Below are 72,089 nucleotides of genomic sequence, written 5' to 3' on the forward strand. Positions count from 1 at the left end.
TATGTGTACTTGTACGTTCCTCCTATGGTTCTGTTTCTCTGGTGAACCCTGACCACCACAAAGGCACTCTAACTTTTAAGTACCTCAACCTGATTGTGACCCTGTTATTTCTCACAGTCATTCTGCCCCAAATCAATCCTGAATCTGGGAAATGGAGAGAAGTATCTGAAGATTCAGTGAAGATTAATGAAATTAGCTACCAACAGTGAGGGAAGTGACAGGAAATGGATGAATAAAGTGAGGGATAAATAAATGAAAGAGAAGACTGAGTATTGCAAAGAGATGACAGGGCAGGGGAGCAATGGCAGCTCCGAAACCCAGCCTCTCTCTAACAGCATTGCTGGGTTGACTTTAATCTTACTTTATAAACAGTGCTTTTCCTAATTATAAAGTAATGCATGTGAACATTTAGAGGAAAAAAGAATAAAAAGGAAAACAAAATATCATATGTATAATTCTGCACACCCCAATATAATTATAACATGTTTGTTTATTTTCTTTTCTTACTTTTTAAGTTTTATGTGTTGGAGTCAGGTATTTTCATGCCCCTCTCCTAGGAATTCTGTAGTAAAACTCTTTTAACTTTTATGTCCTCAGAAATCCTCAGGGGACCCAGACTGGTGGGAGGCTGGGATGGAAGGAGGTCTAGTCTGTAGAGACCATGAGATACACAGCACTGCTGGGACATACCAGGTGGAGTGGAGCGGGAGATCAGTTAGTGATTCATGCACCAGGGGTCATCCACTAACGCAAAGGATAAGGGTGGACACTGAGAATTTTTCAGAGGACCATGGGACAAGGAAAGGAGTAAACTAAGAAGACCCAAGATGTTCAAGACGGTGATAGAACTCAGCAGAGATAATTAGGCTGTTCTAAATCCTAACAATGAGAGACCTGTGGGCAAATTTCAGAAGGCGGTCAGGATCCCAAGGTCTTCCAAAAGAAGGGTTCGCTCTGAAGCTAAGTGGAATGATGCATCCACCTTATGGAATATGTCCTTGTTTTTTCCAGGAGACAAAAACATCGTCTTGGTGAAAGACCAACAATCCTAGCAAGAATAAAGACAGGATAGTGAAGACAAAGGACTGGGCTTTGAGATGGGGGGAGGGGCAGGGCCAACTCTTTGGGGAGGGAAGTGGGGAGAGCAAGGAAGGGACTGTTTAATGTTTGTTGAGTAGAACCAAATGCTTTAAACCTGTGCCAAGCTAACTGAGTAATTCGAGGCTTTGTCCTTGTAACTCACGTAATCTCTGTGTCGCCTGTACTTTGCAACTCCCTGGCATTGTTGTATAAACAGTCTGTACACCTGAACTGATGTTGGGCTCTAGTTCAGCGGTGACAGTGTGGAAGGACACGACTGTAGGAGAGAATGGTGGAGAGACCAGAACTCCAGGAGCTCCCTGTTTAAAGAACACAATCTTGATTCCCTCAGGGAGGAGGGAAGAAATCTTTAGAGACAATGGAGTAGTACCAAGAGGTTGCGTTACTCTCTAGTTCCCTTGAAAGGATGAGATTGGCGCATTTGAACAATCTCACAAGCTGGCAGGGAGTCAAAGTTGCAGTTGAGGACAGGGTGGATTCAGTTGGTCCAGCTAACAAGGGACACAGCCAGGTAGTAGGAGGTCTTTCCCGCAGGGTTATGGGGAAGGCAGGAAGAGGAGCTACCAGATGACAGCAGATCACATGGATATGCCTTTGGGAACTTCCAAGCCTCAAAGGTGTTAAGAAGTTTTAAACCTTATAATACAATACTTTGCCCAAGATCTCAAGTCTCTAGCTCCACCATGTTCTGGCCATATGACCTTGAACAAGTTATCTGCAAGCTTTTTTTTTTTTCCCTTTAATTTTCTCATAGCATCATCATCATCATTGTCAATATTGTCACATCGTCACCATCCCTGGAGGTAGTAACACACCATAGTTTCTTCTAATTTCCTTCTTGGTTGAGCAGGTATTTGAGTGAGGTCTTGCTGGTAGGTTTTGGATCATGTGGTGACTTCATTCGCTACATGGGAAGTACCAAGAGTCCTGTGTTCACATCTGCCACCTTGACTTTGCTGGAAGCCAAGCATGTGCGTACCAGCACCATGAAGTAACTAGACGTGGAAGGGCCAGTAGTGACAGAAGGTTGAGGGGGAGAAACAACTCTCAAGGCCTTCTTTTTAGCTGAAGAATTAGACTACTTATAAGTTCTCTCCTTTTGCTGTCTAAGAAAAAAATCTTTATTTTAATCAGAAATGGAAACAACGGGATTAAAGGAATCAGAAGAGTGATTTGTAATTGGTCTCTGGACTACACTATTGTTTCCGTTTGTCAAGAGCAAGCTCGTGGATAAAGCTACACAGAAGGACTTTAGAGCAGTAGCTTCCCTCCTGCAGCCTGGGATTAGAGGAATACTTTAACCTTGACACATCCTTTTATGATCACAATGTCCTTCACCTATCAGTCTATTTTCACCTTTTCATATCACCCTGATCCCGGCAGAAGCTTTAAAAAATACCAGAGAATGATTCTCTCTCTGTCTTTCTCTTTTTCTCTCTCGCTTTCTCTCATCTTCCTCCAAATGTACCCACTAATCTTTACCAAGACAAAGAAAAGCAAACCTTCAAGTATGTAAGTGTGGCAATATTTTTTATATTCTAGAAGACTGTCAAAGGGGACATGAGCTTTGCCCTTTGCAAAGAGTCAATGAATATAATATTAATTTCTCTTCTAAGAAAAAAGACATTTATTGAAATTAACAGATTTCCAGGAAGCACAAAAGACCATGTTGGAAAAATATGCCACACATTTAGCATAAATTCGTCTGCAAAGAACAAAGGAAACTAGGAAGCTGCACATGAGAAAAATATGCATGGACTTTATCAGAATGGTGATTATGAAAAGAATATATAATCTAGTTTTTAAGAATCCATTTGAAATTTGTGTAAGGTAGGGGCCATTGATGTGCATCCATCACTGAGGTTCAAGTGTTCAATTATTTGTTTATTTGTTAAAGTGAGATCTTTATTCAGAGTTTAATGTTAATGATAAAACACTTGCCTACAGTGTACTAGAGACACATCTATCTTGTTGTTTAGGTGGAGAAACCTACTCGCCATGCACCAATTCATTATAATTATGGAGTTTCACTTTACTTTTTTCTTTATCCAGCAACATTTTTTACTTGTTTTAGATTAAAGTGTATGTCTCGTTAATTACAGCATTTAGTTCGCAGCTTGTAATTGGTATCTGGTGCTTCTAATTCCTAGCGCTCTTAGTGTCGCCATTTCAAGGGGGCTTGATGAATTTGCCTGAGGTCAACTAAAATGGAAAGTACAGACTTTCTTAAATAATTTGAGTTATTTCTTATGGCTCCTGAGATTCTTACAGCATGGGAGGTGAGAGTGGCAAAAGGTAGGTGGTACATGCGATTATCTTCCAATCAGAGCCACTGAGATAGGGGCTCTCTATGACTGGCAGAGGCTGTGTGCCAAAATATAATCAAATAGGAAACTGGGTGCCAATGGTAATTTTTTGAAATGTGCTTTTATGACATCCTCTACCAAGATGAAAGCAGTGTTCTCTAAAACAAACACAGCACCGGACTTGGGCTAAAGCTCTGATATGAAATTTATTTATGTTTCACCAAACCCAACTTGAAAGTAATTATACATGATTTGAAACTTTTAATTGTTCTTGTTGTTTCTCTCTGCAAATAAGGAAATCCTGGCTTTCTGCAAAAAACCCTCAAGATTCTGGCTATTGGTTTCTTTTCAAGGTTCTGCCACACTAATTGCTTTCTGTTTGATTCTGTGCCCTTCTGAAATTGAAGGTTGCTTCGAGGCAGGGAGAGAAGGCGCGGTGGTGACTTGTGGGTTTGGGGACTGGGGTAACCCACAGTTGTGGCCACAAGCCAGTCTCATTATCCCACGGCTCCACTGGGCCATCCAGGGGGCCCATTTCACTGCTTTAGATCTGTGCCTATGACCAAAGGGTTAGAATCCCAAGTCTTCCTCTTTGCATTATTTATCATTTCTGACTGATAACAGCACCACTTTCTTCTAGGAACCAAACACTTGTCATTATGGTTTTGTTTGAATGTGGTATTTGGTATTGTATTTCACGGCTCCTCAACCACAGATTTGCAAAGTAGGAATATATTAAAGGATATGTATTTCACAGGAAACAGACATTTCACTTCTTTTCAGCAACCCTATGACTTTATTGCCTGTACACCAACATATCTCTGATATTACTATGTGATTGCTTCCATTAAATCTGGCTAAACTGAAGTGGTGAAACTAGAAGTGACTTTATTGGTTCCTGAGAACATGCATTTGATAAAGTCAGAGACAATTTCAACAGTTATGTGACCTGACAGTTTTGTTAATGGGATTTCAAAACCATAAATTCAAAGTATTAATAAAATGGATGGCTTGGTTATACAGCAAGGTTGAATGTGGGGTTTACATGCTTTCTGAATGAAAACTCTGTGGAAAGTGTTAGTGAACAGGAAAGGCTGAGATTTGGACTGCCTGGGTTCCCATCCCAGCCCTGTCACTCACCAACAAGGAGCTGCCATCAGGTCACTTCTCTGTGCATCAGTTTCTCATAGGTCACCTGACGGTTTCCATGGTACCCAGGTCATAGTGGTATTCACACATACCTAGTGTTTAGAACAGCACCAGGCACCTGGTGGCAGTTTAATAAATATCAGCTGCCATTATCTTTTGAAAATGTGCTAGTACTTTTATTTTGTCCATTAAATCAAAGTTAGCTTTTTCTTATACACTCTGGGTCATCATTAGGGACTTTGGTGATTACTCCTGCCCCTGGGGAGACGCTGTTGCAGGTTAATGCCGTTAGCTGGCTTTTGCCTGCCCCTCCAGATCGCACACCTGCCTCTGTGGGTCAGCTGGAGTGTTTTCTTGTCCTCTCTCTCACCGCTCTCTGTTTTCTGCCCAAACTGCTTCCCCTCAATCCCCAAATTAGAATGCAAGTGCCCTTTACTTCCCTTTCATCACCCTCATCCTGCTTTGGATGCTCTGAATCAGTTTCCACCCCACCCCACTGCCTGAGATTAAGAAGTTCCTTAAGTCCAGGGGCCACCAACTGCCTTGTCACATCCTCTTCCAAGTTCCCTGGGGCACAGGGTACCCGAGAGCTGCAAGAACAATGTGGATTCCTCCTACCAGCATGTGCTCCCGGGACCGCTGCCTCTGTTCAAGCTCCGGTTTTACAGTGTACTGGACTGTATGACCCTGAACTTACCCAATTCTCAAGCTTAAAGCTTCAGGGGCCTCATTAATAAAAAAGATGATAATAGTACTGACTTCTCAGTTTCATTGTGGACACTAGTTGAAGCAAGTGGAATGATCAGCATTGTAAGTGCATGACGAAAGTTGGTAGTTATTTTAATTGTGACTAAACAGAGAAAGTAACCCATTATTGGCTTCTTGTACCTTTCATATCCTCTGTAGATGTGATGAAATTCTAATATAATCAAATATAATCAAGAGAACAGGAGTTTTCTGTGTAATGTTGTGTATTACAAATAGGACAAAGTAGGGATTTCAATAACTATTCTGTATATTCAAAGTGAAACTAAATATAATCCTTTTGCTCTTCCAAAAACATGTTTCACTTTCAAAAAGGCCTGTTATCTCATTTTATCCTTGCATTAAACTTTAGTTAGACCTGAACTATCTGAAGTAGTTGTCTGCATGACCCAAATTCACTAGGCAATTGCAGATACAGACACCATTCTGATTGTAAATTTATTTATATATATTTTTAATTATAATTTTTTATTTTTTCTAATTAGTTATACATGACAGTAGAATAGATTTATGCACTTTGATATACATAAATGGAGTATAATTTCTCACTTTCCTGATTGTACATGTTGTAGAATCACATTGGTCATGCAGTCATATATGTACATAAAGTAATAATGTCTATTTCATTTGACTATCTTTCCTAACCCCATAACCCCCCCTCCCTTCACTCCCCTCTCTACCTGATCCAGAGTAACTCTGTTCTTCCCTAGCACCCTTCCTACTGTGAATTAGCATCCACATATCAGAGAAAAAAATTTGGCCTTTGGTTTTTTGGGATTGGTTTATTTCGCATAGCATGATATTCTCCAACTCCATCCATTTACCAACAGATGCCCAAATTTCATTCTCTTTAAAGCTGAATAATATTCCATCTCATATATATGTTGCACTTTTTTTATCCATTCATCTGCTGAAGGGCACCCAGGTTGGTTCCATAGATTAGTCATTGTGAGTTGAGCTGCTATAAACATTGATGAGACCACAAGACTATAGTATGCGGATTTTAAGTCCTTTGGGTATAAACTGAGGAGTGGGATAGCTGGGTCAAATGGTGGCACCATTCCAAGTTTTCTGAGGAATTTCCACATTGCTTTCTATTGTTGTGCATGTTTCTAATCCCAGCAGCTCAGGGGACTGAGGCAGGATTGAGAGTACAAAGCCAGCCTCAGTAAAAGCAGGGCACTAAACAATTCAGTGAGATTCTGTTTCTAAATAAAATGCAAAATAGAGCTGGGGAGGTGGCTCAGTGGTCTAGTGCCCCTGAGTTCAATCCCTGGTAACCCCTACTCTCCCCCCAAAAAAATACTAGTAAGGTTATTTTAAAGATCTGGACCAAAAATGGTAAAGAGCCACCAGACTGCCTCAAAATGTCCAACATCTTTATATAGTATCAAATTTTGGTACAAAAAATGGGAATTAGATTGGAGTCCTCCAAACCCATGTGTCATTTAGCTAGTCACCTCTAGTTTGTCATGAGTATTCACTTCTCATTCTGCAACTAATGAAGGGCCTTCCCTATGTATCACGTGAATAAAAGTGAATAAGAGGCAGGCCTTTCCCTTAAAAAGCTCAGAAATTTCCTAAAATACTTCCTTAAAATTTTAATAGTAAAGCTGATCGTAAATTTATTTTTTATTTACTATATTTATTAGTTGTTGATGAACTAATAATAATAGTTGTTGATGTTATTTTTTTATTTGTATACAGTGCAAAACCCACCAAGGACATGTAGAGGTGTAGAATTGAATCCAGTGCATCACACACGCTAGGCAAGTGCTCTACAACTGAGCCACAATCCCAGTCTTGATTGTAAATTTAAATGAAACTATTGCTGTGTTCTTTTTGTATGTGATGCAATCTAGACAAACAGAGGTTTTGTCTCTAGGCACCTGGGTCATGACCGTACTATACTGGCCAAAGGTCATAGAGTCACACTCCCCAGAAGTGGAAGGAACCACAAAAACTCTCTCTTCCATTCCCATTATTTCACAGATCTAAAAGGTGAAGCCACTTGTTTAAAGTCAGAGAGCTAATGACTAGTCATGGAACCAGAAAAAGGCCTCCTATCACCCATTGGCCTGCTAGCCAAGAGTTATGAAATTACAAGGGGTTTGGACTTATCCTTATGGATAAGCATAAACATGCTTCTCACTAAACTTTGCAGTTTGATTACAGGTTTTGATTTTTTTTTAAAACAATTTATCAAACAGCACTGGCTCAGAAATCAGGAAGCCTGGCTCGCCTGACTCCACCTGTTATAAGTTCGGGAAACAGAACAATACTTATTCCCCAGTCTTCATCCATGAAAAGGGAGAACATGGTGTCTGCCCTGTCCCTTCATGGAGTTGCTGTAGATCAGATGAGTAAAGTACTGGACACTTGAATAAGCAGAGCTTTGGAGCCAAAATGTCCTTGGTCGTGAACCCCAGCTCTGCCACATATCAACTATGTACCCTTGGTCAATGCAGTTCATAAATGGGAATAAAGCTTATATTTTGATTAAATATGCTTGAAAATTGAAAAAAATAGTATCTAAAATATTTACACAAATTGGGGTTTCAAGAAATGGTGGCTATTATTAAGTCATTAAAATAGTATACAGCAACATGCTTTGCTATCTGCTGTGCGTTAGAGGGACATGTAAGACTTCAGTTCTATGCCATGCTGCCCCCTCTTTCTAGATTTCACTTTCTGGGATTTTCATCTGTTTTTCAATACCAAGGAGGGAATTTTAGTTAATACTACAGACACAAGATGCATTTATACTGAACTGAACTGAGTAAATCAAGAATATGTTTATACTTAGAGGTTTTCCATTTTTCAGTCTAAGGATCAAACCCAGAGCTTCACACATGCTAGTCAAGTGCTCTGCCACTGAGCCACACCCCCAGGGTTTATTTGTATTTATGAAATGACTTGTCAGAAACCTTCAATGTAGAATTTAATGAAAGAAAACAATGACTGTTAAAAATCAATTCTGTATAGTAGAGTGAAACAGACATTAATACCTCATGTACATGTATGACTGCATGACTGATGTGATCCTGCAATATGTATTATCAGAAAAATGAGAGATTACACTCTATTTATATATGATCTATCAAAATGTATAAATGCATTCTACTGTCATGTACAATGAATTAGAACAAATAAAATAAAATAATTAAAAAATAAGTAAAACTTTAAAAAAAAGTCAGTCCTGAGTTTACCCAGATCACTTTCGAGGCAATGAACTCTTCCATTTGATCCAAATAAAAAAATCTAATAAACACTGTGGGAAGATACGGTGCCAATGACAGACCGAGAGAGGCTTCTACACCTCTATATGTCCTTGGTGGGCTTGCTCTCTTTATACACAACATATGCCTATGTATACAAGTTGCAAAGAGCCAGGCAGAAGTCACCAGAAAGTCCTTAGTGGCAAGTGTGCCCACAGATCAATACTAATTGGGAAAATGGACACTTCATGTGCAGAGATTTCCCCACATAGGAAAGCATGGGTGCTCTATGACTCTTTTAACTTATTCATTTTTACTCCTTCATTTATGAGGAGGAAGAAGAATTGAAAACTTAAGTCGATGCACAGTAGCATACATAAATTCATAAAGTCCATCATCACAAAGTAAAACCACAGGGTGGGAGCGATCAAAATAAATTGTATTGTCATAAAGCAATTAAGAGAAAATTAGGCAATCATAAGGTGATAAAAGCCTATTAGTTAAAGGGCCTGAAAAACACAGCGGGTTGTAAAAAATTAAATTCTCACACACAGAAAAAATGCAAATACATGCAATTGTCTCTCCATGGCAAACAGTCAAATTACTGATTTGTGTGAAGAGTTAAAATAAAAGCCTTGAAAAATGTTAAGTGCAATTTTCTCATCAGTGTTCAGATTTGAGGATTTCTTCCTTCTAAGTTCTTATCCTTTCCCCCTCCCTTCACAATAAGCCTTACAAACAGTGCTTTTTTTTTTTTTTTTTAATAAGAAACATCGTTTGACATGAAATGTAATAGCATGTAATGATTTTCATATAGATTTCTATTTCTTAACTCATTGGGGTTTTTCTGAAATTATAGTCTTTAGATGTCAGAAGAACCTGATTTGAATGCCATTATTAGAAATTAAGAAATTCAGGCCTGGGGAGGTTGAAGCCAAGTTTGCCCTTGGCCTATGGTTGGTTAATGGGAATGGATCTGGTTTAGAGACCACATCACCTCTGCTCTTTTTTCCAGTTCATCAGGCTGCCCTTTTTTTGTTTTTTTTTTTTCTTTTTTCTTTTTTTGCAATGATGTTTGTGCTTGAAAGAGTTGATCTACCTTAGCGGTTGGGAAACTTTTTCTGAAAGAGATAGATACCAAATAATTTTGGCTTCGTGGGTCATAGAGTTTCTTGCAACTACTAAATCCCACTGTTGTAGAGCAAAAGCAGCCAAAGACAATATATAAGCAAAGAAGCATGCCTCAGTGCCAGTTAACTTTATTTTTTGTGGTATAAAAATTGAACCCAAGAGCATTCTACCACTGAGCTACATGCCAGCCCTTTTTTAAACTTTGTGACATGGTCTCAGTAAGTGCCCAGCCTAGTCTCAAACTTGAGATCTCCTCCCTCAGTCTCCTAGGTCACTGGTATTTCAAGCATGTGCCACCACACCTGGCGCCAGTGAACTTTATTTACCACGACAGGCCAAGGCCCAGATTGGACCTGTGATTAGTAGTTTGCCAATACCTGTTCTATATAATTTTTTTTTTCTGAAATCATCAAGGAGTACTTAAAATAAACTAAGCCAACGTTCCTAGATATCATAGGGATGTTTGTCATGAAAAAGTTAGCCAGTTACCTTGAACAGGTGTGCAATTTTTTCTTCCTGAGTATTAGCCCCTAACTCAGGTTAATTGTATCCATCTCTTCCCCCATTTCAATGGGTAGCATTAGTATGATGCAGACCAGGGTCAGGATGCAATGACCTTGCAAGCATCCCAGGTATCTCCTTGTCCACAGTGGCTGATTTGAGCTTAGGATAGGAATCAAACTACTTTTCTGCAACCAGATTACCAATTGTCCTAACTCTTCAAGTAAACTTTCTTTTTTGACACTGATAGAAATGCCATGTTTATCATATATAAACTGTTCATTATATACAAGTTTGTTTCTAGATTTTCACTTCTATTTCATTAATCTCACTACTCCTACATCTTTACCATATTGTATCTTCCTCATGAGGAAAGTCCCTATTCAGACTTTCTTTTAGATCTATTATAAAATTCACATTTTTCCTCCTATGTCTGGCATATTTTTGTAATAGCTTTTACATAAGGGTCATTTCACTGGTTTCTAAAGGAGTCAACAGGAATACAATGCACAGAGCTGAAGCCTGTGTATTGAAAGCTTGAAAAACTGAACTTTAAGCAACTGCAGACAGAGAGCCCGAGAGTGCTGTGTAATTGCTATATTCTCTCTGGCACTGATGTGTACCAAAAAAAGAACACAGAATGGAAAAGGCTGGGAAGAAGACAAAAACCAGACAACATTGCAAAGGACTTGGGCCCTGTCCAGCAGCGTCTTGGTGAAGAGACTCATCAGCACTCTCAGGAAGAGTGTCAGCAGCTGCCCCTGAGGACAAGGGTTTCAGAAAGCGCTGGGCAGGCCGCATCCTCCTTTCTGGTTGCACAAGCTTTTGGTTGGTGGTTGGATGCAATCGATCCTTTTCTGTTTCCCCTCTTCCAGATTGCCACTCTTCTCATTCTGGCAGACTGGCCTGTTCTAAGTCAGTGCTTGTCTTGTACTTGAGTTTATTCAGCCCAATCTGCCTTATTTTAGTTACTTGCATCCATATTCTTGCAATCACTCCTGTACCTGTGTTTGTTTGAACTGGCATGACGTTCCTTTCCTACCTGATTCTGGTCAGTTGACTTCTCTTGCTTTGCTCTGGGAATGCAATCTCTCTGGGCCATTTTTGCCTTCTGGTTTTCCATTCCTGGGCAATGCCCCTGCTGTTCTGATCACTCTTCTTCCCCAGGAACATTTGTCCCTGGAAACCTGCTGACCTTCTGAATAACCTTTCATGCCAACCCAATGCTTCTCTCTTCCCCACAGCTCATTATGGTTCTAGATCACACTGGTAGCTGATTTAAATTATTCTTATTGTACATATGTGCGAATGTGTATTTCTATATTAACTGCTTACAAAGTAGTATCCAGTATATTCCACAGAACAGGTCACATCTCAACTTACCCTTTTGTTTGTTTTATAAAATCCTGTGTTAAATGAACTGCTGCAGACATTGTTGAGGATGTGTCTAAGCTACAAGGATCTAGGCAACATGGGAGTCATTATCCTGGTGAGCATTTTGGGCAAATCAGGTAAGCAGAACCGTTAGGCAAAGGCAGATAGAACCAAGTGGTAGTCAACATGTTATTTGGTGCATACGCTCCTGTATATACATTCCTATCGTATAAGCAGGAAAGCTTCTATGTGAGGATGTGGCCTACACATATCACCCAAAGACTTTCGGTTTGTGTTTATGACCTGAATTCACACTCATACAGAGGTCTCCACCATGGTCCTAAAATTGACCTGACAAACTTAAAAGATAGCAAACCCAGGGACTACTCCAGACCAATATTAAACAAGAGTTCCCAAGGGGAGACCCAAGCATTAGTATTTTAAAAATTCCTAGGTGATTCCAGTATAAAATCAGGGTTGAAAACACTATTTTAGAGGAACTTTTAGAGACACCTACTTTCCTACTACACACCCTAGTATTCCCAAATCTTCTTTCTCTTAAATTTACAGAAGACTTATGGGAGCCCAGTCTGTGATTTAGGTCAGATAATCTAACTCGTATTCAAAATTTGGGTTTATTTTTGTCTTTTCCCTGTTGCATTAATCCTCTGAACTCTGAAAGTGATGTATCAGAGAGAATTATTTATGATTTTTAAAAGGACCACATCAGTGCTCAGAACCCATGGGTCTGTCTCCACAGAGAAATGACTGTGGTATTTTTGAAGAGCCTGGTAGGAATTTCGACAGAATGAAAAGTTGGTTGAGTATTAGTGGAATCAAAGCAAGTCCACAGTGGAATACAATTGTTAAAACAACATTGTACCAGTCAACCTTTCCAGATGCAAATGGCAGAACTCACCATAGTCTAAGCGGAAAATAAATTTAATAAGGGATAGATGTGGGCAGGAATGCCCAAATGGCACCATGGGATAGCTCTTATGAAGCCCCTGCTGTGCTGCCTTTGGAGGGCCAGTGGGGAAGTTCACACCCTGGCCTTGGAGCTGGAAACCTGGAAGATCCATTAGATCCATGCCTACACCCAACTTCGCCAAATGGTGTCCTCTCTTAAGGTGCTCTTTCCAAGTGAATATCTCACCAATGCACATCAGGCAAGATTATGCCTAGCTGCAAGGGTTGCTGGAAAACAATATTTTGTCCAATACTGAGGAAGCAAAACAGATCTTATGAGAAATTCCTAAAGCATAGGAAGGATGTTTAAAAGATCTACAGCCGTCTTGAAGAATGACAAACAGCTTTTTGTGCTTTTTCCTCTTCCTTACTAGAGGCATCCTGTGCGTACCCAACCTAATAAAAACTTACTGGAAAAGACTTGATGTCCGTCATCTATATGGCTATGTGAACTTTGCACCTTGTCTCTCTCTAATAATGGGGCAGAAGAAAGGCTGTATTCATTACTAAAGACATTCTTGTTATTAGTGGAGTCAGTGAGGAGAGGGCTACAGATAAGGATATAAAGAAGAGTCTCCCTTTGTACCCCAAAAAACAACCCTGGAAGAGTTCCCTGCACCCCACTTACTGTCATTTACACATAGGTGCCCTTGAAGTTCAGAGTTGGATTTCACAATTAAGAAAGTTTACAGAGTACTTGAAGCAAACTTTGAAACAGTTATTTAAAATACTAATAGAATTTTAGAGCTATAAAGAAATTGTAAAAAGAACACTGAGAAAATATAAAAATTCAAAACTAGATTTTATGAAAAAGTTGGTACTCTTTCTATCAGAGACAGAACAAAAGGACTTTTAAAATTATTCTCATAGACTATCAGAAGGAAGAACTCCTTCAAGGATTGCCCTGGGGACCCTCAGGAATTCCCTTAACCTCTCAGTAAAAGCAGTCTCATTGAAGGCCAATGATTTCCAGAAAAACTTGCCTAGAGGCAAGATAATGACCCAAATAATCTCTTCAAGACTCTTACAGGTTTCGATGCTATGAAAAAGTCTTTTCCTGGTCCTCCAGTGGAAGCCAGATTAGTATCTGCAAGCACACTGGTTAAGTTTGTGAAATCAGATGAAGCTTCTGGGTAGTTAGTGGAATAAATAATCTGAGAACCTGCTCTGCCTCCAACCTCACCCTCATGCAGCCAGCAGTTTGCACACATTCTGTCCCCTGCCCTCTTATCCAGGACAGCCCTTTGCTTTTTCGAAAGTCTGTGTGAAAACACGGACTTCAAAGACAAAGGGAATTCTATTTTAACATTATGATTTCATTAAGCTGTTACCCATCATGAAAGGTCATCGGTAAAGAACAAACGAGATAAGCATTGGTCTGGACATCCTCCAGCAAGGCTGAGGAAGGAGTGGCTTCAGAGAACAGCAGGGCAGGATTAAAGGGTGCAGGCTGCTGGTGGTGCACGCTCCATTCCGTCTGGACCCAGGAGGGAAGAGTTTTCTATCGCAAGCATTTGCTTAGCGTTGGTCTCATTGGAGAGAGAAAGGTTACTTGTGGGAACGCCTCAAGCTACATGAAGGCACTGGCATCTCTTCCTTTTTTAAATAAAAAAAAAAATTATAGAAGTTTTAGGTTTACAGCAAAATTAGTGGAAGGTGCAGAGATTCTCCATACGTTTCCTACCCCCACACAGACACAGCCTCCTCATTGTCAACACCCCCCAACAGGGTGAACTTACATTGGCATCATCATCATCATACCAAGATCAAAAGTTACATTAGGGTTCATTCTCTGCGTTATGCATTCTGTGGAGTTGGGAAAATGTTTAATGACATATAGCCATCATTATAGTCTCATGCAGAACAGTTTTACTACCCTAAAAATCCTCCATGCTCTGACTCTTCAGTACTCTTCTCCCCATGGCAGACACTGATCTTTTTGTTGTCTCCATACTTTTGCCTTTTTTAGAAAGTCCTGTAGCTGGAATGATACAGTATGGAGTCTTTTCAGATTTGGCTTATTTCACTTGGTAATATAGATTGAAGTTTCCCTTATGTCTTTTCATGGCTTGGTAACTGAATGCTTTTCATCAGTGAATAATATTTCATTGTCTGGATTTACTGCAGTGTATGTATCCATTTTCCTACTGAAGAATGTATTTGTGCTTTTTGGTTTGGGCAATTATGAAAAAAATCACTATAAACATTTGCACATTGCTTTTTGTATGGACATAAGTTTTAGCTCCATAAATGCCAAGGAACACAATTGCTGAATTGTGTGGGAAAGGTATGTTTAGTTTGTAAGAGACTGCCAAACTGACAACAGGTTGCATGCATTCTGTCCCCTGCCCTCTTACCCAGGACAGCCCTTTGCTGTGTGAAAACACAGACTTCAAAGACAAGGGGAATTCTATTTTAACATTACGATTTCATTAAGCTGTTACCCATCGTGAATGGGTAACACCAGCAATGAATATTTCTACCGCGCCACATCTTGTCAGCATTTGGTGTTGTGGGTATTCCAGATTTTAGGTGTTCTAGTGTGTGTTGGTATCTCACTATTGCTTTAGTGTACATTTCCCTGAGGTCATGTGATGTGGACCATCCTTTCATATGCTTATTTTCCATCTGTATACTTTCTTTGGTGGGATGTTTGTTAAGATCTTTGACTTATTTTTTTATTTTTTCCATTTTTTGGTGCATTATAGTTGTACGTACTGGTGGGATTTGTTGTTACATATTCCTGCATGAGCACAATATAACTACATAATTTGGTCACTATCATTCCCCAGGATTTCCCCTTTCCCTCTTCCCAGCCTCCCCCTGGTCCCTCTCCTCTACTTTATAGATCTTCCTTAAATTTTCATGAGACTCCCCACCCCCTGCACCTTTCTTTTCCCTTTTCCTCTCTAGCTTCCACACATGAGAGAAACGATACAACCCTTCCCCTTCTGAGTTTGGCTTATTTTGCTTAACATAAGCTTGGTTGGGTTCTTACTATTGAGTTTTAAGAGTTCTTTGAATATCTTGGATAATAGCCCCTTTCCAGATATGTGTTTTACAGATATTTTCCCCCAATCTGTGGCTTGTCTTTTCATTCTCTTCAGATTGTCTTTACAGAGCCAAAGTTTTCAATTTTCATGAAGTCCTCCTTATCAATGATTTCTTTTATGGATAGCACCTTCTGTGTTGTATCTAAAATGCCATCATCAAACCCAAAGTCATCTAGGTTTTTACCTATGTTATTGTCAAGATTTACAGGTTTGTGTTTCACATTAAGATCTGTGACACATCTTGAGTTAGTTTCTCTGAAGGCTGTGGAGTCTGTGTCTCCACTCATTTTTTTTTTTTTCTTTGCATGTGGATGTCCAGTTTTTCCAGCATCGTTTGTTGAAAAGACTGTCTTTGTTCCATTATATTGTCCTTGCTCCTTTGTCAAAGATCAGTTGACTTTATTTATGTGAGTTTTTTATGGGCTCTCTTGTATTATATTGATCTATTTTTCTATTCTTTTGCCAATATCAAACTGTCTTATTGTAACTTTATAGTATGTTTTGAAGTTGGGTAATGTCAGTCCTTGAACTTTGTTCTTCTCCTTCAATTTTGTGTTGTTCTGGGTCTTTTGTCTTTCCGGATGAACTTTAGAATCAGCTTGTCAGTATTCACAAAACAATTGCTGAGATTTTGATTGGATTGCTCTGAATCTATAGATCATTTTGGGGAGATCTGACATCTTGACCATATTGCGTCTTCCTATCCATAAATGTTGCAAGTCTTTTTATTTTGTTTTTCTTTGATTTTGTTCATCAGTGTTTTATAGTTTTCCTCATAGAGATACTATGCATAGTTTGTTACATTTATGCCTAAGTATTTAATTTTGGGATGTTCTACCAAGTGTATTTTGTTTTTAATTTCGAATTTCACTTGTTCTTTGCTGATATATAGGAAAGTGATTTATTTTTGCATATTAATCTTGTATTTGACAAACTTATTATAATATCTTGTTAGTTTCAAGAGAGTTTTTATTGATTCTTTCAGATTTTCTACATAGACAATCTGTGAATAAAAACAATTTCATTTCTTCTTCTCATCCATATACCTTTTATTTCCTTTCCTAGTCTTTTGTCTTAGCTAGGATTTTCATCAACAAGCTGAAAAGGAGAAGTAAGAGGGGACATCGTTTCCTGGTTCCTGATCTTAGTGGTTAAACTTTGAGTTTGTCACCAATGGATACAATATTAGCTGTAGGTTTTTTGTAGTTATTCTTGATTAAGTTGGAAAAGTTTCCCTCTAGTCCTAGTTTACTGGGAGATTTTATCATGAGTGGTAGTTGGATTTTGTCAAATACTTTTTCTGCATCTTTTAATATGATTGTGTGATATTTCTTTTTTAGACTCTTGATGCAATAGATTACATTGATTTTCAAATGTGAATGCTAATATTTTGCTGAGGATATTTTACATTTAGAGTCATAAGATATTAGCATGTAGCTTTCTTTTCTTATAATGTCTTCATATGGTTTTTGTATTAAATCCTGGCCTCATAGAAAAAGTTAGCAAATATTCTTTCCACTTCTATTTTCTGAAAGAAAATATAGAGGATTGATACAATTTCTTCATTAAATGTTTTGTAAAATTCACCAGAATTCACTGATGAACCAATTTGGACCAGGTGCTTTCTGTTTTAGAAGGTGTAATAATCAGCTTACTGTTACTATAACAAAATATCTAAGGCAATTAACTTATAAGGAGTAAAGATTTAGTTGGGTCATGGTTCTGGAAATTCAGTCCAAGATCAAGTGACCCCATTGCTTTGGGCTTCTGTCAAGGGCAGTTCATCATGGTGGCAATGCATAGTGGAGCAAAACCCTTACCTCATTAGCCAGGAAGTAGAAGAGAGGAAGAGAGGAAGGGCTAGGGTTTCATAATCCCTTTTGAAGGCATGCCCCAAATGACCTAAGGCCTTCTATAAGGCCTGGCCTCCTAAAGGTCTATAACACCTCCCAATAGCACCACCTTAGGAATTAAGTCTTTAACACATGGACCGTTTGAGGACACTCATCCAAACCATAGCAGAAGGTTATTAATTATTGAATAACTTTCTTTAACAGATATAGGCCTATTCAGATGGTCTGTTTATTCTAGGAATTTTGACAAATTGTATCTTTCAAGGAATGATCCATTTTATCTAGGTTATCAAATTTATAGGTATAGTGTTGTTCATAGTGCTCTTCACCATGCTTGTTATGCCCATGGTATCTATGGATAAGAGGGTGGGAGACAGAATGCATGTAGTTGAACAAAGATACATATGAATCCAGCCACTCTCAGTCGAGTCCAGCCCAGATCTGCAAAACAGCCTAGCAGATGCAGAGACTTATGGGGAAAAAAATAAATGTTTATGCTTGTATGCCGCTGCTCTTTGCTATGCAACACTTTTGTGGCAAGAGATAACTGACACGAGTTACTCTGAGCTCTATAGATTTCGGTTCTTACCACTTCCTTCCTCTCATTATGGCTTTCTTGGTACATTCTCACTTTCTCTATTTTTCTCCACAAGTGTTTGTAAATGTATCAGTATTTCTTTCTGGTCACTGATCAAGTTGGGACTGTCTGGCAAGGTACAGTGACTTTGCCATTAATGTTACTATAATTTAAAATTCCAGGCAATCTTTTTAGGCCTCTCCTTCAGTTACTCTGCATATTGCATAACTAGGATATTTTCCTTTAATGTGATTATAAGAACATTCTAGAGGGAAAATAGGGAACTGAGGGGACATAGGGCCAGCCTCTCTGAGGACACAACAGGAATGGGAGGGGTGGGAGAGGATACAACCTCCAGAAGGTTTTTTCTTTTTCCTTTGGCGGGGGAAGGGAGGTAGTGCTGGGGATCAAATTCAGAGCCTTGTCCATGCTCAGCAAGTGCACTGCCACTGAGCTACATCCACAGCTTCCAGAAAGGTTTCCAAACCCAGCAGAGAAGATGGAAAACAATGATTTTATTTCTTAATTCTGCAAATAATCAAGTCACAATCATGTGCCAGGTATAGGTGTTAGGAGCTAAGATACAAGGGTGTATAAGAAAGAATCTGATACCAACCTCAAAGAACTAAAGTTCTAGAAGATTGTGTTAGGAAAAAGAAAAAATAAGTTGACTAACTCTCCATGTTCTGGAAGCTTGGGGGAGGATGTGGCAAACATGTTTCTCGGGTGGGGACAGGTTAGACAAGTGAGAGTGCTCCTGTGCGGCCTGTGGCTTCCCAGAAGGCAGCATGGAGGAGATTAAATGCCTGAGTGCCTGCGGGTGGGGACATGACCAGCTGAAAGGAGGGAAGGCTTGACATCACAGAGTGTAGAGGGCCTCTACCACCACTACCGAGTTCTGTGTGCAGTGGAGTCCTGAGAACCTTGGAGGCTGAAGATGGTGACATGCATCCGGAGGGCTCTTGTGTCTTCTCAGGAAGAGAAAGCAAGCTGTGGTTGCTGAGGGAAATGGGCTTTAAAGTCACTCAGTAGTTCACATATTAACATGTAGTCTACCTACTTAATGGCAGCGAATGTGTCATTTGGTATTTATGTTAATTAAACTTTTTAATAAAACTTTGGGTTAAGAGTGCTTATCTCATATTTCAGACATTCCCAGGAGTGCTTAGAGAGGGGCTCAGAGTCGGAAAAATATGCCATTTGGCAACATTCCATGAAACTAATTACCACGAAGAAGTCATGAAAATTCACACAGAAGGGCTTGCTACAAATTTTAATCAATTCAGAAGATAATTTACTGAGTTTACCAGATTCTCATTGTATCTAGTCCCTCACCTCCCACATGGAAGCTTGTGAGAGGCTCCATCCCTTTGCCTTCTCAAGATTCCAACTCTCTGAACTTGTCCCTTAAAAGCAGACTTCCTTTTAGGACCCCAGGGAACTCTAGATGACAACAGCATGATATAGCATGACATGTTTTTCTTTGCTCTTTAGAACAGAGTCACCAACATGAAAGATGCTGCTGAAGTTCTCAATTTAGAATAGGCCCTTCATGTGATCTTCTGAGATATAGAAAGTAATGACCCTGCATCAACCACCTGAGCATCAGCTCCCCTAGAGTAAGGATTTTACCAGCTCAGTTTAGCTTAAATATATTCCAGTGCCCAATGTGCTGGAATAAGACAAGATTTGTTCAACAAGAGGATGAGATATCACCTTGCACCCAAGAAAATCAAAAGCAATTAAAAAAAAAAAACAAGAATGAAAATGAGCATATTTTTCCTTGGAAACTAAGAAGGTATTTTTCAACATATGAATTACAGGCACTATATGTTTATGTGACCTTAGTATAGACCAGGACAAATGTGCCAGTTCTCATAATTTGAAAGTCACTAGGTGGCTGTCCAGAACGCTTACCAGAAGCGCATTCTGCCTTTTAGCCTATATTCAGAACCACACATGGCCTGTGATGGTAGAGGAAAAGAGAGAGTTCTCTCTCTGGTAGGCCTGGGTCAATTTTTTGTGTGTGGTTTTGTTTTGTTGTTTACAGCACTGGGGATTGAACTCAGGGCTTTGTAAATGCTAGGCAGATGCTTTAAAACTGAGCAGCATCCACAGCCCTCTTTATTTTATTTTGAGGTAGGTCTTGCTAAGTTGCCCAGCCTGGCCTTGAACTTGTGATCCTCCTGCTTCAGCTTTCCCAGTACCTGGGATTACAGACTTGCATCACCACAGCCAGCAAGATTTTGAATAACAGAGAGAACTAGAAAGTGATGGCTTGAGGAAGAAAGAACTGGTCATAAAAAATATGATGGGTCACAGCTCTCTCTTTATTGTGGTCTCTGTCTTGGTTCTTTGATACCATAAACACCTCTTCTTAACTTATTTTTATTGTTGTTTTTCAGGCTTAATTTGATTCTTGGTGTCTGTGAAAGGCTTGAGACTTGCTAGTTTACAAATAACACCTGGTAAAGCATTCAGTGACATCCCCTCCCAGAGTTGTGACTCCATCACAATCACCAAACACCAAAGGAAAGTATATTGGATGAATGACCTTCTGTTGTTGAGTCCCTGAGACTGTAATTTTCTGAGTTTCTTCTAAGGAAGACAAAGATATATATGGTCTCTACATTGAAGGAGATAATAACTTATTTTGGAAAAGTGGAAAAATAGATAGTTAAGGCAGATTAACGTATGTGAGGTGATAAATAGATCTGGACAAATACTATTGCCCAGTTGTGGAAACCTGCAATTCAAAATCAGGTGGCTTAATTTTTTGTATGTTCTTATGGGCTTCAAGAACATTAAGAAGTCTTTGAATTGAAACTCAAAGAATGGGTTGAGACACTTAGGAGTGCTCTGAGAGTATGGTTCCCACTTTCTTAGAGTAAGGAATGAAATTAGTGATCAACAGCAAATATGACTCCATGTCTGATGAGTGTGTCAGAGGTTGCAAGGACTCTAATGATTTTAGGGTCTAATCATTCATTCTGTAATTGTATTCCCACAATGACATAGTCTGTTCCCCACAAGATGTTCCATCTCATAGCACAGAGATTGCAAACCAGAAGTCCATGGAACATTTAAAAATCGAGAAGTCTTCATAGATTCTAAGAACCTTCAGCTTCTCTTGAAACTGTTAAGAACATCAGTGCCAAACTCAAGCTGGCAACAACAGCCTGGAGCATGGTAGCCACACCCCCACTTAGATGAAGCATGTGCTTTCCAGTTGTTATGGTTTGAATCTGGAATGTCCCACAAAGGCAGCAATGTCTAGAGATGGGACTTTTGGGAAATGATTGAACTGTGAGGACTTTAATTTCATAAGTGGGTTAATCCACTTGATGGATTAATAATTTGAATGGAGGTAGAATTTAGTAGAAGGAAGTAGGTTATTGGGGGCATGTCCCTGGCTTTTTCTTCTCTCTGTTTGCTTTCTGGCTGCCACGAGTTAAGCAGCTTTCCTCTGCCATGTCCTTCCGCCATGATGTTCTGCCTCTTCTCAGGCCCAAAGCAATGGATCTGGCTGACCATGAACAGAAACCTCTGAAACCAGGAGCCAAAATAATTCTTCCTCCTTTAAGTAGATTATGTCAGGTATTTTGGTCACAGTTTTGAAAAGGTAACTATCATACCAAGTCACCCTAGTTTCTATGCAAACAGCTCCTCAATCCTTTATGTTGCTATTATCAGCCTTCGAGTGTCTGATTTCTGTCTCAGTACACTTCTTCACTTCTTTGTCACCATGAGAGACCAACTCTAATTAATATGAGTATCACTTTTTCTTTTCTTTTCTTTCTTTTTTTTTTTTAAAGAAGAATAAACCCTAACTTTTTAATAATCTTCCTGCTTTGGTTCACGTTTCCCTCACTCTAGTTTGTCTCTTCACAAACTTTTGATCTCTAGTTCATTTGATCAAATATTGTTTGGGCTCTCACAGGGTCTACTGTTTTTTAAACAGGTCATACTGTTTTTTAAATACTTGGAGCAGGAACAAGGTAAAAATATGGCCTTTATGTTAAAAGAGGTATGATCTTTTAACATACACTTTTTTTCCCACAAAGTGGAAAGATAGAGAGTTGAGGAAGACTAATGTATATGTATATGTGCTTGATCCAAGGATCTATCCCTTGTCTATACAGATCAACCTTCAGTAACTCCACTTACCACCTTTCTCTGGTAAATTGAATTGTTTCACTTTTAATTGCTATTTTGCTTTTGTTGAGAACAAAACCATTTGAACTTATAAAAGCATGGAATCAACTTTATTAAAAAAGTTTATTTGCACCCCTCTCTCCCTTTTTCCATAAAAACTACATATGAAAATGTGTGTAATGAGATCTTATAGAGAATTCTGACTTTTATCCAAACCCACAGGTTTTCGATTGTTGATTTTTAGCTATTTGTATCAACATATGAGGACAAATGTTCTTGCCCAGGTGTGGAAATCTGTCCACTTGCAGAGAGGTTCACCTCAGTTGTCACTGGCCAAATGTTTCCACCTACGTTGAGAGGACAACTGAGGGCCTTTCATGCTATTCTATGCTGTTAAAACTAACTCTAGAGAAGCGGAATGTGTAATTGTCCATGTGGAAGTCTTGAGCCTGATATCTTTGCCTGATTTTTAATGTCATCAAGTCAAATTTCTTAAAGCTTCAGGGCCTTTTCTGGACTTCTCTTTGTGTATTATGCTTAGCTAAAATCATAGAAAAGCTAACACTGACTTTACATTCATAGTCAAAATATATTGGCAGTTTGGTTGCTGTTGGTGGTCTAAATGCCTCATCAGACTTGGACAGGGCCCACCCAGCTGTTAGGAGAGAGATTTTCTTACTTCTAAATGATCAAATTTCCACTTACAGATTAATAATAACAGGACTCCCTTTAACAGAACCTCTCAGGAAATTGAAATTTTATTAAATATATGTGGATATATATTTTTATACATTTTCACACACACACACACACACACACACACAGTACATATACAAAGAGAGAAAGTGAAGCAACTATGGACATTGTAAATGAAGGAAAGGTTTCTTTAACACATTTAAAAAGTCGACATTTGTTCATAACTTGTGCAGATAGCGCTGAGTATGCTCTTTGAATGCTGAGCATTTCCACCTAGAAGCTGGTCTTTCCCAGTGGGTCTCCTTGGCTCCCCAGCTGTTTCACATCAATAGACACTGGCATCAAGCACCTAATGTACTGGGCAAATCCATTATTAGTTGGGGAAAAGGGAATTGTTTCAAGTTAAATAAAGAATAACCCAAATCTTTAACCCAATCCAAGCCCTACTCCAATTTCGGAAAGTCTATTTAGTTAACATTTTTAACTGTGGCTTTTTCAAATTTTAACCCTGTTTTAAAGGTTGACTTACAAATCATTTCATACAAAAGCATTTTTCCCGATACTATTTCTATCCTGGTTGGAAACTGGAAGCCTTAGAAGTCCTCCAAGACTACCAAATTTTGTTAGATTTTTAGCCCAACTTTGAGGCTTGTGGGTTTGTGTGAAGGTCAGAGAAGTCTGTGTACAATCTCACTATACACATTTTCATATAAAAATATTATGGAAAAAGGGAGCATGGGGTGCAAATGAATTTTTTTAAAAGTTGAATCCTGGCTTTTGTAAGTTCAAATGGTTTTGTTTTCAGCCAAAGTAACATTGCAGTGAAAAGTGAAACAATTGTTTGCCTTGGTTATACTGGGTGGTCAGGGGAATTCCTCAAGGTTTACCTGTGTAGATAAGGATAAATCCCTATGTTCACTCTGTGGTCATTCAGAGAATTTCTAAGATTCATGAGGTTAAGGAGAGCACCAGGAGACAGTGGATCATGGAAGAGAGTCTTGGAGAATTTACCCAGAAATCACCCAATTGGAGAGGCTTCCATGCGAGGTAGAGAGAAATAAAACCAAAGTAAGAAAAACAAGATGAAGACCTGGAGTCGGAATTCAATGTGGGGACGTTCAAACAGTGAAATAAAATCCCTGGTATTAAGTACAGAGCCTTTTACCATACAATGGACTTCTTTTTTTAATCTTTTTGAGTTGTAGATAGTCACAATACCTTTATTTTATTTATTCATTTTATGTGGTGGTGAGAATTGAACCCAGTGCCTAAAGTGTGAGGTAAGTGTTCTACCACTGAGCCACGATTCCAGCCCAATGGACCTTTTTCTAAGAGTTTACATGGAGAAGAGACTTGGGGAAATGACTTCTGTTGGAGAAACAACTGAGAGAATCCTTTATGGTTATTTTACAGAGACTCCTTTGAAACACAAATATTCTGTTAATTTGGCTAGTTTGTAAGTTTGGAATTTCTTATGAAGAGATTTCTTAAAGAGGGCCCAACACTTGCTTATGTGTCCAACTGAACCATTGGAAGGGCAAAGTTTATGTCTTGGCTAATTTGTTATTGTTTATCTGTGAAAGTATTTCTACTATATTTATAATACTCAGTTAAGAGCTGATTGCTATTCTTTTGATATCTTAGCTATTTTGTATTTGTCTTTGATTTTTAAGATGTCCTTTGTGGAGGGTGGCCTCAAGATAAGAAGACAGGCACTTCAACTAGCCCTCTCTCCACTTGCCAAGTTAAAGGGAGAAGAGTGGTGGGGGTGTACAAGTAAGAGGAGGCAGGGGCTTTCTCCTGACCTGAATGGAAAATATTTGAGGGGGCAGGAAGGAGTTGATAAAGCATGGCTATGATTAATAGACATGTTTTAAGAACTTGCTGGGATAGACAAGTTCTCCCTTACTGGGAGACACACGAAACTCACTCCTCCAAACATTTCCTCTGGAATCGCACAAGGCCCTCCTTTTGTTTTCATTTAGTCACAGTTATTGACTCAAGAGACTGACATGACCTGGTGTCTTTCCTGTTGTAAACCTCATTTGGCTGCTACAGCACAGCCATCCTTCAGGACTGGCCACCTGAAGATGGAAAGAAAAAAGTCAAGAGTAGAGATGGACTGGCTCTGGAGATGTCTGCCTCTCTGGGACTACGCACTTCAGATTTAAGGAGCAGGCCCCAGTGTGTTCCATGGCCCAGTCACAGCATGGCCACCACCTCATCCATCCCACGATGGTCCAGGATTGCTTCCAGGTGAGCGGCTGATATCCTGTATTTGTTTGTTCCAATTAGCCCTTCAGTGTTTGACAAAGTGAGTATGGGGGAGAAATATGGGGAGAGGAGGACGGAGATCCTTTGCTTAAAGGTATTTATCCTTTACGTCTGCATTTCTAAAATGCTGACAATATTATTCTTCACAAGTAATACTGGAGGGTAAATAAACTAATGTAGGCAAAAAACCCCACAGAGGCTCTGGCTTACAGACCATAGATAATCTACTGGAGTGAATCTGACCCTCCCTCTTAGTGTCAGCGCTAATCCCAGGCTCTGGTGGGAAGCCCACCGTCACTTATAAATGCATGAATTGCATGATCCTGTGCCCAAATTGGCCATCCTTCCTGAATCTGGTGTGCTACTTGTTGAGAAGCCTCTCAGCTTCAAACCCATCCTTCCACGCTCCATGAGGGACTCAGAAAACTACACTTGCCAGCAGGTTCTCTGTGAGATTCTGCCAGTAGATTCTATTAGTGGGACACTAGGCAGGAGGAGGGAACATGGTAGCACAATTGGCTCCTATTTCCAACTCATAACTGCACTTCCAGAACCCGCCTCAGTATCCTACCACCCCCAGGAGAGAGGCACCAGCACCAGCCAGGGAGACCCCTCCACAGAGGTCTAACAAGTCCCAGATCTATGGGGTGTCTCTTTGTTTTTAGGGTCTGGTAACTGCAACATCTTCTCTTTGTTTTCCTAACCTTGAAGGAGTGCTTTTTGCTTTAATGCACTGAGTTATTCTAGACTTTTTAGTTCTTGACCACCTGTTCTCTTATTTTCTCACATTTTAACCTAGAGCTTAAGAACACTGTATGCAGTTTTTTTTTTTTTTTGCATGTTACATCTTATAGATATTTATGTGTAGAGATCTTCCCCATTTTTTATATTAACCAATAGTATTTCTTTATAGGGATGCAGCATTATCTATTTAATTAGTCCTCTCCCGTTGGACATTTTGTCATATTTCAATATTTTTCCAGTTTAAACAATACTCAATGAATGGCATGGCAAATGACATACATCATACCATACATCAATTTGATTCATTTTGTTATTTTTTTTTCCCTTCTCCCCCACCCCTCCCACCCCTCCTTTTCCCATCTATACAGTCCTTCCTTCCTCCACATACCATCAATTTGAATACAAGCATATCTGTGGGACAAATTTTCTGAAGTGGCATTGACTGGATCTAAGGGTATATTCATTTAGATATTGCCAAATTGCCTTCCATGGGACCTATACCAATTTACACTCACAGTAACTTTGAGCATAAGAGGGTTTATTCCCCTCAGCTTCATGGACTGGGTTTTATAAACCATACACTGGAGCTGATAAAAATGAGTCTTTCATTAAGCTCCTGAAGTCATGGCTGTGATAGTTACTGACTCTTTCCCTTTTAAACGCCTTAAACATCTGGAGCACTACTTTACTGATCCATACATGGATGTTCTTTCCAGGCATCCAGCTCAAGTTTCCATAAGAAGCACTTCCCTTTTATTGGATCCATCTTTCTTTGCTATCTCAGCCTCAAGATGCAGCCCAGATTGAGGCATGGAAGTGAAAAGCTCAAGGTATCAGTTACTTCCAGATTCCATTTAGTGTTATATTTTTATTTCAGAAATGTGATCTTATTTTGTAGGCAGTGGAATCTGTTAGGAAGATTTCATCAGGAGAGTGAATGAGGTGAACGCACTGATGGTGGAGGGCCTGAGCCCAGGAGGAGGGAGTCGTGTGATTCATAATGGAGGCCCTCGAAGGCAGTGCAGCAAGTTGAGGGGTGCAGAGACTCAAGTAATGAAGAAAGGGAAGGCCAGCTGATAGGATGGGAAGAGACAGGACATCTGAGCATGAAGGGAGAAGTTCAAAATGATGTCATGATTTTTAGCTCCGTCTACTTAGTGAATGATGAACAGAAAATAAGGAGTGCATAAGAGGTTGAAGGACTATTTCCAATTTAAATTTATATTTTGGGTTACCCTTTTTTCTAATTTTTTAATGGAAATTTTTAAAATATGCAAGAATGTTGAATGAAAGTATAGTGAACCTTACCAATTTATCAACTAGATTTGTAAAACTATTAATATTTGCCATATGTTTTTTTTATTTTTACAGACTGCATTTTGATTCATTGTACACAAATGGGGTACAACTTTTCATTTCTGTGGTTGTGCACGATGTAGATTCATACCATTCGTGTAATCATACATGTACATAGGGTAATGATGTCTCTCTCATTCCACTATCTTTCATACCTCCATCCCCTCTTCCCTCTTATTTACCTCTATGTAATCTAAAGTTACTCCATTTTTTCTCTCACCCCCAGTGTTCAACATCTCTAGTAATTAGAGAAATGCAAATTAAAACAACTCTTAAGATTTCTTACTCCAATTAGAATGGCTATGATCAAGAACACAAACAATAATAGATGTGGGCGTGGATGTGGGGAAAAAGGCACACTTTTACTTTGCTGGTGGAGTTGCAAATTGGTGCAGCCACTCTGGAAAGCAGTGTGGAGAATCCTCAGAAAACTTGGAATGGACCCACCTTTTGACCCAGTTATGCCCACTCCTTGGTTGATACCCAAAGGACTTAAAATTAGCATACTACAGTAAAGCAGCCCATCAATGTTTATAGCAGCTCAATTCACAATAGCTAGATTGTGGAACCAACCTAGATGCCCTTCAACAGATGAATGGATAAAGAAACTGTGGTTTATATACACAATGGAATATTATTCAGCCATAAAGAAGAATAATATTATGGCATTGCAGAGAAATGGATGGAATTGGAGAATATTTGCCATATTTATTTATACCTACCTCATACACACAGAAAGATGTTTGTTTTTGCAGAACATCTAAAAATAAGTTGTAGGCATCACAAAAATTTATCCTTAAATATTTCAGTATTTATTTGCCAAGAGTAAGGACACCCTTCTTCAAACACAATGCCATTATCACATTTAGAAAATGGACATAATTTCTCTAACATTATCTAATTCATATTTCTCACATTGTACACCAAATATCTTCTATACCTGGTTGTTGAAAGAAAAATCTAACCAAGTTTCATGTATTGCATTTGGTTATTATCTCACCTTAGCTCTTTTATTCCAGAACATTCTCCATTAAAAAAATAATATCGGTGCATTATGTTTTTGAAGAGACCAGAAAAAGTTGTCTAACAGAGATCACACCATCTCAATTTGCGTGTTTGTTGCCTTGGGGTATCATTAAGTTATTCCTCCTCTATCTTGTCTTTTACACAGCAGTAAGTTGGATCTACAGACTTGATTATACTCAGGTTAAGTATGTTTGGCAAGAATAGTTTATAGGTAATACCCTATAGTTGCTATTTCTTCTCATCAGCAAATATAGAATATCAGGTTGTCTCACAATTAATGATACTACATTTGATCACTTGGTTCAGGTGATGACCATCTTATCTCCCCATTATAAATATACATTTTACTTTTTTGCAATTAGCAACTGTTAGGTGGGGTGATATTTTGGCATATTGCAAATATTCTCTTTTTCCTTACAGCCTATATTTTGGAAAGCTGACCCATGGCACCAGGTGGAGTTGTCCATTGGTAGAGCTAAGAGTTGGAGTTCAGAGACAGAACTAGGAACCATTAGTTGAAACCAGTGACAAAGGTGGGGTCATCCAGAGAAGATCATCCAGCGAAGATAAGATTGTGGTTGTGCAGAGAAAGCAGGGCCAGTCAGAGACAGAGGTGGCAGAGGAGGATCCTGAGCAAGAATATGAACATGCAAGACTGGGAGGTGAGCATTTCAAGTGCAGAATACAGGGGACAAGAACATCTATCCCTGTAGAGAGTCTTATAAGACCAAGCCTGGAAGGAGGTCTGGGTTCAGAGGAACCTTAGTACATTGCTTGGCAATGAGGGCAAGCTGACTATGAGGCAGAGTGGGGAAAATGAGCATTTTCAGAAATATGCAATGTATTTATGGGGAGGATTATATTTTGCTTACTCATTTGTAGAATGCAGTATATTTGATCCTATTTGAGAAGTAATGGGAAGGAAACATTAGAGAAGAGAACGTAAAGGGGTAATTTGAAAATCATAGTGCTAAAGGGGAAGTGGGGGCAGGAAATGTGATCAAGTACACAGGTGTTTTACCTTTGGAAAGGATCAGGACAAAAGCAGAATCAGTAGGAATGGGGCAGGGCAGTTGTTGAGTTTTTGCTTTTGTTTGTTTGTTTTGTTTTTCCTTTTTTTATTTAAGTACTGGGGATTGAATTCCAGGTGGAGGGATTTATCACTGAGTCACATCCCCAGGCCTTTTTAATTTTTATTTGTGAGACAGGGTCTCACTACATTAATTAGAGACTTGCTAAATTGATGAGGCTGGCCTCGAATGTGTGATTCTCCTGCTTCAGCCTCCCGAGTTACTGAAAGCTGCTGGGATTACAGGTGGGTACCACCATGCCTGGTGGCAGTTGCTGTTTGAGTATGTTGGAGAGGGATTTGGAGGAGTCCTTGCCTGATGACCTCAATTTCCTCAATGAAGTGGGAGATTATCTCTCATCCTCTAAGACAGCAGGTGTGGGAGTTCAGGGCCCAGAGAGACTGCAGAGTTTGAGCAGCTGCAGTTGCAAATGGGACAGGAAGTTAGCATACACCCATGTGATATTAGGGAAGAGGACTGCGAAGAGCATACCAAAAACATGAATGAAAGGTCTGTTCCTTACACATCTGCAGCTCATTAATAAGACCCTAGCTTCCTAAAGGGTTCTCATTTGATTTTCATCTGCCTCTGCTATAGGTTTACACAGTGGTGTCAGGAAGTGTCCGGAAGTTGCCATTCCCACTCTAACAGCCATTCCTCAGATAGACAGCCCTCCTGCCCCTCATCTAGGCCCTGAGAGATGCTCGAGAATTCAGACTCACAGAGAGCCATTGTGGCATGTCCGAACCCACAGAAAATGTTCCTCCTGTGCATTATTTATGACTTTCCTGCATTTATATAATATCCAGCTTCCTGAAAGTAATTTGTTTTGGATTGTGTAGTGCTGGGCAGCACATCAAAGGTATGCTAAGCAGTGGTAATAAAACATTGAGGTTTATGGTCACTGAGGTATTAAATATCACTCATAAATTACAGGGTGAGTATTTTAAATGAGCTATGGCTCTGAGAACAGTAGGCGCCCCATCTCCACACATATTAATTGCAACTGACTGACTTATTAATTATCAATAGTTTCAAGGCTTTGTTGCTGTCATTTTCTTTAAGGAACCATCCTATGCCCTCTCTATGGTTCTGTGAGTGTGTGTGTGAATAGATGTGTTGAGTGCATAAGGTGGCATTAAGCATAATAAAAATGTGAAGCTACCTTAGAAGGCTGTAACACCAGATAACCTTTCACTCAAAAATCAACTGTGCCTCCACAGGAGCTACTGGCACCCTGGTTGCTATTTGACAACAAGGGACTCTGCTTACTGCTTTGGACTCCAAGAGTGAAGTTGGGGGGACAGCCCAGGTTCGTTTCATTTCAGGTTCTGATCAGTTTGATTTTCAGTTTCTAAGGCTCTATTGCAATGATTTCTCCCTTTCCTGCCAGTTCACTCCATTGGCATGTCACTTTATTTCCCAGGCTCCCTTTCACTTTGAAAACCCCAATGTCCTCTTGATCTGCTGATCTTCACCTTGGTCTCTGAGTTCCAGCCTTATCTCTGCAGCAAGCCTCTGCATATTTCTTCTGAGATGAGTTCTTCCAGATTCTTGGGGTTAATTATCCAATCTAGAAAGGAGCCCTAGAGGACACCCAAGCACCATACTTGGAAAGGAGCTGTGTTGAGTGGATCACACTGTGTTTCTTAGAAACTTAATTTAAAACAGACACCCGAGGACACAGAGTCAACCCAAGGGAAACTTTGAGGTGATTTCCCCAGCTTTGTGTATTGGGGATCAGAGTTGCAACATGTAGTTGAGAGGTTTAAGAAGCAGGTGGTCGAGAATATAAATTAGACTCTTGTTGTTGGGGGCCCTGACACTTGCTGGCTAACACACAGTTTTCACTGTAGGTGACTCTGTGGGTCTACCTTCGTCCTATAAAGTGAGGCCAATCTATATGTTTCATTTTAATCAGATGAAAATAGGAATCTCAGAGAGGAGAGGTGGTGAATATAGATAATATTTTAGTACTACACACTAGAACTGGTCAGATCAATATGATAGCAAAATGTGAAATATGATGAAATTGAGGAACTCTATTTGTTATTTAATTATTTAATTAACTTCAATTTAATTGAAAAATCAGTACTCCATTTAATTATTAGGAAACTTTTTAACTATGTTTGAAACAAAATGGGTATGTGAATCCATGTTTTCAATGTAAATTTTATGACATGAATACAGATAAATATTTCTTATGAAAATATAGAAGCCAAATAGTAAGCCAATAGCTAAGTATAAAATATATGATAGATCTTAAAACTTAGTATAAAATATTTAAAATGTCTTAATTTATATGGATTACTGGTGAATATTTTGAAGACATTTAGTTAAATAAAATCTACTATTAAAATTAATTATACCTGTTCATTCTTAAAAACACAGTTATTAGCAAAATTCAAATTACATATGCAGCTCACATTATGTTTCTATTGGTCAGCTTTGTGTTAGAATAAATACTTCTTGGGGAACACAGGGACCCTGTAGCCCATTTCTACTGCATTCTACAGCTATCTCAATTGCACCAATTACTTGGCACCAGTGGGGTAGAAAGAACTGAAATACCAACTTAAGAGAAATGAGCAAGACTGGAAATTTAGACTGTACATTTGGATTAAGAGTGTGAGTTTCTCTCTAATAATAACCACGAGTTTTCTTGTTTTGAATATTTTCAAATGTTATATAAACAATATTTTTCTGTATGTTTACACAGCTTTATTTTTGTCATGAACATTGTTTTTAAAGAGTGTTCTATAGTGATCCAGAGTGATACTAGTAGTTCTAGTGAATTCAGTCTTACAGCTATGTAGTACATAGTATTCCGTTATATGAATATATCAATAGTAATTATTGGCCTCCTTCTGATGAAGGTTTAGAATCTGCCCACCACTTAGATGATCTCTCACCAATACAGACAAATGGTGCTGGAATGTTCTCATACATCTTTCCTGTGCACGTGTACAAGAATTTGTCTAGTGTATCAGTCTAGCCATGTTGACCGTTGCTGGATTCACATCTTCAGCTTTGCTAGAGAGTAATAAATTATTCTCCAGAAGTTGTATTGATGTACACTCCCACTGACAGTGTTGGGTTCCTTTCTTCTTCATGTGTGGTATTCTCTACATAAAAATCTTTAGCAATCTATAATGTGAACTGTCTCTTTTTTGTTTGTTTAATTTTCATTACTCAAGCATTCCTTCAAGTCAATTGAACAGTCAGGCTTCTTTTGTGACATACCTCATCATAACTGTTCCCCATTTTTCTACTGGGTAACTTACTTTTCCTTATAAATTCTTCTATAGCTTGTGTAGAAGCAGACCTGTAGGTGACAACTCTGAGCTGGTCAGTAGCTCATCATTGCTCCTTTATTTCTTTATTTGTGTTTCCTTTTGGCTAAGTATTTATCTTTTAAGTCATCTGAGATCAAAGAAGGACCTCTGTGCTTCCAACTCCCACCAACTTCTGCCTTTTCTGATAACCAGGAGTGGAGTGAGAAGAATCAGGCAGGATGTTGAAGCCATGTGCTGTGAGCACCAGAAGAAAGCACACAGCAAAGCAATCGTGATTTCATCATTCTGGTCGGCAAACACTTATGTATTTTTCCTTTGTTAAGGATTAAAGTTGCTTGTGTAAAAGAAGCAGTATTGAGAAGTTTCCATTAATTTCATTAAGAATATAATTAGATAAGAAAAATGACAGAAATTTGAAGACTCCAGAATCTGAAAGCAGTAACAAAAACTAGTTTGATAATAGCAAAAATGTTTTAAGCTTCTTTTGGATCTATAGCTAAATATTAATTTGGATCCATAGGACTGCAATTTTAAAGTGACAATAGGACACAAAGGTGCCTTGTAATTCTAGCACATGTCTTCATAGACATGTGTGAAGCAGCCTTTGAATGCTTTTCTCTGGCTGGGAACAGCTTTTGTTTCTTAGGACATTGGGTATCATAAGTATAGATATGGTTATTAAATGTTAATAGTGATACTTAGTATTTATGTAACAGCTTTCATCCAACAACCTCAAAGAACTGAGCAAACATTAACTCATTAATTCCCATAGGAACCATGAGGCAAGAGTCATTATATCGCTTTTACTGATGAAGGAAGCGAGGCACAGACAACTTTGGTAACTTTACTAACTCAAGGTCACATAAGACATTAAAGCTTTTACCAAGAACAGGTCTCAATCTTATAGTATTTGTTCAAGTTTGTCTAAAAAGCTATTTCATTTTCAAATAGTTTTTGTTACTTTTTCTCCCCTTCTCTATTTTCTCCTAGTGAATTGTGTTAAATGAAGAATATGAAAAAATACTTAAAAGTCAATTTCCAGAGGGTAGCACGATGTCATCTAATTCTGGAGACCAGTTTATTGAACAAAAACAATAAATGACCGTAGGAGAAGAGAGCAAAAAGATTACACAAGGCATATCACTGAATGTTGATGAAAAAAAAAAAAAAAAAAAAAACCTCAAATTATTGCCTTAAAAGTATTGTCCCCTATTTTTTTAAAACTGACTGAGACAGGCATGGTGTGGCACACCTGTAATCCCAGCAGCTCTGGAGGCTGAGGTAGAAGGATCATGAGTTCAAAGCCAGGCTCAGCAACTTAGCAAGACCCTGTCTTGAAATAAAAAGGGGGCTGGGAATGTAGTTCAGTGGTAAAATCACTCCTGGGTTTAATCCCCAGTAACAAAACAAATACATATTTGACTAAGACACTCTATCATCTAAGCAATAAATCAAACATTATTGTTTTCTACTTGCTTAGTTCCAGGGACCCTCACTAGTCTACTTGTTGCCGATTCTATCTGACTTGGAGTTTGTCTTTGTACTGACCTAACATCTGATCTCGCTGGTCTTAGTTCTGCTTTCTGACATGACTCAGAACAAGTCTAATCCTTCTTTGATGTGACAGACCTTCACGATGATGACAGGTCCAGATCTTTTGCCTCCCCCTTGCCTTTTTCCTCGAGCAAGCAGAGTTTCTGCAACAGTGACTCATATACTGTTTCTAGGTACACCCCATCATGTTCATCCATATCTGACACACTCAAGTTGATCAATGTCTCTCCTAAAATATGGTACTCAGAACGGAACATAATATTCCAGATGTGGTTTGAGATCGGAGAATAGCTGCTCCCACTAACCAACCACACCAGAGTTCTTCCTTTATTTCAAAACTGTGGTTTAATCTTCCTGCAGACTTTTTTCCTTGAGGCAAAAAACAAAACAAACAAACAAACAAAAATCAAAAACAACCCAATTTACATTGTCATTTCCTAAAGATTTATTTTTCATTATTTGAATAATTTCTATGCCCATTTCCTAATTCTCTTTTTCTAATATATTTCTAAACTTCACAAAAGTGGACATCATGATCAAATAACATTTTTAAACTGATTACAAATAGAAAGCCTCAATTTAAATAAATCTCTTTTTCCCCCTTAATCAGCTGTTAGACTGTAACATTAGCTCATGTGCCTGGAAATGTGGGTGTGCATTTAATGTGTCAGTGAGTGATATGCTAAACGCAATACTGGGATTTTTGTTAATATTTAGAAGTTAAAAGTGTGAATGTGTGTGTGTGTGTGTGTGTGTGTTTCTGATTATAAAAGAAATGAAGTTTAGCACAGAAGTTAACAACCCAAGTTCTTGAATAAGGGTTCAAATGTAGGGTTGAATTCCGGCCCTACCATTTATGAGTCCTTGGGCAAATTTATGTAAACTCTTTAAACTTGGGTTTCTTTATATGTAAAGTGAGGGTAATAATAGGACCTCTCTTATAGAGTTATTGTGAAACTATTATGTAATAATGAACCTAAAAGTCTTAGCACAGAACTTAGGCTAGAGAAAACACACAAAATATAAACTCTTCTTATGATGGAAATATTTGGAAAGAAAGAGAAAACACAAGTCTCCTTATGTAATCTCCAGCTCAGTCCAGAAATAACTACTAATGATATTTAGAATATATTCTTTAACACCTTCCTGTGCTTTAGTTACTCCTGAATAAAAGGTTTTTTGCAGAACAAGCAAGATTGTGAAAATAGTGAAATTTCTGATGTATCCTGATAAGCACTAACACAATAATATGTCAATAGTTACTACAGACTTAGCCTGGAACTGCAAGAAATTCACATAAACAGATTTTGGGGTCATAACATTAGATGTTGCTTAAGACTAAACATGATGGATAAGTTCTTCTGTCTTTCCTGTAAGTAGCATAGGAGTGGACATCATTGACATGGTGGTCATGGTGGAGGACAGCCTCTTGGGTCACACGTACAAGTACATCTGTGTCCAGAGCAAAGAGCATGGGGTAGTACAGTGAGGTCCTCTGAACCTGTTGTGATTTATCAAATTCGATTTATCAAGTTTTGGTAATAATACAAAAGTAGGACCTCAAAACTAGTAATCAGGTGATTTATATGCTAGCTGTAGTTTACTAAAATTTGCTTTCTCATTATTCACAGGACATATTGTCATAGATGGAATCTTGCTTAAGTTGGTTTGATTCTTTCTTAGCGACCCGCAACATTCCCTTCCTTTAGTCGGAAAATAAAAAGATCTACGGTTTCCAAAGCCATTTTGGTTTTGGCTTGTTTGTTGCGCCTGATACGTGTGAGAGTGTCACTAGACGCGCACACTTGTTCACCGGATCTGGATGGAGCCTCCAGATTCACACCCCCTTCACACAGGCTCCTGCAATTGCTAATAATATCCGGCTATTACCCAGCAGGACTGGAATCCAGCCAAAGCGGGGAGACTCCCAGGCTCAGCACAAGACCCCGAGGCACCCTTTACCATCCTTTTCCCAAACCCCTGAGCCACACCATTCCCATGTAATAAAACTTCTAAACAGGGCTTCGAAGCCAAGGGGGCGGCATTGCCTCCAGCCAGCTCTCGCCCTCTTCAGCCACCGGTCAGGCCAAAGGCAGGAAGGCAGAACATCTGCCAGACGGTGCTGTGAGCTGCGAAGACAGTGGGCCGGGTGGGGTTCTGGGAGCAACGACAGCAAGGCGATTTATGGTACCATATCAGCACAAAGGCGGGTGGCCGTAGAGGCTGTTTGAAGAGCAGCCTGTGACGACGATCCGGGAAGGTGCGTGCCGCGTGAGTCACGGCGACAGGTGTGTTATTATCCACGTGATGTACTGGGTCTGGAATGCAACTTAAAAGGCTGTAATGAGACATTGTCCATAAACATATTAACTGCTCCAAATAAGGTGGCACTAAAAAGTAAGGGCAGCCCCATTCTGATGAAATCTCTCTGCTCTCTGGACCCAAAGGATAAAATACAAGTGATGCATAAACAGAAGAAATAAGTGAAGCGGGGGTGTGACTTCATTTTGGAGGAAGCCACACATTGCTCCCTGCTCAGTATGCTTCTTGCCTATCCCCATTTCCCCAGTATAATCCCCATGATTATTATAAACAGCCTTCCCATGTTGATATCCTGTTAGTTCTAAAGAAAACCTTGTCTTTTTTACAGTACCAACCTAGGATGTAAAGTCTCCCTGCTCTCTAAGCTATCATTTGACCACAGAGGAAAGGGCAAGGGGTCTATCATAGCTTCCCATTTGTTCCTGTCTTCAGGATCATAAAAGGATGTGTTTACAATCCACTTTACTGACAGGGAGGCCTTCTCCAGCCCCGGGCCCTGGACATAATCACTCACAGTTGTCCCAGCTTCACTGCGGCTGACTGTAATCCCAGGAGACCTGCCTGCAGTGACTGTCCTCAAGGCTGGCTTCCATTAACCACTGTAGCTGACACTGCCTGGACCTTTGCCTTCAGCCTAGACTGGGCTCCTCTGCACTCTGCAGGCCTGTTTCTATCTGCCAACAGGACAGTCTCACCTGAGTACCCCCCAGTCACCCCAAGGAACATTTTTTTATTGTCAAAGTCTCCTTGGCGAAGACTGACTCAGAAGGTTGCCCTGACCAGTGTTTTTAAGTCGGATGGTTACCTGTTTCAATGCATCATGGATGTTTCTACCTTTGTTTCTCTGCCTATGGAATCTGGATAATTTACATCTTGAGTCCTGCTTTACCTTATTTCTATTTGACCAATTTTCCTTTTGTGTCATTATCGACACTTATAAAAGTACCTGCATTTGCCCATACTTACTACTTTTTCAAAGAGTTATAATGTATTGCATTTCATCTCATTGTTTTGTGATAACTTTATAGACACTTGATTTATTTTGAACAAATTCAGTACCCTTCTAAAAAGTATCAATTGCATCTTAAGATGGTAATTTATTCACTCTCTTCATAAAAAGACATTGGATGCTGGCTTCAGGAATTAGCTCAAACTTTGACTAGCATATGATTTAAGAGAATAGGTTTTCCCAAAGATAAATCTTTCCCTAACTAAAGTTTTGTTTTGTTTGGCTTGGTTTGGTCCTGAGTATAATAGGAGGGAAAAACTAATATTTACTAAGGCCTAAAACTTAGAAGTCGCCTTTTCATAACTGATCTCATTGAGTTTTCCACTGATTCTAAAAGATAGCTCTTATTATGACCTTATTATAGATGAGAAATTGACCAGATTACCTAGAGTCACAGAGCTAATACATGGCAGATCCAGAATTTAAATTCAGTTCTATAGAGCTAAAAATATTCCAATAGCAGGGCTGAGTTTCTGATGTGAAATGCAAGATGTTAAGAATCTCAAAACCATAAGTATTCAGCATTTTAGCTTATTTGAAAAAATCAAATACAGTTGTCCTTAGGTTTCCATGAAGGATTGGTTTCAGGACCCCCTGCAGATGCCAAACTCTGTGTTTGCTTAAGACCCTTATGAAAAAATTATGCAGCATTTGCACATAACCTCCTTACATCTTCCCCTGTACTTTTTTTTTTTTTTTTTTTTTTTTTTTGTGGTGCTGGGGATCGAACCCAGGGCCTTGTGCTTGCAAGGCAAGCACTCTACCGACTGAGCTATCTCCCCAGCCCCCCCTGTACTTTAAATTATTGCTAGATAACTTATAATATCTAATACAATATATATTCTATGTAAACAGTTGTTACATTGTATTATTTAAGGAATAATAACAAAAAAAATTAGGTCTGTACATATTCAGCCAGACACACTTTTTTCAAATTCTTTTTGATCAGTAATTGGATGAATCCTGCTATGTGGAACCCATGGAAACTAAAGGCAGACTATAAATTAGGTGAAATCCAGTCACAAGGATAGAAATAATCCTTTTTTTACACATTTAAAATAAGACATATTTACTATGCTAAAGAACAGATTTTATTCTCCATTTTCCCAAAGCACTAGAACAGCACATGGTTAGTAATTCAGCACATGATATAAATTGATATATGCAATTGGTTATACCCAAAATGGATGTTTTAATGTCACTTTTGGAGTCCTTATAAACTTACATTTAGAGGCTGGGGTTGTAGCTCAATGGTAGAGTACTTACCTAGCACATGTGAGGAACTGGGTTCGATCATCAGCACCACATAAAAATAAATAAATCAGACATTTATTAATAAAGTTAACAACAAACAACAAAAAGGAGTCGCTTCAGAACAATCTTATTGTTAAAAACCTCAAGTCCTACAACTTTTATAAGAGGGATTCTTGATTTACTTCTCTATATCTGAGCTAGAGCAAAGTCTCAAGTTACTTAGGATAACACTGCTAGGGTTCCTAGTTCAAAATGATTCTTCTTAATTTATTATTGCAGCTTTTACCATAGGGCCTCCATTGAAACCACATTTCACTGGGAAGGAAAGGAGTGTAAGAAAAGAAATCAAACTTTACTGTAGACCAAAACTATTCTATGAAATGAAGAAATGGTAACAGCTCACATGAGCTCAGCAAGGCTTAAAAAAAGTCCAGTGGGTAGACGTTAGAAACATTCACTTCCATGAGTGATCAGAGACAAGCTGAAAAGACGGACCATGTTGGGGACGATAGTCCTTTAGAATGGCTATAGATCTCGAGATAATGAATAACTTCATGTTAAATCACCATGTGCTTACCTGGTATTCAAATGGATATATCCATAATCTCCTGAAAGGGTTTCACAATACTGAGAGTCTTTTAAACACAATTTAAAATATGCTAAAAATTTTCCTTATGTGTCGCACCTGCTTTTGATGAGTTTGATCTCCACTTACTCTGGTCACACACACTAAAGCAGGAACTGAGTAGTTAGAGCTGTCTGCATCCACATTTAATGGGAAAATAAATAATTTTAAGACAACTTTAAAAATTAACCTACCATTTTTATTGTTCTGCTTCTACCTCACTGTAGCATCAGGGATTTGTTAATGGAAAGACTGTAGAGGAGTAACCCCAATGTTCTCTGCAGACCACCGGAGGTACTTTTGACACTTGAAAGCATTTTCTTATATTCTGTCATTTGCACTGAAAGCATAATTTTTAAATGGTCAAGTACAACGCATCTTGTCTCATCCTCTGGGACTACTTCAGAACAGGCGTGCAGTGTTTGCAGGTCGCATAGAAAGCAGGCAAGATGTTTCCAGCTCAAAGCCTAGCCCTGGGGAGGAGCACTTGGTGGTTTGCCCTTAAAAACTCCCATTTCCCACACTTTTGGTTGGCCTGGTCATCCTGACACTCAGGGCTCTCCTTTGGGCCTCTGATCTCTTTGACTGTCCATGACTCTGGGCCCACTTCTCAGTCAGTCCCTCCCAGACCTTCCCCAATATTGTTGAACACCCCAACAAGATGCTCTTCTGCAGTATCTGGAGGACAGAAATAATCTTGCACAGATATACAACTTGTAACCTTAATTACTTACTAGGGATATTTGATTTTCAATTCTGTTGCATAAAGTATAACCAAGAAGTAAATCTGAAATTATGGAAGTGATGTCAAGGTGAATAGAAGTTTTTTATTTATTACATAATTTAAGTACTTCAGCTTACATGTTTTATTTTGTGTATTTCTTTATTGTTTTCAGTACTGGGAATTGAACTCAGGGGCCCTTTGCCATTGGGTCACATCCCCAACCCCTTTTTATTTTTTATTTGTTTAAATTTTAGTTGTAGATGGACATGATACCTTTATTTTATTTATTTATGTGGTGTTGAGGATCGAACCCAGTGCCCCACACATGTGAGGCAAGCGCTCTACCACTGAGTTACAACCCCAGTTCTCGTTTTTTATTTTGAAACAGGGTCTCACTAAGTTGCCCAGGCCGGACTTGAACTTGAAATCATCCTGCTTCAGCCTCCTGAGTAGCTAGGATTACAGGTGTGTGCCATTCCATCCAACAACTTTGGATATTCTAAATGATTTACCTGCGTTTCTATTTTACTCTTGAAACAAGGTTCTGAGAGTTTTCTTAGCTACCTCATTCTTGCTACCAGACAATGACCATCTGTCGACAGATGAGGTAAATTTGGACAAATGTCCAGTAAATGCTCATCCCTTAGATGTATGGCATCTAAACTCATGCCATACAGGAAATTGGTAGAAACTAAAATCTACAGAGTATGCATTTTATTTCATTTTGAAATTTTGTACCAAGGTATTTTAGAGAAAACTTTAGCTGGAAATGAAACTCAAGTTATGAAGGAAAATTGCAGACAGTTTTTGACCTGGTGACAGGGTTGTCTATGGTTTTTGCCCTTAAGAGGATCTGAGATTTTCTGAACCAGATAATTACCATGGATCCTTACATTTCAACCCTTTATGATTCCATGGTGCACAGCAAAGTGATAAGCTAAGTTCCACACTTATTTCCCTGTTTGATCATTGCTCGGAGTTGCCCAGAACCTCTTCTCCTTTTGGAAACAGCACTTGCCCCTGCTCTTGCTTCACCCAATACTCCTATCTCTGCACTGTCTCAATGACTACCATACACATCACATAATTTTAATCAGTCACTTAACCTCAGGATTGAGGCAGTTAGCCTGTGACCCAAGTAGGGCTAACCCAAGTTTTCCTTAGGATTTTTCAAATAGAAGGTGGAAGGGATATTTACTGTTTCCTTTTAGAACTTGCCATTAGGATGTGGCCCCAAAGCTGACAGTCCTCATGTCCTCCAGTATGTGAAAGAGTTAGTTAGCAAGGAGTCAAGCCTGAGGTACAGGCCAAGGGGCAAGAAGGGAGGAAGGAGAGAGGTGTTTGAATGATAGTGCTCAAGTTCCTGGACCTGGTTTGTGCTGAGGTCAACTCCAAGGTTGCCTTCCTATGTTTGGTTATGGGGTCCACAAAGACCACCCCTCTGGTAAAAACTTTTAACTTTAGAGTCACTGTCACAACTGAAAGGGTCCTAACAAATACAATTTTCACCCTCTTCCAACTGCTGATTTTTTGTATTCCAATTCAGTCAATTTAATGAAAATAGTTTTTATGATTCCAACAGCTTTACAATTCACTGTATCCTCAGGCCTTTTGCTCTTGAGGTGGTGCAATCAAATGATAGACTTACATCAGTGCTGTAAAACACAGTGATTTCAGCTTTTGAGCACTGAGTTTTAAGAGATGGATACCTTTAATCATGAACCAAAGAAATCTCTTTCTCCATAAGAACATCTGAGACCTTCTTCAGAGTCTCAATTTTCTAAAAGAGGGAAATTAAGCAAGAAGTAAACATCCAATAAATCACTCAGTCTCTGGATAGAACTTCTAGAGTGAAATTAAAGGGTTGGCAATGTCCTCTTGTCACGTAGGATTTGACACTCGGATCGACTACAGGAGGTAAGAAGGTCTTTCCCTGGTGTTATGTGCAAGGCAGCTAGCTGGAAGACAGGCAGACAGAGCCAGCGAATGCCTCTGAAAACTCTGATTTGGCATCATGGAGATTTTCTGGTCAATTCTGGAAAGAGCACTGAGCTGTGCATTCAGATATGGCTGAAAGCGACCCTGGCTGCCTATGGCAGGGAAACCAGATGTCAAGCATGTAGAGAGAAGGATAGGCAGGCACACCTCATCCAAGGGCAAAGAAAAAAAAAAAAAATCACAAACTAAAACTCCAATGTACAGCTAAATATAGCTTGGGAAGAGAGGTCTTTCTGCCTTAAAAGCGAGAACACTTCTAGAAAATCCAAAGGAAATTCCTGAGTCTGAGTCCAGTGCATGGCAAAACTTACAAAAGCCACAATAGCCCGTGAGAGGCTGAAAGTACAGACCAGCTCTTCAGATGGGAGGAAGAAAAAACCAACCAGAGGTGCTCTCGCCCACAGATACTCAAAGGTACTTCTTGTTTTCCATTTTATTTGCTTTAAATACAAATACACCTGAATTCAATTTCAAGGTGATGTCTATAAATGCTGAGACTTTCATTCATTCTTTTCCTTTTACTTTTTTCAATAGTAAGAACAGTGCATCGTCTCATAGTTGGGATTTGATTTGCAGAAATATAATTATCACTGCAGCACCTAATAATATTTTAGGAATTAAAGCTTTTGCACTGCCACAAAGGATTATACTTACTCAAAGAACCACAATTTTAGTTATTGTAAATTCAACCTGACAGGTTTACAGAACTGAGCATCCATATGAGTTACATGTGCTGCATCCTTTCTCTTTTGTCTCAATCATTCAGATACTTTAAAGTCTTCTTTTGATGCTGGGAGCTGCCATTGAAATGATCTGGACTAATCTCATCTCTTGAAGATCCAGGACACAAAGGTTTAACCAAATAAAATGACTTGCTTGGTGTCACAAAGGCAGTTAATAGTGGAGCCAGAACTAGGAGTCGGTCCCTGGAATGGCCCTTCTCCACTCAAACCACTGTTCCATGAGTTCCTCTGTAGAAGATGGTCACTGTAAGTGGACAGTTTACAAGAGGAAGCAGAAGGGACAAGCACACCAACACAAAGAGACCAGGATCAATTTCAGTGAGCAGGTCAAAATCAAAGTAAGATAAATTTTTTTTTTCTTACTCAAGTAAAAACATACCAAGGACTCATTTTCAAGATGTGGAAAAATTGAATTACTATAATTGCCTTTAGGGCTTTGATAGTAGCTAACATTTGCATACAACCTTTCATCTGTAAGTTCTCAAAAAACAGTAAGACTAGTATGATTAACTCTGTTTTATAGATGGAGAAACTGAGCACAGAATGGAACAAAAAGTTGCTCAAATTTATACAGAGAAGTAAGAATGAAACTTAGCTTATGACCTTATTATAAACCATAGAATCATGGAGGTTTGAAATGGGTCAGTAGTTATGATCTTGTTCTATCCTCCAAGTGTGGAAACTGAGATATACAAAAGCCTAATGATCTAAGGTCACAAAGCTAGTTAGTACATGAGCCATAATTAAAGACAGGTCCCACCGAGTCCCAGTCCCTGCTGCACTTGGCCTTAACACATTCCTACTCAGACAGATGTGAAGTGAGCACCGGAAGCGACTTCCTCCTGCCCCAGGTACTTTCCAACTGCAGAATAGTGCTTCTTCCCTCTTCCTCCCAAGGCGCAATCAGCTGTAGGACAGCTGATTTTCTGTCCTTCATCTGAGGTGGTGAAGATGCAGTATGAAACCCAGTGGGTATGGAAGCCCACCCAGCAGCCTATGCTTTAACCGCTGAGTGGCAGCATCCAGATTTACTGCATTCACTATAGGGGGACAGTGTCAGGCTTCAAAGTGGAGGTCCAGTAGTTGTCGAAATGGCCAGACAGCATTTGGTAGTCATAGTCTGGACTTACTAGTTCCACTAAAGATTCTTCATGGTGTCTTCTTCTTCAACCTGAAAATGCGGAGGATTCTTCCCCTTACACGCCACCCTTCAGCAACAACACCCTCTTATTTGTCCTTTAGTCCTTTGGCCACCACAAGAGATGGCAACACCACTACAGTTGAAAATTTGTTCCACATCAAAGCCACCCTTTCTTTTCACCAGACTCACAGAACTTTTTATTCCCAGTCTTCCTGAATGCTCCGAACACCACCAGTGTTTACATTTTTGTTCAGCCTACACGTCTTTTCCTGCTTAAGAACCATATGCCCTATCACTGTAGTCATGTGGCTAACACACCCTGCTTCCTTCCTTTTCCTCCGGCTCTTCTGGCCTCTGACTCAGTTACACCCATCCTGGCTGGTAATACAGTAGGGAACATTTAAAAATATCAACCCTTGCCAATGCCCTCTGACATAGTTGTCTTGTGCAGATGAGAAAATATCCCAGTCACTCAGTAGTCCAACAGTCAGCAGTGTTCCTCATTACTGATCCCTTTTGCTAAGTAATTCAGTAAAGGTTCTGATGGTGACCGCCATAGAGGTTGTTTCATCTGAAGTCTTGCACTATTCTTGTCTTTAGTGAACAGCAGTCAGGAAATAAGGTTGTGATGTTTCAGGTTGGAAAGAATATAGACACCCTAAAGGTTGTAATGCAGGTCTTACCACAAATTCAACATAGAAATCCAAGACTATTCAATGACACTAGGTGGAAAACTAGCATCAGTCATATTGTGGACAACAAAGCCATTAACAGAAACTTCTCTCATCTTATTAAGGTATGAGAGAATGAATCTTCCAGAGAATTTTTTCGTTCTTTCATAGGAAAAGCAAGTCACACCATCCTTCTCAGACTGTGACTAGAATTGTTTAATTCAGTCTTTACAAAATAGTTAGTGACGTCTGCCAGGTCTGGGGAGCTGTGCTCAGTTTTGGAAATAGAGTAGTGAGTGAAACACTACTGCCCCATGAGGTTTACAGACCAGCAGAAGACTACGTATTAGTTGCCTACCTCAGTTGGCATTTAAAAAAATTAAGTATTCCTAAAGCACAAAATATTATATAAGAATATAGAGTGATTGTTATTGAAATACTTAGTAATAAGTCCTGCTAAATCTGAGAGCCCCAGATGCCTTGCCTTTGGACCAGCTGCCTCACAGCAGGGGTCGCCTTGGTGCACTGGACAGAGGACAGTAGTAAGCCAGACTTGTGGGCCCTCTCTCTGAGGGTGGAGTAGAGAACTCTTCACAGCTCATGAGCTGTGGAACATTCAAAGCAGGCCTAGTACTCTGCGCTGTGTGCATGCTCTCATTTAATACTCACAATCATCTTAAAAGAAGGTTTTACTCTTTCTGCTTTATGGAGAAACAAAGTCAGAAAGGGAAATTTGCTTGTGCGAGTTCAACTGCTAATATCCAGCCTGAGCTCAGATCCATGGACTTTCCAAATTCTTGCTTTGCTGGACCATGACATACTGTCTTATACCAAATTTTGCCAAAGTCATCATTGTGTTATAGTGAAGATGTACTTTCATAAAGAAAGTATGTTAGATCCACAAAGATGGGTTTTTGATGGTTAGATCCATGAGGAAGGATTTCAGTAGTAAATTATATTCCCTCCACCTTTTCTTATTTGGGGGTCTTTACAGAAACATTCAGGCTCAGAGACCTTTTGATTACGCCCACACCCCTACATCAGTTTCAAAAGACATATTTCACATCTGGATCTACTATTTCTTTCTTTTTTTTTTTTGCCCCAGTCCAGACCACAGCAAAAAGAGCAACACAAAAACATGGGGAGGAGGGAAAGGCTGCAGGAGCATTCACATGGGAATTGTTATTTAGAAATCATGTCCCTGAGCTCCACTTGTTCTGCCTCTCTGATCCAGTTTATCCCCAATTCTCAAGACAATATAATAGTCTGTCATACCCTAAAGGGGAACAAAACTGTACTTCAAAGCCCAGAAAACTCCACACTAACTTAAAAGAAATGATCAAGCAATTTAATATGAAAATGAGTCAAACTTATTTAAAAAAAAACAAACATAATTTGAGGTCTATTGAATGAAGCAAAGAAATAATTGAGTTTTTTTTTTTTTTCAAGCAAACTGTTTTGGAAGAAATCGGGCTTTTGTAAGAAATCCTATGCTTGTTGAGTGTGGTCAGGTGGTTGCAACACGGGCCTGAAGATGTAAGATTCATGGCCTCCTCTCTAAGTCGCGAATGTCTGATGGACTCTAAGCCTTCAAGAAAGTTGCCTCTTAACTCTGTGCCATTGTTTGGCTGCCTGTAACATCAATATAACATTTAGATATGATTTTTAAATTACTGATCCTCATAAGATTATGGGAATTTGTGTAAATAGGGAATCATCCTGCCACCATATGGCCTGACTGGTAGAAGGGCACTATTTGATGAAACTAGTCACCAGGAGACACCAGTGAAAAGGAGGTGTGTGTTTACATCAGTGTCCATGAAACTCACATAAAATGAGTTACTAATAAACACACAGCCCCAACAACCATGAGGGCACAAGGTCAGCTTGTGGAAGGAACTAAGGAGGGAGGTGTGGGAAGAGCTGTGCATGTTAGATGAAGGCTGAGCTGTCAGGAGAGGTGCAGGAGAGATACAGAGCCTGTGTTAGAATGGAGCTGGCTATAAAAATGAAGCAATGAAGAAGGGGAAGAGATCAAGATTAAGAGTTGGAGTGATGGACAAGAGGGTTGCAGAAAAAAGTTCTTTTCTCCATACTGATGAGGACAATTTTGCATTATTGATTTATAAGTACCGATTATATCCTAGAGTCAGTATTAAGTGTGCATCTGACATACTAGTCTTTAAGCAGAGGACTTGAAAGTCATAGCTAGTTAATCTAATTCCAGTGACAGGGTCTCAGGCAGAAGCCACAACCCAAAACACTTCCCAGTAGAGGAAGGAATAGAAGGGAGCATCTGGCATCAAGCACATTCCCTGAAAAAACTGAGAACCCTAATGACACTACTGAGAACCTTTGGCAGCACTAAAAATGTCCCAATTAAGCAGAAGTACTATCCCAACTAAGAAACTGTTATGGCCATTAAGAGACTCAAATGAACTTGCTGGGCTGGACTTGTTTAAGCACATTTATTGACTTAGCGTACTATAGTGGTTATTAATAATTCTCAGCTACTACATACTTCTCTGAGTGCTCTGGGGATTCGATTTGCATGGATCCTTGAATGGAGATGGTATTTGAAGGGAAAATGACATTACACTCCAAGGGAAACATTTGGGTATCCAGAATAAGTTTGGTTGAAACTGCTGACACAGATGCCTAAGCTTTCTATGGAATTTGGGGCCATTCCCTCCCCCTGGCCATCCCCCTTCTGGTGATCTAACCAGCTCTTAAGGGTTCTCTGGTCAGCTCTCTGGCCCTACTTCCTCCCTTCGCTTGGCTGGCAACTCTCACATAGACTTCAATGGCCAAAAGCTGTCAACAGTTCGTAAAAGGATCAAACACCTTAAGATGTTGTATACAAGTTCCAGTGATGTTTTCAAATGCACTTCCTTTCCTAGTTCCTCACAGATAACCTTTTGGCATCCAGTGAAGTCTTTGGTGGGCAGACAGCCAGTCCTGATTTGGGGAAATATTTCTGCCCACTAGTTGTCATCATGCATGGCTAGGTTTGAGAGATATTTCATTAGGGGAACCTTGTGACGTTCCTGTTGGCAACCTTACTTCCCCCTACGGAATAGGGGTCAGGAAAGGTCTTTTGATGGAGAACCATTGTGAAGGACTGGGCCTACTTTCAGGTCAGTCATTCCTGAAAGCCATTTCAGAGACCCTAACCATTCCTCCGCAAAGGAAGTAAAAGAAAACAGCTTTCCTCAATGCCACTTCCTTTCATGCCAGCCTCATTTCAAGAAAAAAGATTTTCCAAATGATATAAAGATTGTAGTTTTGCTTGTTTGTTTATTTCCAACTCTGAGGCTGAATATTGACAAAGAGAATGCTCAAAGAGGACTGAGAAGGTAGCAAGAGGATTCTCTGGCATCATAGCCTGCTACTGGAAGTTCTTCTTGCTTTTTGGAGCAAGAGGCAGTAAATGGAAAAGCTTGCAGAGGAAAGAGACTCACTAGAAAGGGAATCAAGTTCTGGTCATCCTGTGGGAACTCTTTCCCTATGACCTCCACTGAGGCCTACAGTTTTCTCAACTGGAGTTTCTCAAGTGACTTGCAAAACAAAAAATGAATTAACTGATTTTTTCTCAATTCTCCCAAAGATGACAGAGAGCTACTACCATCCTGGAGGACACATAGAAGTTAATCTTTGTATACAGTGACTACCTAACAGGATGTAGGGCTTAATTCCATCCCTGAACAGGTAGAGAAAACCTATTCAAGGAACACCATACCTAAGGCCCAAGCCTGAAGACAGATCAGATGCACATTGTCTTTTCCAAAGGCCCAGATGATTAAAGAGGTCTAAAAATACTTGTATGGGGCTGGTGTACAACTTGGTGGTGGAGCACTTGCCTAGCTCCTGGATTTCAATCCTCAGCAGAATATAATAATAATTATAACAATAATCATTGTATATACTTGGAGTTTAACCTTCATATAGTCACAAAGTTTAGAGAAAATTATTTCCAGTGAATCTAAGAAAATTTCCAAAAGATTTTTAAAGTTTTAGATGGGAGGGTCAAACCAAAGAGAAGCAGAAGCACTCCACTTTGGATTTAAATGGCCCTAAACCAGCACATTTCCCCATATTAACTCTGTAGCACTTCATTAATTACTCCTTCTTTCCAACAGCAAAGAAGCAAACATTTTGTTGGACTCTGATTGGGTGATGGGCATTAGGGGCCTGGTTGAATGTTTCAACTACAAATTAGACCCTATCTGCAGTCAAAATATTCACAGTCGGTGTGGGGATTTTAAAAAAATGCATACACCATGGCTCCGGGAATGAGAGGCAGAGATGGATGTGAGAGAGATGGAAGGATTTGCATCTTCAAGTTAATAATTAAATGTATGCATAGATTGTAGGAAGTGACTAATTTGGGTTTGGTTTTCCCAGGCACATGGTGTGGAACTGAATCAGCGTGGTTTATCATTATATGCCTGTTGGGAGAGAGGGTGATGACTTGCTTAGTGCTGGAGAATCTGAGGTTCCAGTAAGGCATTCATGCAAAGGGATAAGGGTACAGATGACACAGGTCTGGGATTCAGGAGAAAGACCTTACCAGAGATATAGATCTGAGAATTCTTAGAAGTTCTGGAATATATTTGACTCATTCATGGAAGATGTGTTTACTTGAGACAGGAAAGATCTTTATTTTTGATCACTTGATAAGCAAAGCTCTATTTTTGGTTGCAGCTTCTGCCCTGTGCATTCGAAAGATGATATAAATGCAGCCACCAACAAAATCCATGGTATTGACTTTGATCTGAAGAAATTTTTCCAGGCTTGGTGCTTTAAGCACCAAATTCAACAGCTTTGACACTATTTTCCTAGACACAACTTTTTTTCCATTTTCAAATATTTGAATTCTTCAGTTTTCCCTACACGCTTGACTTCCCTGAGAGAGACCATAAAACCATCTGTGCTACCAATATGTACTCTTTGGAAATCCATTTGATTATACTCCCATTGCAGGAGAATATTAAATAGGAAGATTAGCTAATAGATTTTAAGATAATTAGGTATCTGAATAATCAAAGTTTTGCCAGGTTCCTAGTAGCTTAAAAATATCTACATCTGCTCTTATATCAAAACAGATAACTATGATGATCTAAAATCCTGAACTCTGACTTCTGACTATTAAACACTATACAAAGAATGTGCATGACAAATATTGAAATATTGTATTTCTTAGAAAACACCAAGAAAATAGTGTAATTAGAGACATAAAATTTATCACAGAGAAAAATAAGAGATCATAATATAGTTACCTTCACTAGGCAAATGAATGAAAAAAAGAATTGCTAGTGATATTCTTCAGAATTATGTAGTAATTTATTGATGCAGAAGAATCAGGGTCATATAGGTTAAAATAGCAATTGTTTCAAAAAAAGACAAAATAATTCTAATGTCTTCATAAATGTATTGCTTCTCAGAAAGTGTTCTCTGTGATCTAGATTGACATTCCTCTTCTGCATGATCTTAGGCAAATTCCTTAACTTCTGTAAGTCTTAATAGTCTCATTCATAAAATAGGGATACACTGGAAACTTTTGGTTAGGACTAATACAAGGAATAAAGAAGATAGTAGAGTCTGGTACAAAGTGGATACTCAATAAATGCTATGAGACCATCATGATGGTGACAAGGACCAAGAGGAGTTTTGAATTAAGATATGACTCACAATCATACCTTATTAAAATATGACATCAAACAACATTGTAACCCCCCCTTTTTTTTTTTTACAATATGATACAGATGGAGAGTCAGAGCTGCTGCATATGGCAGCAGTCTGTGCCCTGTACAATTCCAGGGGCTCCATTCACAGAGATAATGACATGCACAGAGCCTTCTGCATTTGTGCAATGCAGTAGTCCTGGCTACAGCAACAAATTAACACACATGGACAATACATTTTCTTTTATTCCCTCCATGCATTAATAAAGAAGTTGCTTTCCCCTTGTTTCATCTCAAAACTCCTAGCCCTATCTATAGTTCTTCACCTGATAATTTACCTAAATCAAGGATTCCAAATAAACACCTCCGTGGGGTGACAGTGAAATATCATGTGAACTGAACTTGCGGTAGTCAACCCAGAGAGGAGGTCCCACCTAAAGGAATGCATGTTTAACTGGTTTGAAACACTGTGCAGCCCAAATAAAACACATCTGGATGGCTTAACATGCTGTCCATCTGTGCAGTCCTGCCTGAATCACTTACTCTCAGTTTTCTAACCTAGAAAAGTGAAAGATGGGATCACTCTCTTACTGTGACTCAGTAAAGTCAATCACAGATGAGCCCTCTTTCAGTCTTCTCAGTCTATGCCCAGAAAGTACTGTCCCTGAGTCAATCTAAGGACAGGGATCTAGAAAGAACAGTCTCTGCTTTCCCAGGAGTGGCCAGTCCCCGCCTCCCCTGGCTTATGGTCATGGTCTCCTACTGATTTATTCAAGCGTAGCTTTTTAAATTACTTAACAAATACGCATTGTTGTAAATACAGTATTTCAACAATACGGAAAAGCAGAAAGGAGAAACAAGTTACCTCTAGCCACATCTCTAAGTACACTCACATACAGATTTGGTTTCCCCTCTGGTACAAATTTATTTATTAGCCATGTGAAATTGGGGTTATGTATATCCTCTTGTATAATCTATCCTATGTGGTTGATGTATTTCTCCAATTTTTTTTTAATTGCAATAGGGGTTTCATTTTAGAATACTTTACAGAAAACCTGCAAAGATAGTACAGAGGTTTCCACATACTTTGTATCCAGGTTCTCCTACTGTTTACTCCTTTACATTGCTACATTGGCCACAACTAAAGACCCAATATCGATAAATTATTATCAGTTAAACTACATACTTTATTAGGATTCCACTAATTCCCCTGCCCTGACCCTGCCCATATCCTCTTCACATCCAAGAATCTGCTCAGGATGCAACATCACATTTAGTTGGCATGCCCCTATTCTCCTCTTGGCTGTGACAGTTTCTCAGACTTTTGGTTTTTCTGAACTTGACATCAAAGGAGTACTGGTCAGATATTTTATGGAGTGCCCTTCAATTTAGATTTGTCTGATATTTTTTCATGGTTAGGCAGGGATTAAGGGTTTTGAGGAGGAGACCATAGGGATGAAGTTCCATTTTCATCACATCATGTCAGAAATACATGCTATCAATATGACTTACCACTGTCGAGGGCAGCTTTGATCATCTGCTTGAAACAGTGTTTGCCAGGTTCTTCTTCACTGTGAAGTTTTTGTCCACCTATTACTCTTTGGGGTGTGTGTATGTGTATGTGTTTGTGGGCATGCATGCTGGAGATTGAACCCAGGGTGCTCTTACTACTGAGCTATACCCCCTGACCTTTTTATTTGTTTATTTATTTGAGGTAGGATCTCACTAAATTGCCAGGGTTGTCCTTGAACTTGTGATTCTCCTGCCTCAGTCTTCTGAGTTGTTGGGATGACAGGACTGCACCGCTGTACCCCGTTACAAGTTCTGCTCTTTGGAAATAAATCCCTAAGCAGAGCCCATTCTCGGGGTGTGGAATTAAGCTCCACCATCTCAAGGGAGAGGAATGTATACAAATCATTGGAGATTTTCTGTATGGGAGATTTGTCTTTCACTTATTTACATGTGTAGTCATTTATTTACAACAATAAGGACTCATAGCTAATTTATTTTAAGCTCTGGGTTATAATCCAATAATATGTTATTTATTTTGTTGCTCAAATTGTTTCACACTTGTCTATTGAGAGTGATTTCAGGTTGACTCTTGGGTCCCTTTATCATGCCTTCATCTTTTCTCTTTGGTACTAAGGATTGAACACAGGACTGTTTAAGCCCTGAGCCATATCCCCAGCCCCTTTTATTTTTTATTTAGAGACAGGGTCTCCCTAAGTTGTTTAGAGCCTTGGGAAGTTGCCAAGGCTGGTCTCAAATTTGCAATCCTCTTGCCTCAGTCTCCCAAGCCACTGGAATTACAGGTGTGCACTACTGTGCACAGCTTGTCATTTGTTTTGAGTACTTCATTACTTACTGCCCCTGAAAAATGTTCCAGACTCATCTTATATACCCCAAGTCCTAAACCTAGGATCAGTCATTTTTTTCTTGATATTAGAAACTAAGATCCGGGCAATAGATGTATTTGTACTTATGAAGTCACTGTTTTCAGGCCTTTCAGCAGATAGAACTGGGAAAAATTGTGTGTACTAATCCATGTGTACACACATAATTGTTTCTGTTACATTCATCTATATATTAAGGGAAATTTTATATATTTTTATATATTAAATATATTAAAATATATTTATATATTTTTATATAATTTATATATGTAATTTTATCTATATATTAATATATATATATATATGAATTATATATAAATTTATATATTAAGGGAAATGCATATTGATGTCTCCAATTTGCTGCCTCATTCTATCTTTGATATCTGTATCACCCTCTTCAACCTTAGAAACCATCTGCTGTTTATTTATTCAATGCCAATATATATATGTGATAGTTCCAAAACTGTTAACAATTTTACTGACTACAGTGTTTTATGTTCAATGTATTTTGACATATTATACATCCATGAAGTATAACTTCCCATTCTTGTGGTTGTACATGATGTGGAGTTACACTGGTCATGTATTCCTACGTGAACTTAGGAGAGTTGTATGATTCATTCTACTGTCTATTCTATTCCAATTCTCTCTTCCTTTCCTTCATTCCTCTTTGTCTAATCCAATTAATATTTATTCTTCCCTTTCTCTTGCTTATTACATGTTAGCATTTACATATCAGAGAGAACATTCAACCTTTTTTGGGGAGGGGATTGGCTTCTTTCACTTAGCATGATAGTCTCCAGTTCCATCCATTTGCTGGCAAATGCCATCATTTCATTCTTATTTGTGACTGAGTAATATTCCATTGTGTATGTATACCACATTTTCTTTATCCTTCATCTGTTGAAGGGTACCTAGGTTGGCTCCATGGCTTAGTTCTTGTGAATTGAGCTGCTATAAATATTGACGTGGTCACATCACTGCAGTATGCTGATTTTAAGTCCTTTGGATATAAATCAAGTAGTGGGATAGCTGGGTCAAGTGGTGGTTTCATTTCAAGTTTTCTGAGGAATCTCCATACTGCTTTCCATAGTGGTTGTACCAACTTGCAGTCCCACCAGCAATGTATAAGTGTACCTTTTCCCCCACATCCTCGCCAACATTTATTGTTACTTGAATTCTTGATAATTGCCATTTATTTGTCTTTTGTCTTACAGTTTCCAGTTAAAACATTAGTTTTCAAAGTTTCTTTGGGCAACATCGTTTTCCTCCCCATGCCCTTCAGTGAGATTATGTCATATATTGTAACATAGTTATAGTCTTTTGTTAGAGTCTACATTCTATTTTCAGGTTGCTTGATCCCTTCCTTGATTTTTTTTCATTTGCATTATTAAGGTTCTCTCTGGTCTGTGGGACTCTCTGGGTTCTGACATTGGCACAAAATCATGTATCAATCACTGCAGTACCACACTGATTGTTTTATCACCCTAAAATTTCCTGATGCTTCCCCTAATCAAATCCTTCTTTTTCCCTAAATTCTTGGCAAGCACTGACCTGTTTTTTGTCCCTGCTATTTTTACTTTTCCTAGGATTGCATACAAACTGAATCGTACATTCTGCAGCATTTTTGCTCTGACTTCTTTCACTTTTTCAGTGCATCTGTGATTCATCCATGTTGTGTGTGAAAGAATTGCACACCCCTTTTATTGCTAGGTAATATTCCATTGTATGGATGTTTCACAGTTTGTTCATTCATTCATCTACTGGAGGACATCTTGGTTACTTCCACACTGGCAATTATGAATAAAACTGCTATAAATGCTTGCATATGGGTTTTGGTGGTCATACATTTTTAAACCAGTTAGGTCAATGCCTAGGAAAGTGTAGCAAGTCTATGCTTAACCTTGTAACAAACTGCCCCACTGTTTTCTAAACTGGCTATGCCATTTTGCATTCCCACTAGCAATGAATGAGAGTTTCTGTGGCTTCACATTCTTCACTAACATTCAATATTAAAGTTTTATGGTTTTTAGCCATTTGAATAGATGTGCCATAGAACCTTGTTTTAATTTATGTTTCCCTAATGACAAATGATACTGAGCATCTTCTTATCTGGTTTTTCTATCCATCTATCTTCTTCAATGTAGTGTCTGCTCAGATCTTTTGCTTATTTTTAAATTGGGTTGTTTTCTTATTGAGATTTAGAGTTCCCTATATGTTCTGGATAAAGTCCTTATCAGAAATGTTACTTGTAATTATTTTCTCCCAGTACAGGCTTATCTTCTTATTCTCTTTTTGGTGTCTTTTAGAGAGTAAATATTTTAAATTTGTTTAATTTACCAATAATTCTTTGTGAATTATGCTTTTGGTATTGTAAATAAAAGTCTTTTTCCAGATCAAGGTCACAGGGATTGTCTCGTGGTTATTATCATTTTTTTTTTAGATATTATATAGTTTTAAACTTGAGTCTATGGTACATTTTGAGTACTTCTATATCATATGTGAGATATAGGTCAAACTGAATCGTACATCTACTGGAGGACATCTTGGTTACTTCCACACTGGCAATTATGAATAAAACTGCTATAAATGCTTGCATATGGGTTTTGGTGGTCATACATTTTTAAACCAGTTAGGTCAATGCCTAGGAAAGTGTAGCAAGTCTATGCTTAACCTTGTAACAAACTGCCCCACTGTTTTCTAAACTGGCTATGCCATTTTGCATTCCCACTAGCAATGAATGAGAGTTTCTGTGGCTTCACATTCTTCACTAACATTCAATATTAAAGTTTTATGGTTTTTAGCCATTTGCTCCACAAGAGACACTTTGTTAAAACTCTCTATTGTTTTTCAGGTAAGATTTGTGGGGGGAAAAACCTGAAAAGGGCAGGAATTCCCCAAATTTCAACACCTCTAGGCCAATGTCCCATTGTCCTGCACCATGTCACCAACCACCCTATTATTCGCCTATGGTTGATCTACCTCATATCAACTGTATATCCACCTCCACTCTCCTTAATGCACCTTCTCTCCTTGAATTTGGGGTCAGTTGGTTGTCCTGCAATCTCAGCTCATTGATGAGTCCAAAGTCATACTCACCAACTCGCATTTTGTCTAGCATCATAAGGAGAAGTACCAAGCTTTTCCTAGCTACTTATATCCTTCAACAGAGAAGACGACAGCTTTTTTCTTTCCTCTCTCTCTTCAGTGCTGGGGGTTGAACCCAGGGTCTCAAACGTGCTGGGCAAGAACTCTGCCACTGAGTTACACCCTTAGCCTGAAAATAACTTTTTTAAAATAATAGCTGAGACTTTCTGTATGTTCACACAGGGTCCACATAGAGTTGCCTTCAGTTCCTAGTTTAGCGTAAAGGGAAATTTCACAGGGTGCCCAACCTTTGATTCCAACAGATTAAGGAAGAGAATGTCCTAAATTCCTTGGTGCATAAACTTATTTGGGTGGCACTGACCCCTTTGCTTTCAAATGGAGCAGTATACCTACAAAAGGATACACGATGGTATTTATACATTCAATCTAAAAAGAACCTGGAGAAAGTTCTTTGTAAATCTCAAGCTATTGTGACCACTGAAAACCTGACAGCCACTATCCTCCAGGGACACTAGTCAGGAAAACTGTCTTGTGGTTTCTCCTACCTGGAATCCACTCCTTTTGCTGGGTACTTTATTTCTTGAAGTTTTAGGCACCATTCCAGGATCCTCCTATTCGGGTGGTTATCCATCCCAGGACTGACCATTAACACCATCAAAGGCATCTGATGTTAGCCTGCTCGCCACTGCTCGGAATCACGCAGACCCCTCAGCCTTGCGTGGGCCTTAACATCCCAGCAGAAATGATGTAAGTGTGACATAGAGGATGCTGACCCTTGAGGTCCTACTCCAGTGTGGCCTATCCTCTGAGCACTCCTCGGAAGTTATGCTTATCTCAACTTCTACAGTGACCTAAACGCACTGAAAAGGCAGAATCAAGAGGAGTTTCAGGGAGAATGTGCTATGCAGGCTGCTGGATTTATTAAAGTCCATTCGACTTGAGGTCACAGATTTGGTGGAAGGTGTCTGTGCCTGTTCAACAGTTGCCTGATGAAGAGCACAGTGCTCAGATTGCTGCTGAGGACGTTCTACAGCTGCTGAGCCCTAGAGTACAAAACTCAGGTAGATGGGGAAAAAATTTCATAATGATAATAATAATAATAGCAACCATAATAGTAATAACATTTAAGATAAAAGTTTAAGATGAAATTTAGAGTAGCTCTATTCTGAGGAAACAGTAAAATAAAAAGAATGAAATTTTATCTAATGCCAATTGAGCATTTGCTTTAGAGCAAATACTTTTACATGCATTTTTATCAATCTGTCCTCATAAAAAGACCTACCAGATAGATACTTTCCCATTTTATAGATGAGGAAACTGAGGCTCAAGCAAGTTAAAGAACTTGCCCAAAGTTGCAGAGCTAAAAAATGGTTTTGTACCTCCGTAAAACCACCCTGAAGAAAGCTATTGGAATTTTGATGTTATCAAAAGGAGAGGGGCATTAAAGATAATCTTTTTAAATTTTCTCATTTAGACAATTAGGAAACTAAAACCTAACATCACTCAGGCACTCAGTTACACTTACTGCAGAGGCAGAACTGAAACTCGGGTGAGTTTACTGATGCTGTTTCTACAATTCACAATGCTGTTTGATGAGATCTCACACAAAAATTCCTCCCTGAGGATTCCTCTTTGTGGTGTTTTTACCCATAGACTACAGGTAGATCTGCAGCAAGAATCACTTAAATGTATCCAAACTGTCTTCTTCCTGAATGGACCTCGCAAAGACTCTCCCTGGCAACCAATTTCACTGTGGTATTGTCGACAGGCTCTGTGTCCCACACAGTCCCTTTCCTCAAGTTTTCTGTCCACTATGGCTTCCAGGACCCTGAGGTCCTCTGAGCAGGATGTTCAAGGAAAAAAACTGACTGGGAGGAAAAGGTGAATAGGCAAATAAGAAATATTATTCCAAGGGGAATTCTCTGTCACTATCTCAAAGACAAAGGAAGTTTAGAATATGTTTTGAGCCAATATTACATAGAAGTAAATTTAAGGCTTCTTACGAGTCCTACTGAAAGAATCACACTTATTTGGATGTTTGCAGTCTGGCCTGTTACTTTAAAAAATGACTTATTACTTTATACTCTCACATCATATTCATTTTCAATCCTCTACAATGCCATATAAAAGGGGAATAATAACACCTTATGTTTGTATATTGTTTTACAGCTTACTAAGCACTTTTACAACCCTGATCTCATTTGATCCTTATAATAATGTTGTGAAGCAGTGAAGAGGAAGGTTATTATTAATTCCATTTTACAGATGAGGAAACTGAGTCTCTGAGAAATTAAATGAGTTGCTCAAGATCACTCAGCTAGGAAGTGGGGCCAAGGTTAAAATCTGGCATTTGAGACAGATTCGTGCTCTGTGAGGGATTAGTGAAGCACTGAGTGTGGCCAATGATAGAAAAATCTCCATTTCACAGATTCAGGATTCAAACTGCAGTCTCAACAAGCCCGGGACTGCAAGAGACCTTGAGGGCATTTTGACACAGTACAACATAGGGAGGGCAGATATGCAAAGAAGGAACTGGTTGTACAGCTTTAAGACAGGAATAACTTTTATAATATCATAGCTATAAAGAGGAAGGAGTGAGAGCTAATGAAATGGAAATCCAAGAAAACCCTGGAAAGGTCACACGGAGACAATAGCCAAATGACTTGAGCTCTGCTTTGGCCTACTCAGACAAAAAAAAAAAAAAAAAAAAAAAGGAAAAATGGAAATGGGGGGGAAAGACCAAAGCAGGTTGACATTCTCTGGACTCTGTCTTTCAAAAATTACCAAGTATTGTTTCTTTCTTTTTTTCTTTTTTTTTCTTTTTTTTTGGGGGGGGGGTACCCAGGATTGAACTCAGGGGTGCTCCATCACTGAGCCACATTCCCAGCCCTATTTTGTATTTTATTTAGAGTCAGGATCTCACTGAGTTTCTTGGGGCCTCGCTAAATTGCTGAGGCTGATTTTGAACTTGCAATCCTCCTGCCTCAGCCTCCTGAGCCACTGGAATTACAAGCATGCGCCACCTCACCCAACTATAGGAAGTTTTCTAAGCATGAAACCAAGGTACAAATCATAAGGTAAAAGATTTACAGATATGATTATGCAAAATTTAAATGTTCCTCTCTCATACATTAAGATAAAATGAAATGCTAGAAACAAAATTAAGCAGAAAGAACAAACTGTAAAAATTTTTGGAAAATCTGCACATGACAAAAGATGAATATCTTCATTTTTAAAATCTCTAACAAGTTGATGACCATAATAATAATAATTATTATTTAAAAATAATGATGGAGTGAATTCCCCATTTGAAAAACATGGACGTACAACAGGAACAGGGAATTCAAAGTTTAGAAAATATATATGCAGTAAGTATATGATGATATTTTGTACCCCTAGTTATAATTCTATTGAATTAATCTGAAGTCATTTATTAAAGTGGGAAATTTTTCATAAAAAGCGTACAAAAGGTTACAAAACCTTATGTCCAACACTTTCTTTTTAAAATGTGCATCTTCAGTTCTGGAAGAACAGTGGTAAGATGTAAATGGGGAAGGGAGTGGGGGTGGGAATGGGAAAGACAGTAGAATGAATCAGATATAACTTTCAATGTTCGTATATGAATACATGACCGGTGAAATTCTACATCACGTGCAACCTCAAGGATGGGAAGTTATCCTCCATGTTTATATGATATGTCAAAATATACTCTACTGTCCCGTATATCTAAAAAGAACAAAATTTTTAAAAAGATATAAACAGGGACTACTCTAGGAGAAGGAGTACAAACATTTTTCTCTTTTCTTACTCAATTTAAAAAAATAATGAACATGAAGTTGGGCATGCCTGTAATCTCAGCTGCTCCGGAGGCTGAGGCAGGAGGATCTTGAGTTCAAAACCAGTCTCAGCAATTCAGTGTCACTAAGCAACCCAGTGAGACCCTGACTCTAAATAAAATACAAAATAGGGCTGGGGACGTGGCTCAGGGGTCAAGTACCACAAAAAAAAAAAAAAAAAAAAAAAGAACATGTATTACTTTTGCAATAAAGAAACTGAATTGGTCATTATACCTTGAAGCAGGAATATGACTTTGTATTACACAATTATTTCTACTTAAAAATTACACTGAACTTATATTTGGATTTTCAACCTCCATTTCAGGAACATACTCTGCCCTGAGAAGGGAAGACTTTCTACATGCCGTTTGAATAAATAATTTGAGTTGGCTTTTTCCCCACCTGGTGTTCTTGCCCTTCAGCGTAATTCACACAGTTACCTCCTGGCTTCCTAGATATAATTACTATGCTCTACAAGGAAGGAGATATGTGGATTATTATATAAACAAACAGCATAATCATAAATGGTATCTTTTCAAGTTTGGGATGTTGCCTGCTTTTCTTTCACATCAAAATTAGATCTACATGAACTTTGAATATGCTACATTAGACACTTAAAACTTTGAAAGAAGTCATTCACTAAAGTAGTCACATATAGACTTTAATACCACAGATTCCTTCCCCCATAACAGACACTTCTGTCTGTAATAACCTTGCCCAAGGCATCCCATGTACTCAGCCCCACAAACAAGCACAACCTGCTACACACACCATTGTTTAACCAGATAACAGGTAAGGATAAGGAGAAAACATTCCCACAGTCAGCCAAGGGACAACTTCAGAACCCAAATAAATGGCAGTTTGACAGAACTTACTTTCTACAGAAAATTCCAAAAGATCAGATGGCACTCATGGAAGTAGAGGGATGGTCTAATATATTTCAGCAGAGCTTGGATCCTAAGAATGTTCTCTATTTTCCATGGCTCCTCATGGAAGGTAACTTTGCAGAGGTCTTTCATCTTCCTGAAGGTCAAGGTAGCAGCTGTTACACACCATGTTATGTTCCTCCTACCACGGGGTGAAGACGAGTCTCCACAAGAAGGCCTCATGAGCATCTGTGTTGTGTGTCAGGTTGAAGTGGAGATGGTTAGTTAGCTCTGCTCCTGCTAAATCACATACTCCTTCATGACATACTCCTTGTATATGGGACCACAGGTCACTGTCACTTCTCATTCCCAAATCTCCTAGCATTGCGTCCTAAGTAGGGAGGACCCTATCTTTGGCAGAAGTGTCTTATGTTTTTCTCCACCTCCATATATTCCACTGAGATTCTGTGATTCTGCATGTGTGTGTGTGTGTGTGTGTGTGTGTGTGTGAGAGAGAGAGAGAGAGAGAGAGAGAGAGAGAGAGCACATGTGCAGGGCTGTGAGGGTCTCATCCGGAACACAGGTTGAAATGTTTGCTTCACTCTGGTAGAACCTGGTCGGTAGCTGTGGAAGATATTCATAATAATAATGATGATGCCACCTCAGACTTTTCATCTTCAAAGTACTTTACAAACAGTAATTAATTCCTATAATACTCATGAGGTAAGTAAGTAAACACCATTATCCCCATTTTACAGATAGAGAAACTGAGGTGAAGTAGTCAAGCTAATGGCCCAAGGCCAAAATGCTACTGTCTCAGAGCAGGGATCAGAGGGAAGAAGCTCCTGGTGTCTGCTAATCCCCTCCGGCCCACGTCAGGGAAAGTGGCCATGGAATTGAAGGTAGCCGGAGGCTGAGGGAGGGCAGGATGTCCCAGCAGGCCCAGCTCCGGCCTCACTGCCCTGGGAAATGAATGCTGCTATTCATGGTGTGGGCAGCTTGTGGGCATTGACTTCAAGATCCCTTGCAAAATAACAACAACAAAAAACCCATTGAGGCTCCTTTCTCCTCGGACCACGTATTTCCTGAGTTTTTCCTTGAAATCAGGAGATGCATAGTACATACACGCCCTCAGGAAGCAAGAGAATTCAGCCCACCCTACAATTCTTGGGAGGCTACATTCAGAAATGTGACCACAGACGAGGCCGCACTGCAAAAACCTTCTGTGGGTTTCTGGCCAAGCTCCTTCACAAGACACTGCACAGCCATCTGGCTGGCTGCATGCTGGAGCATGTATCTGGGGGCCTCCTCACTGCTGGGCCTCCCAAGGCCCTCCCGGGCTCAAGATGGACACCTCTCGAGTAGCCAGCAATTAGACCGAAGCCTTCATGCTGTCGGGGAGGGCTGGGAGCAAACATGAATTAAAATGAAATGAAAATGGCTTATCAAGGGAGGAACCTAGTCTCAAGGAAGTGAAAGTCCCTGGCCAAACTTCTACACGGCTGCAGACCTGAGCTTCACCCAGATCACCCTGACAGGCTGCAATCCTTAGTCCCTGTGGGCTACAGGGACTATCAAATGCGTCCCTCACTTTTTTTTTTTTCACACCTGCTAAAAACTGCTGCCACTTATCCATGACCCTACTCTTCTCCTTCCACAGCCTCTGATTTCCTTCAGCAGCCTTAAGGTGGCCATGACCATCCACTTCATGTTGGTGGCGAGACTAGAAGCTTCGGCTGAAGCCTTGTCTAGATGGCCTTGGTATCAGGGCTTGGCCCTTAATGAAAGCTAATAGGCTTTGAAGTGCTGAAGCCAACATAACAAATAGTTATGCCAGGCGGCTCCCTTCTCCCACTTTGGCTCCAGATTTTGCCTGTTTGGCAGTATGTACCCTGCAGAGCTGCAGAGAAAGGGGAACTTTCCCTCTGCTGTCCTCTCTGAGTCTCCCATAGGAGCAGACGCAGGGAAATTTGAAAGAGCTCTAGGGAAAGTTTGGATGTGGTAGCAGCAACCAGGAAAACAGTGGGATGGATGGGTGGTCAGTATGGACCTCACCCCACACCCGGTGGGCCCTGCTCAGGAGAGACCCTTGCCTGGCACCTCCTGGGGCTTCTTACCAGCCATGGGTGTGGATGACCCTACCACCCATTCACTTCTAACCTGCTCCTGGGACAACTGGGTCCACTGCAGCAGGGGTTTATGTAGTTTACAGGTGGTCTTCCCAGGAGTGTGAACTACCATCAGCAGCTTTGGGGAGGGAGGAAGCTTCCCAAATCAAAGGAACCCACATCTCCAAGACAGAGATAATGTCAACCAGACAGGACAGCACCGCCCATGGCAGTGGCCTTGTCCATTCCACACAGGTGCAAAAAAATGAACAATCTAAAAATAACCAAGAAAGGCTAAACACCGTGGTTACAATAGCCCCTGACCCTTGGTTCCTGGGCCGGCAACTGATCAAAGAGCAAGCACAGCCCCCTGAGTGGACTCCATGTCCCCTCCCTCTCTGAGCCAGGAGCCCCAGGGCTGGGCGGGTTCCAGATCCGGGCACAGCACACACTGGCTCCCCCACAGTGACACACTCCAGGTGAGCGCCGGAGAGAAGGGCAGAGCGGCGAGGCAGAACTTCTCACCACATGAAAGAGGCGGAATCGGCCTGCTGCCAGATCACTGCTGCACGGTGACAAAGCGTGTCACACCTCAGATTTTGAAGTTCATAAATAGATCAACAATGTTGATACTTCAGGGGGATGGTGGGCGGGAGTTAGATTTCTGTTTCTCCGACTCTGTAATTAATTTATCCAGCAGTGAGACTGATGATGCCAGGAGGAGAAAAAGAAGCCCTTGAGGGGCCGTCGGAGGCTTGCTCAAGCCCCTGGGTCCTGCTGGGCTGGGGCTGCAGCCTGGACATGAATGAACTCGAAGTTCTGTGTGCGTGTGTGTGCTTGGGTGTGTGTGTGATGCATGTGGTACATAAATGTGATGGAGTGTGTGTGTTGTGTGAGGTGTGTGTTGCTGTACGCGGGCACCTAGATCAAGTGTACCTGTGTGTGGTATGTGAACAAGCACAGTGCCAGGATAGGAGGCACAATATGAATGTGCTGCAGTGTGTGTTGTGTGTACATATCTAATGGGGCTGTGGAGTCTGGCATGTGTGTGCTGGAGGGGGGACGGGTCGTGTGCATGTGGTCTATGTGTCATTTGTTGTGTGTGTGGTTGTGTTATGTGTGTGGTGTGCGTGTGATGCCAGGGGGCTGTGCAATGGGTGTGTGCAAAATGTGGTGTTATCCATGGTTTGTATGAGTGTATGGTGATGTTACACTGGTGTGTTTGAGTGTGTTATATGTAGTATATATGAGGGGGTAGCATGGGTGTGATATTTTTGTGTGTGTCACGTGTGGTGCGTGTGTGTGGCACATACTGTGGGGGGTTGCGTTTGGGGGGTGCGTGCTGGGCCAGCAGGCGCTTGTGCAGACAGGTCGAGCCCTTAACTCTTTGATGTCAGCACCGAGGCATCCCCGCTGGCTCAGAGTCCTGCCAGTCTTCCTCCGGGGAGCTAAATCCTGGTGCAGGAAGACGCACCCCGCCCTGGAGTCCCTGGGAAGGGTTTGAAGGTGCGGCCATCTACCTGGGGCTCTGCCAGCCCCTGCCCGCGGGCTGCACTGCAGAGCAGTGCGCAGCACAGAGTAGAAGGGAGCTGAGGGTCATGAGCCGACGGCAGAGGAGCCCTGGGCCCTGCCTCCCTCCCGCTGGGTTCACTCGCAGCCCAGACCCAGTGGCACGAACGAGTCTATCGCCTTAGTTTTGACATCTGTAAAACATACGTAGTAACATCTATTGCGATGAGAATTTCATGAGATAATGCTGCGTGGTGAGCTCATGCTCGCCAGTTTTGGCTGCCACAGGAAAGTGTGTTTGCTCAGAATCGGAATTCTTCGGCTTTCTTTGGTTTTGGAAGTTTGGGCGCTCATCTCAAAAAAAACCCCACTCATCTCCAAAGCTCAAAACTACCTGGCGAATAATATCACTAACAGCTTGCTCTTGGCCTCCTTGTCTATTTCTAGAGCTTGCAGGGAACGCTATCAGGCCTGATATCAGCTTTGTCATTTTAGGGACTGAAAAGAGATAGAACATGAATTCTTTGAGCTGCTAATGCCAGCCATACACCAGGGTTGATATTTTGCCATGGAGCAGTATTTACGTAATAGGGGAATGCGGTTTCAAGTTTCTGCCTATGGACTTCTGTGTGACTTTGGAAAAATTACTTAACTTCTCTGAGCTTCAGTGTTTTCAGAGCTCTAAAATGGAGCAAATAGTGGTCTCATTCATAGCATTATTTAAGAACTTAGTGATGTGTAAGTAATAAACTCCAGTACCATATCTAGTTCTTAGAGTTAAAATACACTTTCTCTTCAGTATGGAGGGTTCCTCAAAAGACTAGGCATGGAACCAACATATGGCTCAGCATTTATCCTCCACTCCTCAGAATTTATTCTGAAGAATTAAAATCATCACAGTGATACATGCATCCCATGTTATAGCAGCACAATTCAAAAGAGCCAAACTATGGAACCAGCCTGTGTGTCCATCAATGGATGAATGAATAAAGAAAATACGGCATATATACACATGGAGTTTTATTGATTCATAAAAAAGAATGAAATTACTTCATTTGCAAGAAAAATAGATGGAACTTAAGAACATATGTTAAGTGAAATAAGTCAAGCTCAGAAGGTCAAGGGTCATATGTTTTCTCTGCTATGTGGAAGTTACAGAGGAAAAAGGAAGAAAAAGGAGGGAGCAGATCTCATGAAAATCAAAGGAAGATCGGCAGAGGAAAGGGATCAGGAGGTGGGAGGCGGGGAGGGATAATGGCCAATCATATTGTTCGTTATAAAGTATATTATTTGCATGCACTAATATGTAACAAGTTCCATCGGCATGTAGAACTATAATGCACCAGTGAAAAACATAGGAAAACACTCTTTCCCAGGTAGTCCCCCGGCCCCTGGCTAGGCACTCCATCCAGACAGACAGGCAAGGCCACTGACCTCAAGAGATAGCTACTAGGCGATGGACCTGGTGCCCCAGGGCTTCTTACTAGCACTCTGCTTGGTCCTGCTCTTCATCCCTTCTATTTCCATCAAAGCCTTAGAGGGGTAAGACTTGAAAGACTGCTGGTCACCACAGAAACTGTCATCCAGTTAAGCTTACATCCCGGAAACATTTTCAGAAGAAGCCCATGAAGAAAAAAAGGGTGCCACAGACTGGCATAAAGAGTTTGCTTCCTTCAGTAGGAACTGAAAAATGTCCAGGATGCATTGATGGGCTGGTAGAATCTACACGATATTTGGGAGATGGAGGAAGTGTTGCTGAGTGTAACCCAACCTGGCAGTTGGATACTGTGACTGCCGTTATGCCTCTGTGCCTTTGCATAGACTGTTCCCTCTGGTAGGAACACCCTTCCTCCTTTCACTAGTCACCACCTACACCTATCCCACTTTGTCCTTCTCTTGCAGTATCCATCATTTTGAACTAAGGATTTGTTAGGTGTCCCCCAGATTGTGCACTGGCAAGGAAAGATGCCCTGTTCTGCTCACTGCTGTTTTCCTGACACCTGGCAAAAGCCCTCTCAGGAAGCACTGCCAAGGCGTGGTGTTGACCCACCATCTGTGTATGCAACACCAACGCTGGTGGCACTGATGTTACCCAGTCCTGGCTGATGTTGCTGGTACAGAGCCAAATGACACCCAGGCTCAAGGGTGTCGGGGTGCATGAGCCAGCATCCCTGAAGAATTCAGAAACCACTTTAAGTGTTCACAGAGAACAAATTTAAAGCAGAGAGTTGATTTCACAGGTGTTGGATGACCCAGGAAGCCAAGCAGAAGGAAGGGAAAGAAAACCAGATGTCAGCGTCACTGGAAGCCATGAACACCTCAAGATGGGAAGGACCCAGGAGGAGGTGTGAGTTCCAAGAGCTCAAACGGAAGCCACCTGAGGTCACAGAGGAGAGTCCTGTGGGAGCTGGGGCCACTGAGGACATGCACGCATGGCCAGAGGCAGAGGTCTTGGGGAGAGAGAAGCTTCTCCTTCCACCCTCCAGTCTCTGGCCAGTGCCCGCGCTGGCCTCACCCTGCTGGAAGACAGTGGAGCAGGAGCCTGGACAGGCCTCTTAACAAGGTCAGTTTGCCTCCCACGTAGAGCAGCGCCTTGGAAGGATGGGGATGAATCTGAGGGTAAACACACCAAGGGTCAGCCTGCAGGGGTGGGACTAATTTGGAAGGAATTCAACATCAGTCTGAGAATAAGATTGTGGGGATAAAAGTCAAAGTCATATAATCTCACTGGATTCAGGGTAGGTAGGTGACTGAGTGATCTCCTATGGCATTGCAATGACAAATTTAGCAGCTTAAAACAATGCACATTTATGAGCGCCAGTCTCCAGGTGTTGGGAATCTGGGAACTGCTTACCTGGTCCCTGTTCAGGGTGTTACAGTCAAGGTGGTGGCCAAGGTGCAATTTTATCCAGAGATTCAACTTGGGAAAAATCCACCCATAAGCTCACTCTTGGCAGAATCCATTTCATCTGCCTGTAAACTCATTCAGGCTATTGACAAAATCCTTTTCCTACTAGCTGTAGGCTCCAGGACCCAGGTTCATAATGGCTGTCCACTAGAGGCCTATTTAGGTGCTAGGGCCTCCCACAGTCCTGAGCCACATGGGCTTGTCCAATAGAGTCATTTGTGTCATTAAGCCCACAAGGACAGCCTCTAGTGCCAGTCTGCCAAGAGCAAGTCTTCTATAACGTAATGTGATCACATGTGTGACATCCCATCTTCTCTGCCAGATTCTATTGGTTAGGAACAAGTCACAAGTTCAAACTGCACTCAGGTGAGGGGATCATCCAAAGGCATGAACCGTGGAGGGCAGGGGCCACCTAGGAGCAATCCACAGCTGCCCAGATCACACTGCAGTTTCGGGCACATTGGTCCTGAGTTTCTTCTTCTGTAGAGATGAATTCTTCAGAGCACTCACAGAAGAGTGAAGTGATAGAAACCATCTTGTAAATGTTTTATCATCTGGCTCAGAAGATTAGCATTGAAATCCACAGGCAGAGCAATTAGTGAAAGCTCAGAGATGGTCTAAAAATTTGCTAAAACAAATCTCATGGCAAATGAAACTGTAACTTTTAGTTTGGACTTCTCAGATATATAAAAGCTTTAATATATTTCAAGCTCTTTCAAAAAAAAAAATCCCAGTTCTAGGAATTTATTCAAAGCAAAGTATCATGGAGGAGTCCAAGGATTTAGCTATCAGGACATTAACCACAGCATTGCTTCTCATAGGAAAAAAATCAAACACCCACAACCTTTTGTTTTACAATAAGAGCTTGGCTAGGTAAGCTGTGATGCTTTCATACGATGTAGAGTAACATTGAGGTACAAGGGAAAATGTTTACTATATAATGCTAAGAAGAAAGAATAATCTTTTTTTAAGTTTATTTTTATTGTAAACAAATGGGATACATGTCGTTTCTGTTTGTACATGGAGTAACAGCATACTATTTGAGTAATCATACATTCACATAGGGTAATGAGGTTTGATTCATTCTGTTATTTTTTTCTCCCCCCCACCCCTCCCACCCCTCTTTTCCCTCTATACAGTCCTCCTTCCTCCATTCTTGCCCCTCCCACCCCCCATTATGTGTCATCATCCGCTTATCAGTGAGATCATTCACCTTTTGGATTTTTGAGATTGGCTTATCTCACTTAGCATGATATTCTCCAATTTCATCCATTTGCCTGCAAATGCCATAATTTTATTATTCTTTATAGCTGAGTAACATTCCATTGTATATATATACCACAGTTTCTTTATCCATTCATCAATTGAAGGACATCTAGGTTGGTTCCACAGTCTGGCTATTGTGAATTGAGCAGTTATGAACATTGATGTGGCTGTATCTCTGTGGTATGCTGATTTTAAGCCCTTTGGGTATAGGCCGAGGAGTGGGATAGCTGGGTCAAATGGTGGTTCCACTCCAAGTTTTCTAAGGAATCTCCACACTGCTTTCCAGAGTGGCTGCACTAATTTGCAGCCCCACCAGCAATGTATGAGCGTACCTTTTCCCCCACATCCTCTCCAACACCTATTGTTGCTTGTATTCTTGATAATCACCATTCTAATTGGGGTGAGATGGAATCTTAGGGTAGTTTTGATTTGCATTTCTCTTATTATTGAAGATGGTGAACATTTTTTCATATGTTTGTTGATTGCTTATAGATCTTCTTCTGTGAAGCATCTGTTCATATCCTTAGCCCATTTGTTGATTGGGTTATTTGTATTCTTGGTGTAGAGTTTTTTGAGTTCTTTATGGATTCTGGAAATTAGTGCTCTATCTGAAGTATGAGTGGAGTGACAAAGATATTCTCCCACTCTGTAGGCTCTCTCTTCGCATTGCTGATAGTTTCCTTTGCTGAGAGAAAGCTATTTAGTTTGAATCTATCCCAGTTATTGATTCTTGCTTTTATTTCTTGTGCTATGGGAGTCCTGTTAAGGAAGTCTGATCCTAAGCCAACAAGGTGAAGATTTGGACCTACTTTTTCTTCTATAAGATGCAGGGTCTCTGGTCTGATTTCAAGGTCCTTGATCCATTGTGAGTTGAGTATTGTGCAGGGTGAGAGATAGGGGTTTAATTTCATTCTGTTGCATATGGATTTCCAGTTTTCCCAGCACCATTTGTTGAAGAGGCTATCTTTTCTCCATTGCATATTTTTGGCACCTTTGTCTAGTATTAGAAAATTGTATTTATTTGGGTTTGTGTCTGTGTCCTCTATTCTGTACCATTGATCTACCTGTCTATTTTGATGCCAATACCATGCCGTTTTTGTTACTATTGCTTTGTAGTATAGTTGAAGTTCTGGTATTGCGAAACCCCCTGCTTCACTCTTTCTGATAAGGATTGCTTTAGCTATTGTGGGTTTCTTATTCTTCCAGATGAATTTCATGATTGCTTGCTCTATTTCTGTAAGGTACATCATTGGGATTTTAATTGGAATTGCATTGAATCTGTATAGCACTTTAGGTAGTATGGCCATTTTGACAATATTAATTCTGCCTATCCAAGAACATGGGAGATCTTTCCATCTTCTAAGGTCTTCCTCAATTTCTTTCTTCAGTGTTTCGTAGTTTTCATTGTAGAGATCTTTTACCTCTTTGGTTAGATTGATTCCCAAGTATTTTAATTTTTTTGAGGCTATTGCAAATGGAGTTGTTTTCCTCATTTCCCTTTCAGCTGTTTCTTCGCTTGTGTATAAAAATGCTTTAGATTTATGCATATTGATTTTATAGCCTGCTATTTTGCTTAATTCATTGATGAGGTCTGTAAGTTTTCTGGAGGAGGTTTTTGGATCCTCTAAATATAGAATCATGTCATCAGCGAATAGGGACAGCTTAAGTTTCTCTTTTCCTATTCATATCCCTTTAATTTCTTTGGTCTGTCTAATTGCTCTGGCTAGAGTTTCGAGGACAATGTTGAATAGAAGTGGTGAAAGAGCACATCCCTGTCTTGTTCCCGTTTTTAAAGGGAATGGTTTCAGTTTTTCTCCATTATGAATGATGTTGGCCATGGGCTTAGCATAAATAGCCTTTACAATGTTCAGGTATGTTCCTACTATCCCTATTTTTTCTAGCGTTTTGAGCATGAAGGGTGTAGTATTTTGTCGAACGCTTTTTCTGCATCAATTGAAATAACCATATGATTCTTATCCTTAAGTCTATTGACATGATGGATTACATTTATTGGTTTATGGATGTTAAACCATCCTTGCATTCCAGGGATGAGCCCCACTTGATCGTGGTGCACAATTTTCTTAATATGTTTTTGGATATGGTTTGCCAATATTTTGTTAAGGATCTTTGCATCTATATTCATCAAGGATATTGGTCTAAAATTTTCTTTCCTTGATGTGTCTTTGCCTGGTTTGGGTATGAGGGTGATATTAGCTTCATAGAATGAGTTTGGTAGGGTACCCTCCTTTTCTATTTCCTGGAATACTTTGAGAAGTATTGGAATGAGTTCTTCTTTGAAGGTCTTATAGAACTCGACTGAGAATCTGTCTGGTCCTGGGCTTTTCTTGGATGGTAGATTTTTAATGACTTCTTCTATTTCATTGCTTGATATTGATCTGTTTAAATTGTGTATGTCCTCCTGGATCAGTTTGGGAGGAGCATATGTCTCTAGAAATTTGTCAATGTCTTTGGTAGTTTCTATTTTGTTGGAATACAGATTTTCAAAGTAGCTTCTCATTATGTTCTGTGTCTCGGTGGTGTCTGTCGTGATATTTCCTGTTTCATCCTGAATTTTAGTAATTTGAGTTTTCTCTCTCCTTCTCTTTGTTAGTGTGGCTAAGGGTTTGTCTATTTGGTTTACTTTCTCAAAGAACCAACTTTTGTTTTGTCAATTTTTTGAATTGTTTCTTTTGTTTCAATTTCATTGATTTCAACTCTGATTTTAATTATTTCCTGTCTTCTAGTACTTTTGCTGTTATTCTGTTCTTCTTTTTCTAGGGCTTTGAGCTGTAATGTTAGGTCATTTAGTTGTTGACTTTTCATTCTTTTCTGGAATGTGCTCCATGCAATGAATTTTCCTCTTATTACTGCTTTCATAGTGTCCCAGAGATTTTGATATGTTGTATCATCATTCTCATTGACCTCTAAGAATTTTTTAATCTCCTCCCTGATGTTTTTTGTTATCCATGTTTCATTCAATAGCATATTATTTAGTCTCCAGGTGTTGGAGTAATTTCTGTTTTTTATTTTGTCATTGATTTCTATTCTCAGTCCATTATGATCTGAAAAAACACAAGGCAGTATCTCTATTTTTTTGCATTTTCTAAGGGCTACTTTGTGGCATAACATATGGTCTATTTTCAAGAAGTTTCCATGTGCTGCTGAGAAGAAAGTGAATCTGCTTGTTGATGGATGGAATATTCTATATATGTCTATTAAGTCTAGGTTATTGATTGTGTTATTGAGTTCTATGGTTTCTTTGGTTGGTTTTTGTTTGGAAGATCTATCTAGTGGTGACAGCAGTGCATTAAAATCACCCAGAATTATTGTGTTGTGGTCTATGTGATTCCTGAAATTGAGAAGGATTTGTTTGATATACAGGGATGCACCATTGTTTGGGGCATAAATATTTACTATCATTATGTCTTCCTGATTTATGGTTCCCTTAAGCAGTATGAAATGTCCTCTTTATCCCTTCTGACTAACTTTGGCTTGAAGTCCACTTTATCTGATATAAGGATGAAAACCCCCACTTTTTTACTGAGTCCATGTACATGGTAGGTGTTTTCCTATCCTTTCACCTTTAGTCTGTGGATGTCTTTTTCTATGAGATGAGTCTCTTGCAGGCAGCATATTGTTGGGTCTTTCTTTTTAATCCATTCTGCCAGTCTATGTCTTTTGATTGATGAGTTTAGGCCATTAACGTTCAGGGTTATTATTGAGATATGATTTGTATTCCCAGTCATTTGGCTTATT

Source organism: Sciurus carolinensis, chromosome 10 (genome assembly GCF_902686445.1).
Source record: "Sciurus carolinensis chromosome 10, mSciCar1.2, whole genome shotgun sequence".
Lineage (NCBI taxonomy): Eukaryota > Metazoa > Chordata > Mammalia > Rodentia > Sciuridae > Sciurus > Sciurus carolinensis.